Source organism: Aethalodelphis obliquidens, unplaced genomic scaffold (assembly GCF_003676395.1).
Source record: "Aethalodelphis obliquidens isolate GAN/ISIS:26980383/991018 unplaced genomic scaffold, ASM367639v1 scaffold27, whole genome shotgun sequence".
NCBI classification, from domain to species: domain Eukaryota; kingdom Metazoa; phylum Chordata; class Mammalia; order Artiodactyla; family Delphinidae; genus Aethalodelphis; species Aethalodelphis obliquidens.
Window position 1 is genome coordinate 14,318,983 of NW_020837971.1, and position 72,089 is coordinate 14,391,071.

Here is a 72,089-nt window from a genome sequence, read left to right on the forward strand (position 1 = left end):
ATGCCCAGGTCCTTACCCAGATGGGACTGAGTCAAAACTTGAGTATAAATAAATGTCTATCACACGCCCTTTTCTGCAATGCTAGAAGTCAAGGGCTCTGGCTAAAAGGAAAAGAACAAAAAAATTTACTTTGATTTATAGAATGGTACACCTGGAAGGAAATTTAGGAATGGATGTTAGGAAAGTAACTCTTCTCCTTGGCTGCTTGACAGAACTACCCAGGGAACCTAAAATCTCACCCCTCCAGAGGATGATTCAGTTGCCCCCTGTCTACCCCCAGGAAGGTGGCAGAGTTGGACCACGCAGAGATGGATCCCCACCGGGAACACATTTCTCTGCTCCAACTTCACCGAGCATGGCGATATCATAGCCTAAGTGCAGTGTGCCAGAAAATGTAGACGATATTGGACAAGGATATTTCTGGGAGTAGAGAACAAGAGAGCAGGAGCAAACTTTGTGTTTAGAAGAAAGAAATCAGAAATATTGAGTTGCTACTGGCTTCCTTCATAGTTGAACACTGAATGCAAAAGAAAGCTGAAAAAATCATGGGGTCTCTGAAATGAGAGCAAATATGAAACCTGAATAATTTGTCTTGTGATTTGATTGAAAATGTATGCTTTAACTTAACATTATCAACCTTTTTTTTTCTAATTTAACAGTTGTCATCAACCTATTTTTTTTTCCTATAAGTCAGCTGTGTCTTAACTCATTTAATTACCCAAAAGACACTCTGATGTAGGTATTATTATTTCTCTCCACCAAGGTGGAGAATTGTTAAGGAACTTGTCTTCCTATCAGTCACAGAGCAACCTTCCACCCAGTCTGCCAGACTTCTGAACCTCAGTTCTTCAGCCCTGTGATATTCTGCCTTCCAATGACATAAACCATCTTGAACACTGAATTATTTTTTGACTTTACATAAGAGCAAATTTATTTATTTAAACTTGATTAGAGATATCAAACAAGAAAAGGAATTAAAACCCAGGCCGTCATGTCATACTCTACTTGGAGATATAGACCGACACATCAAGTTTACAATTAGGAAACATCCAAATTGAAAAGTCTGCCTAGCTCAGTGATTTCATCAGTAATCACAAATGTGCTACTCTTTTCTAAGAAAAAAGTCCATAACTTTTTTCGAGGACTCCTGGTAGCAGGAGTTACCCTGCTCTCCTGGCCTGGGATTTGCTGAACACTGAAGTTTTGAAAAGATCTTTTTTTTTGCTCCCTAGCTTTCCAGAAGGAGCCAATTTTCAAAGCTATCATTGTTAAACATTTATTTACACTGGTCAAAGAAACTACTTTTTCTAAAAATCGTTCAGGCTTTTCTTAAATTAACCAGTGGAGATGAGAGATGATTCAGTCTGATTCCTGCAGAACTACACTTGATGAAAGCCAGCAGGCACTGGGGATGGAGATAAAATCTCAGCACATCTATGTGCTCTCCTGCTACATAGAGAGTAGAGAAGGAGCTTATCCCAACCACCAAGGAAAAACTCAGGGCAGCAACTCAGCTACGTTACCTCTTGACAAACGTGGTGGCCAGATTAATCTACGTGGGTCAGAATAATGATCAAAGCCAAAAATCTAATTAAAAATATACTGCAAAACAACGTGCTAAGTGAAAGAAAGCCAGACATAAATGACCACAATGTGTATGATGCTGTTTATATAAATTATCCAGAGTGGGTGAATCCCTACAGATAGAAAACAGAGAAGTGGTTGCCAAGGACTAAGGTAGGAGGGAATGGGAAGTGATTACTTCCTAAGTGCTGGGTTTCCTTTGGGGGTGATGAAAATGTTCTGGAATTAAACAGTGGTGATGACTGTACAGCGTTGTGAATGTACTAAAAGCCATTGAACTGTATGCTTTAAAATAGTTCAAATGGTGACTTTCGTCTTCTTGTGAGTTCAGAAACATTTTAAATTTTCAACTAAAAAATGAGAAAAATATTGCAGCACAAGGGAAGGAAACATCTTCTGAAAATGCAGGGGGAAACATGCCTTTGAAAACAACTTATTATGTAAACCAGAAAAAAAAAAGCATTCTCAGTAACTTCAACTGACAGTGAGAAGTTATGACTTCTTGAGGCAGGTGCAGAGAAATCCAGTGGGAGGATTTTCTGAGCTGTAAGACAGCAGAATGTTGTAAAAAGGAAGCTATGAGTGATATGGAAAGTTTGAAATATAATTAAGATTGCAGAGCAAAAGTTAAATCCAGTTGGAGCTGCTCAATACGTGAATTGCCACTATGCAAAAATGAATGATTGATGCAAAAGAGAAAAAAGACCCCAAAGTTGCAATGCTCTCTTAGAATGTAAAAAGAAAGAACAAACATAAGAAAATGATGACAGTGTAGGTAATAAATACTGCAAAGAACGGCGGAGCTCAGAACCTAACAGAATCGATGATCAAAAACACAATTGAGGAACTTTTTCTGAGCTAAAACAAAGGTCTAAAAATAGAGATAGAAAACACCATATTTCATGTAACATTGTTAAAAAGAGACCGTTTTTTATATGCCTTATGTGTTTTTTTTAAGCAAAGAAAAAGCATCATATGAAGTAACCAAACAGGAAAAACTGGTTGTCTTCAAAGAAATTTGAGCTAGACACAGGTTTCTCTGAAACATAGACTATTAGAAGATGTTGGAACAAATTCTATAGAACTTTAAGGAAAAACTATTGTGAAACAAGTACATTTTCCCAGCCAATTTATCATATGTGTGAAGACAACAGAGAGACATCTGGAGATAAATAAGAGCCCAGAAAATATAAATTCATATCTTTCTTTTGAAAATTGCTTGAGTCAAATGGTACAGCCACTCTGAAAAACAATCTGGTAGTTTCATATCATATGAAACTTGCAATTACCAAATGATTTTGCAATTACACTTTTGGCATTTATCCCAGAGAAATAAAAACTTAGGTTCACACAAATCCTGAACACCAATTTTCATAGAAATTTTATTTGTAATAACCCCAAACTGCAAGCAGCCAGATGTCCTTCAAAAGATGAATGGTTCAACTGTGCTACAGACCATAGAATACTACTCAGCAATCAAAAGGAACAGACCATGGATGCCTGCAACGACTGGGATTAATCTCTAGAGAATTACGCTTAGTGAAAAGAGCCACCTCCCGAATGTAACGTACTGTACGATTCCATTTATACAACATTGTTGAAACGAAAAAGAAAAAAAAAGAGATGGAGGACAGATTAGTCATTGCCAGGGGTTAGGGACTGGATAAGGGTGAAGGTAGGGGGGAGGTGGGTGTGGTGATCAAGGGCAGCAAGAGAGATCTTTGTGGCGAGGGAACTGCTCTGCACCTTGACCGTGGTGGTGGATACACAAACTTACGTGTGATAGAATTGTGTCGAAATAAACACACTTACAAACACAAAAGAGTGAGTACAAGTAATAAGATTGGAGAAATCTGGATAAGATCTGTCGATTGTATTGATGTCAATGTCTCGGTTATGATATTGTATTGAAGTTTTTCAACAAGACATTAGGGTAACCAAGTAAAGCGTAAGTGGGATCGCTCTGTATTATTTCTTACAACTGCATGTGAAATTACAGCTATTCAACTAAAATTTCAATTAAAACTTACTTGACGTATACTCTCCTTACTGAAAGTTGAATCAAATTAAGATCTCAAGGATGAAAATTTGGAAGAAAAAAATAAATATTATTACAGGATCTAATTCTCGTCAAAAATAATTTCTGAAAAGGACTCTGTAAAATGAAGAAAATTAATAACAATCTGGTTTGAAAATCTCATTTTATATTAGTAAGGAATGGGAAGTGAAGGAAAGAAAACTGGAACAAGATTCTTTTTCCAACAATGAGGAGTAAAAAGATAACTTTCCATTTTTTATTTCAATAGAGGAATGAGTTTTTTTTAACTTAAATGTAACAGGAAATAGAATTGCAACAGGATGCATACCTTTCGAATCTTTGGGGAGGATAAATAAACATATAGCAAAACAAAGACAAGGAAGTGTAAAAAGCAAGTAATCATAAGAAATATTGAGAAAGTAGAAAAGAAGATAATAAAACTAAATAAATAATTGTCCCAAGTAAGATAAAAAAAAATTGTCAGATTGGGCTAAAAAAATATGGAATTATATGCTGCTTTAAAAAGACACACCTAAACTGTAATTATGTAGAAAGTTTAAAATAAAAGGTTAAATAAATATTTATTCAGCAAGCACAACACAAAATAAAACATGATGGGGTTGGCATTGTCAATTTAAGAAAAACAAGTCACCCCTAATATTTTCAGGGCCTGAAACAAGAGTACAAACAGAGATCCTCATACCATATGTCTCAATATTCCAAGGTTAAAAGTCAAGCCAACCAACTGTTAAATAAAATATGTTCTCTCCTACTTTGACACATAAACCTTCAAAACAAATTGGAAGCCCAAGGACGGAAACAGAATTCTTGGGCTCCTCCATGTTCCATGATGGAAAGTGGCAAGAAATCGTGGTCCCCTGGCCTGTCCTCTTCATGTCCCACGAGGGCCTGGCATGTGTGTGACCACCCAGCCTGCATGTCTCCCCCACCAAACCCCATCACCTGCCCCAGGTCCATCCATCAGGCTAGGAATGTGCACTTTGGAAGATGACCTTGCAGAGTGACCGCCCGGGTTGTGATCTGCTCCTTCACTTACTAGCGGACCTCCCAGAATTTTCCCCAGCGCTGCATGTTCTTACTTAACCTGCCATTGTCCAGGGTCCCTGCAAATGGTACTGGGAGAAACAGGCAAGGGGCTGAGGGTCCCCACTTGGAGCGCATTCAGTGCAACTTTGCTTTTAGCTGCTTTACGCATATAACATCCGCTTCACGTTTTGTTTAAAGTCAGGAAGAATCCAAAGCCTAAAAAGAAATAAAATATGGGGGTGGGGGAGGGGTGGATTGGGAGTTTGGGATTAACAGGTGCAAACTATTATATAGAGAATGGATAACTAACAAGGTCCTACTGTATAGCACAGGGAACTATATTCAATATCGTGCGACAAACCATAAGAGAAAAGAATATGAAAAACAATATATATATGCATATAACTGAATCACTTTGCTGTACAGTAGAAATTAACACAAATTTGAAAATCAACTATGCTTCAATAAAAGAAAAAGAAGAAAAGAAAAGAGACTTTCAAATTTCAATTTGGATGAGTAAACCAGTTCCCTAACTTTGGGGAATTAAAATATCCGAAGTTTTTTTTTATGATAAAACCCTTCCCCATTGTATCTATCTGGCTAGTTCATATTCTTCCATGAAAAGTCTCTTAGATGGGAAATCTTTGTTTATTTTTACTTTCTTTCATGCCAGTCTGGATTTTCTTCCCAGGTGTTCTAATAGAAGCCTGTGTGTATCTCTAGCATCCTGCCCTGTGTTGCACTGAACATCTCTAGACGTTTTGTTGCCGAATAAGATGATGAGTTCCTTCAGGAAGAGGATTTCTTTCTTTACCACCATGTTCCCACAGAAGAGAGGCTCACTAATGTTTGTAGGATTAAGGGATCTTCTGCGCAACTTCTTGTTCAAGTTCCTCCAAGAAAGGCAGATGGAGACCTCGCAAGGAATCATTAAGTCTGTATTTCTCAAAATAAATCACTCACAAATCCATCCATTCTTTAGGCCCTGGCTTTCTGTTGCCAGAAAGAGCTCCACCTCTAAAAGCCATCAAATTTTGCTCTAGCCAGTCCTCAAAGCTGCAAAGAAATACCTACAGCCAAAGATAGAGAAGATAAGTCTGATCATTGTTTTGCTTGGGCCAACCCTAGCCTCTCAGGGCCATAGAGATTGGGGCTGTCATGAAGGTCTTAGGATCTCCTTGGAAGCCCTTCACCTCCTAGCTTCAAGCGGGTCACATTTCCTGTTTATCCCCTACTGTCTACCTTCTGAAAGTTACATTTCCTTAAGGTAAAAGAAGCAGATTGTGGTGGTAGTTTGCGCTGGGTAGTACTTGTATCCTGTGCTAAAGAAGGTGATGAGTCAACAACGATTGAGTGAATGAAAATTAATCCAATAATTAGAACATGCTGGAGAAGCTTTGCCTTTTGGCCAGAGCTTGAACCGGCAGGCATAAGAATCACTGAGACAGTTCAATAAAGCACAGATTTGCTGGCAGTCTCTCCAGAGAGCTCAGCAAGCATCCCCAAAGCTGCTGATGTCACCTGTCGGTGGACACACTTCCCAGAAGCAGGGCATTAGCCAAACCTTCTCTTGGTTGTCTTCCTGGAAGGGTTTGTTTTGGAGGATAAAATGTACTGTTAGCTGGCGGAAACATGGGTCTACTTGCATGTTCCCTGTTAACCTGTAAAAATGATGAGCAGATGGGCTTCCCTGGTGGCGCAGTGGTTGAGAGTCCGCCTGCTGATGCAGGGGACACGGGTTCGTGCCCCGGTCCGGGAGGATCCCACATGCCGCGGAGCGGCTGGGCCCGTGAGCCATGGCCGCTGAGCCTGCGCGTCCGGAGCCTGTGCTCCGCAACGGGAGAGGCCACAACGGTGAGAGGCCCGCGTACCGCAAAAAAAAAAAAAAAAAAAAAGATGAGCAGAAATGCTGGTTTTGACAACCATTATTTTAGTGAGTTTGGTTAATACGGGTTCTGTTCCCTGAGTTTTATACACTGTGGAAAACTGACCAAATCCACTTTGCATGTCTCACCTGCCGCGGTCCAGCTCTTGGAACATGTGGACTCCATTACGGTGGTATCGGCTCTTACAAGGCTCTCTCTGAGCAGCTGGCCGGACATCCTCCCCCCAGGCCTCCTATCTTCTGCCCCATCACTACTGCAACAAATTTAAATACATTTTTTAATCACGTCCCCAAACTGATTACAGATTTATGCTTGTTAGGATGTGTATTTAGAAGCAGAAGGCTATCCTTCAATAACTGGCACTAGGAGAACTAGTTGGAAAAAGATGGAAGTAAATCAGAGCTGCTCTAGAGCCAGCAAAGAAACAGAAATGCAGAGACCTCTCAGGGATGGAGGGGGTGACTGCAGGAGTTCCGTGCTTCTTGGAGGGGAAGCTATAGCCAAGATACAAGGTAGGGGTGATGTAAGGAGAGGAAGTAATTCTGAGGAAGAGGCTAATTACTCACCCCCCAAACCCAGAGCTGGCTTGTAATGAAGGGCCGATTATAGCTGGGAAATTACCTTCTTTTGATTCTCACGCCTTTAATGGTGCTACAGAAAGAGAGTCTTGGGCGCCCTGGCTCCTGTCCAAGACAATATTATTTAATAATCATAGGTGCTCAGTTCTCTCCTGGTTGAGTGTGCAGGGTGGGAGTTTGGTTCCTAATGTCCCTTTATGTTCTTTTAGTACCCTTCACCCCCACTGAGTGACCAGCATATTATTTATCTTTAGTTATTTAGCTTGCTTTGTGAGTGTGCGTGTGTGTGTGTGTGCTGGGGGATGGAGGGTAGCAGTTGCAAATGTTAGGGTACTACTTTAAGACTGGGGCAACTGAAGCATCAGAGAGTGTGTGCTTTGCTGAAGCTCACATCAATGGCTGTCAGTAGCTGCTCTTCTTGGCATCCCAGGGAGGTTTAGATGCCCAGTGGATGGCGATGCTTTCAGATTCTTGTCGTAGGAATGATTCATCTCAAGACGCTATGAGTACGTGGTTTATGTTTCCTCACAGAATTAAAAGAAATAGAAGCTGACTTCTACTTCTAAGAATGGTGACATGCTTACCAAACAGCTTGGGTCATAGTCATTCTTAAAATTGTCATGTGTCTGTCTATAAGTTCTTCTTACAGAAGAACTTATATTTTAGGCAGCCAACCTAAAATCAAAGGAAACATTTCAAATCTTCTACCCCAATAAGGAAACACTGTAGAATGGAGATTGGAAGCTAACGTGAACTCCAGGTCCTGAAGCCACTACAGGATTGTTCCAGCAAATACCAGCCATGGGTAGATCTGCATGGCCCTCACCCTCCAGCCTTTTCAACTTCCCCTTTCGGACATTGATTATGTCTGATGGAATCATTTTTCCTAAGGTGCTGCAGAGATAGGGTAAGAAGGAAGAGTGGGTCATCTCTTCCCCCCGCCCCCAGGGGCTTGTGGGGGACTCAGAGATTGAGCAGGGATACTTGGGAGACACCATCCAGCTGAGCTCTGCTCCACATCCCCCGACAGCACTGCCCATTGTATAAAGTGGGCGAATGCCAACTGCCACCTACATCCCAGAGCTTCTCAGTCATCATTTATAGGAGGGTGTGAAGAGTACATTTTTCATTCTAGTTGGTCTCCTAGATCATGAGTGTACAGCTCTTCCCATGGCATCCACACCTACCTCTTAAATCTAATCAGATTTTAGATGTCTGGAAATAGACACCCTCATCCACTTCCCCAAGTGCAACACAGCCCCCAAACGAACGAACCAACCAACCAACCAACCAAACCACAAACCGAACTCATCCTTTGGTTCCAGATACAACATTTCTCCTAACCAATGCCTAAATAGTTGCAGCTCAAGGGACGAACTTAGCTTGAACATCAAATTTGAATTGCATACTATCTGTCTTTACTACATCTCTCTTGAAATCCGTTAACTATCTGGATTAAGGTTTCGGCAATGTCATTCACTACTTCAAGGTAAGGGCAGAGCTGGCTACATGGGAACCTCCACACAGACTAATAATTTGGGGGACGTTAATATGATATTTAAAAACTGAGTATTTGACATCCATTTCGGGGAGAGGACTGTCAAGGACCTAGAGTCTTATGCATAGACTCCTCCCAGGAAAAAAGATGAACCTCAACACCTTAGCGGGCAGTTACAGGTTCGTGTTGTCATGGACCTTTTTTTCCTCCCCTCCGGAAGCTTTAGCCCAGTGCACCCTGTGAGTGGTCCACCAAAGTTCTTACAGTCATGTCATATTCTCCATGAGAACTCTATAAAATAAGGTTTTCCCCACCTCTCTTTATTTCCAGGATAGTTCGTGGTCACAGTAGTATTTTCCTATTCCTTTTATACTAGAAGACTAGCTACCTCCTGGCCTGCCCCTTATCAGGTTTAGCTCTGCTAATGGCAATGCTAATTAAGAGCCTTTGCAATGAACAGCCCAGTAAATTCTGCCCCATGTTTAACCTAGTCCTCAACTCAAAATACTTGTCCAAATACAAAACACACCACTATAGCTTGAAATTCAAATGTCATCTCCTCTAGTTGGAAGCACTTAGTTCTCTATCTTGTTAAAAAAATCCAAAAACCCACCTCAGATGTTATTGTTGACTCATACAGATAAGCCTATTACAGCTATCTGCTTTGCTATCTAGCTTAAGTGGTGAGAATTATTTCTCAAAATATCAACATTTTAGTTATAAAACTGACCGGCAGCCCTCTTAATTAGTGTATCACCAGGGCTAAGAGCTTGGGGTCAGAGGAGCAAACCACATTAGATCTTTGTGGGGAATGTTAGGCTTTTCATTTAATTCCCAATAACTTATCAGGGAATAGCATGGGAGACTTACAACAGATAAACTTGCCACAAGAGTATAACTCTTAAGCTGGAGATTCAAAAAGCAGAAATCAAAGAATCATCCTGAGCTTAGTATTATTCTACGATAGTTTTATAGGAATCATAAAAAACAAGCTATAATGATAAAGCTAGACTCACTGATTATTTACTCTAGATAAACAATGAAATGTTTAGGAAACCCAGTCATCTACTAGAATTCTTTTAAGTAGATCTGTAGGTTATCTGGGATCAGACCGAATGTTATCTCTTCCACCTTTTTAAAAAAATTTATTTATTTTATTTTTGGCTGCGTTGGGTCTTTGTTGCTGCATGGAGGCTTTCTCCAGTTGCAGTGAGCAGGGGCTACTCTTCGTTGCGGTGCATGGGCTTCTCATTGCGGTGGCTTCTCTTGTTGTGGAGCACGGGCTCTAGGTGCACGGGCTCAGTAGTTGTGGCACACGGGCTCCGTAGCATGTGAGATCTTCCCGGACCAGGGATCGAACCCGTGTCCCCTGCATTGGCAGCCGAACTTCTAACCACTGAGACCCCATGGAAGCCCTATCTCTTCCACTTTTGAGCTGCATTGAAGGAAGTTTGGAGAAAAGGAAATTCCTTCTTTAGTTTTTAGGCAAAATGACTAGGATGAGGAATACAAACTACCATTTTCTAAAGTGTAGTTCGACACCTACTATCAGGTACCATATACAAAAATTAACTCAGTATGGATCATAAACCTAAACATAAAATCTAAAACTAGTGAGTCAGAAATAGAAAAATAAATACCATGTGCTAATGCACATATATGGAATCTAAACAAATGGTACTGATGAACCTAGTGGTAGGGCAGGATTAACGACTCGGACCTAGAGAACGGACTTGAAGACACGGGGCGGGGGGGGAAGGGTAAGCTGGGACGAAGTGAGAGAGTGGCATGGACATATAGACACTACCAAATGTAAAACAGATAGCTAGTGGGAAGCAGCTGCATAGCACTGGGAGATCAGCTCGGTGCTTTGTGACCACCTAGAGGGGTGGGATAGGGAGGGTGGGAGGGAGGCTCAAGAGGGAGGGGATATGGGGATATATGTATACGTATAGCTGATTCACTTTGTTATGCAGCAGAAACTAACACAACATCGTAAAGCAATTATACTCCAATAAAGATATTAAAAAAAAGAAAAAACCTATTAAACATCCATAATAAAACATAGAACAAAATCTTTGTAATCTTGGGTTGAGAGAAGATTTCTTAGATATGATACCCAGAGCACAGTCCATAAAAGAAAAAAAAAAAAGATAAATAGGGTTCCATCAAAATTAAACACTTCTGCTCTCTGAAAGTCACTATTAAGAGAATGAAAACTAAGCCATAGACAGAGAGGAAATATTTGTAAAGCAAACATCTGACATAGGCCTTGTATCCGGAATATACAGATAATTCTCAAAACTCAATAATGAGACAATAAACAACTCAAAAAAAATGAGCAGAGGTTTAAATAGACACTTCACCAAGGAAAAGATATGAATGGCAGGTTAGCACATGAAAAGATACTCAACATCGTTAACATTAGAGAAATGCAAATTAAAACCACAGTGAGTTACTAGCATACACCTATTAGAATGGCTAAACGCAATAGCAACAACTACTCCAAACAAAACACAGAACCAAACATATTGACAATATGTTTACTCCAAACCCTGGAGAGGGTCAGGGGTAACTGGAATCCTTATACAATACTGGCAGGGATGCAAAATGCTAGAGCCACTTTGGAAAGCAGTTTGACAGTTTCTACTAAGGTCAGCATAATATTTCCCATAGTACCCCGCAAACCCACTTTTATTTACTTAGCCAAGTGAAATTAAAAGTTATGGTCACATGAAAGCCTGTACATAAATATTTATAAAGCCTTTATTCATAATGGCCCTAAACTGGAAGTCTTAAACAGATAAACAGATAAGCAAACAATGGTATATCCATACATTGGAATACTACTCAGCAATAAAAAGTCAAACTAATTTATACACACAGCATCATGGAAGCATGTCAAGTACATTGTGATAAGTGAGAGAAGCCAGATTTAAAAGTCACATACTCTATGATTCCATTTATAAGACATTATATTATAGAAAAAGAAAAACTGTAGGAACAGAAAACAAGATGGGTAGGGCTGGGAGTGGGGAGAAGCTTTAAAGAAATTTCTTACAGTGATGGAATTTAGCTATGTATTGATTGTGGTGGTAGTTGTTTACTGTGTCCATTTGTTAAATTAATAGAACTGTCTACTAGAAAGAGTATATTTTACTGTATGTAAATTATATCTCAATTAGAACAACACTAATGTCAATTACTCAGAAGATAGGGTCTTAATTAATTAAGAAAATGTCTCCCCTTAATGCTTTACTTCATGGTCATTGGTGAAGCTCTGGGCTTATAAACATGGCCCTGCTTTAGCCAAGCACCCCAGAGAACTTTCCACCTTTAGTCCTCTCTTCTGTTTCTTCAGTCTCTCATCATCTCCCAAGAAGAGGATTGCAATAGCCTTCAAACTGGTCTCCTTTTTTCCCCTAGGTTGTCTTTGATCTGTGCTCCATATTTGTTTTTCTTTCATGGCAATACTATCACTTATTTTTCTGTCTAAACCTCATTAACAGCTTTCCCTTACCCTAGGATGAAATCTGAAGTTCTTAGCAAGGTTAACAGCCTCACTCCTGACCACAGACTCTGCTCCCCTCCCTCCCTCGAATGCACACAAACTACCTGCTGGCATTTGTTCACATTTCCACACCTCCATCCTGCTCTTTCAGCCTGGAATTCCTTTCCACATCTTGTTTACATGACTAATTCCTACTCATCCTTTATGACTCAGCTAAAGGCAGAGCACAGATACTTCCCATTCCTTCCATAGCATCCTGGGCATGGAAAATATAATTGTGACTTTTGTATCTGCTTATATTGTTCTGCCTCAACTTTATTCAGGTTGTTTTCTCCTGGTCTCACCCAAGGTCCATTCAATAAATTCACTTACATCATTCACCAAATCCTTACGGAACACCTCCTTTGGGAAAGGCATGCATTGTACTACACAATTGGGATAAAGTCCCTGCCCACAAATAACCCAGGGCCTCAGAGGAGAGAAAGACTGAGAGCAAGTTAATGATACTGCACCCTGAGAAACATACTGATAGAGGAAGATACAAGATAGAGATACCATAGGATAACGATTAATAGTTTTTGCTGAATAGCTAATTACTGTGTTTTTTGAAATGTTCTAGGACCCCATGTAGACATGCCCTAATATGGCTTTATTATCTTATTACAGAAGAGAAATGTTCATTCCTCCAGTTCTTTTAGCAATTCTGAAAAGTAGGTTATAAAACCGCCATTTTACTAATTTGGAAAATGGGAACCAAAGAGGTTACCTTATGTAGTTAGATCTCAAAGCAAGTAAGGAGAACATTTGGGAGTGGAACTGGGAATGCAGAACCCACGTTCTTTCGCCCATCACGTTCCCTTTACTTAGATCCGCCACTCCCACCCCCGTACCTTTGGTGCTTCCCCTCACTTTGGTTTCTCTTCTTAAGTCTCTTTGGCTCCTGACCTCACCTTCTATTTCTAAAGCTCTGACTTCTTTTTTATCATTAACTTTTTATTTAATATTAGAGTATGGCTGACTAACAATGTTGTGTTAGTTTCCGGTGTACAACAAAGTGATTCAGTTAAACGTATACACGTATCTATTCTTTTTCAAATTCTTTTCCCAATTAGGTTGTTACAGAATATTAAGCAGAGTTCCCTGTGCTATACAGTAGGTCCTTGTTGGTTAACCGTTTTAAATGAGATATGACAATCTCTAGGTGACTTCTTTTTTGACACTTTGCTAAGCCCAAGGACATAGCTTTTCCTACTGCAGGATGATTTGGGTAACCAATGCCAGGGTTGACATTCAAAATACTTAACCAGTACTTCATGGGCACCCATGGTTCACGAGGAATACTGATTGATTCATCACACTGGTACCTGCTGGCCCAGGAGCTACTCCTTTGACCAAGCTCTTGCTAAAGACCCATACCCTGGCATTTATCCACTTGTTTAGAATCCCTGCCAGCTTTGGCACCTGGTAAAAGAGACTTGGAAAAAGTATCTCATTATCTAGAAGTTTCGGTTTTCTTGCAGAAAATGCCAATCCAATATGATGGATGTTTAAGTGGAGAACTTTACAAACAATGACGAGAGCTTAGAAGAAAGGATGGTTACACCCACATGAGAAAATTAGAGTACTTTCACATGAGAAATAACACTGGAGTGACCTTCACACATGAGAAGCTTCACTCCTATGTGCGACTCAGGAGTTGCGGAGGATACGACTTATGTAGAAGCAGGGTGATGTGAAGGAACACGATCAGTCAGGCAATGACCAGTAGGTCAGCATGAGAGAGAGCAAGAGACGTGAGCACCTGCGGTGGGGGGAAGGGCTTGATTGATGGGCCAGATGTAAAAAGTCTTGTATGTGCAATGTCATGAAGGTTGTGTGCTACACTTATCCTGAAGAAAAAGAAGAGGACTAAAGACCTTCAAGCAAGACAGTGGTGGACCTGGATTGTCCCATCAGAACACATGGAAGTTCTGGGCAAGACCAGTTGCTGATTCTCTCTGATGGTCTCTCGAGAGTGGGATCTCTCCTAGGTTAGTGTGGTCGTATGTAATCCACCGTCTAATTACTTCTCTACTAAGATCTCCAAGCTGGTGTGTTCAGATGTGAAGTTTTATCAGTTATTTTAAGGTTAGCAGGCTCTGATCTTCTATCTCAATTCTTAGGATATGGTTTTAACAGACTAAATATCAACCTATGTACAAAACAATGTACATCTGGCCTGTAAAATGAAAGCATTCTTTGCCTGCTATTAACATACCTGGAAAGAAATCAGTTATCAAAATTAAGAGGCTCAGGCCTTCCCTGGTGGCGCAGTGGTTGGGAGTCCGCCTGCCAATGCAGGGGACATGGGTTCGAGCCCTGGTCTGGGAAGATCCCACATGCCGCGGAGCAGCTAGGCCTGTGCGCCACAACTGCTGAGCCTGCCCTCTAGAGCCCACATGCTACAACTACTGAGCCTGCGCTCTAGAGCCCGCGAGCCACAACTACTGAAGCCCGTGTGCCACAACTACTGAAGCCCACGTTCCTAGAGCCTGTGCTCTGCAACAAGAGAAGCCACCACAATGAGGAGCCTGTGCCCCGCAAAAAAGAGTGGCCCCCGCTCACCGCAACTAGAGAGAGCCCACGTGTAGCAGTGAAGACCCAATGCAGCCAAAAATTAAATAAATAAATTTTAAAAATTAAGAGGCTCAGAAGCTAGATGATATCATACATTTGCTTATTTCTCTAAGTTTACAGAAAGCTTTCATATCCAGCACCTCACTGGCACTTTACAACAATTCTGTGGGGTTAGCAGATAAAACCAAAAGCTGGAGATAAAGGCTGAGTTAGTATCAGCTCAAGTACAGACCAAATTTTAATATTTACTGTGTTCCTTTGACGTGAAAACTATCCATTCTTGACATGTGGTGCAATTCTGGCACACACTTTTGGTAGCAAATATTGTAGCTCCATCTGAGTCCACTCACTCACTCAAAAAAAAAGGCGATGTCATTATTAGCATACAGCGATGTCTCCATACCCTGAGAGCTGCACTTCAGGATTGGGAAATCCTGGGAATACCATTAGAGTTCTCTTTCCTTCTCTTTTCATTTACTAACAGCTTTATCGAGACGTCATTCACATGTCATAAAATTCATCCATCTAAAGTTTACTGTTCAAAGGTATTTAGTATATTCACAGAGTTGTGCAACCATCACCACAATCAATTTTAGAAGCGATTTTAGATTTAGATTTTTAGAATTGATTTTTCATCACCCCCAAAAGAAGCCCCATATGCCCGATAGCAGTTACCCCACATTTCCCTTTAAACCCCCCTTGCTCATGGCGACCACTGCTCTGTTCTCTCTCTCGATTTGCCTGTTCTAGATATTTCATACAAATGGAATCATAAATTCTGTGGCCTTTTTGTCTTACTTCTTTCACTTACCATAATGATTTCAAAGTTCATCCGTGTTGTAGTACGTGTCAGCATTTTATTTCTTTTTATTGCCAAATAATATTCCACAGTATTGATATGCCACAGTTAATATTCATTCTTCAGTTGATGAATATTTGGGTTGTTTTCACTTTGGGGCTATTATGAATATATGTAAGCAAATTTCCATGCTGACATATGTTTTCATTTCTCTTGGATATATAAGCAGAAGTGGAATTACTGGACCATATGGTAACTCTGCCCTTAATATTTTGAGGAATTGCCAAACTGTTTTCCACAGTGGTTGTTGTGGACTAAATGCTTATGTCCCCCCTAAATGCAACTGTTGAAGTCTCAACTCCCAATATGAGTGCCTAGAAGGTATTTGGAGGTGGGATTTTTGGTAGGTAATTAGGTTTAGATAAGGTCATAAAGGTGGAACCCCAGCATGGGATCAGTGCCCTTGTAAGAAGAGGAAGAAAGACCAGAGCTCCTTTTTCCTCCGCATGTATGGTTGTAGACAGAGGTATCTGTCTGCAAGCCAAGAAGTGGGTTCTCACCAGGAACCAAATCTGCCAGCACCTTAACCTTGGACTTCCCAGCCTCTAGAACTGTGGGAAGTAAACGTCTTTTGTTTAAGCCACCCACTCTGTACTATTTTATTATAGCAGCCTGAACTGACAAAGACAGTGGCTGAACCATTTTACATTCCCACCAGCAACGTACAAGAAAGTGTTCCAATTTCTCCACATCCTTGTCAATGCTTGCTATTTTTTGCTTTTTTGATTATAACCATCTTAGTGGGTATGAGGTGGTATCTTCTTGTGGTTCTGATTAGCCCCTGATGACTAATGGCATTGAGTATCTTTTTCTGTCCTTATTGTTCATGTGTATATTTTCTTTGGAGAAATCGCTCTTCAGACTGTCTGCCTGCTTTTCAACTGGGTTATCTTTTTATTGTTGAGTTATAAGAGTTCATGATATTTTCTGGATACAATTCTCTTATCAGATATACAATTTACAAATATTTTCTATCATTCTATGGGTTGTCTTTTAACTTTTTTTCATGTTCTTTGAAGCCCAAAAGTCTTAATGAAGTCCAGTTTATCTATTTTTATTTTGTTGCTTGTGGTTTTGGTATGATTTCTAAAAAGTGTTGCCTACCCCAAGGTCATGAAGCTTTACTTATATTTTTTTCTTTTCTTTAATTTTTATATTCCCTGCAGCTTTACTGAGATATAATTGACATATAACCGTAAGTTTAAGGTATACAATATATTGATTTCATACATTTATATCTTACAAAATGATTACCACTATAGCATTAGCTAACACCATCATTGTGTCACATAATTACCATTTTTTTGAGAACATTTAAGAATTACTTTCTTAGCAACTTTCAAGTATACTACTCGTGTTTTCTTCCAATAATTTTAGCACTTACATTTATTCCATGATTCATTTTGAGTTAATTTTTGTGCATGGTGTAAGGAAGGGGTCTAATTACATTCTTTTGTGTATAAATACCCATTTCTTTTTATGTTTGGTCATCTGCTTCATTATACTGTTTCTACAAACTAGTTTATTTTTTTTTCTCCACATGTTTAATACATGAAAACTGATAGCTCCCAAGGTTACGTGTTGTAGCCACCTGGGGAGAGGCTAAATGCTACTTGTTGTCTCAATGTCAACTTTCAGGGAAAGGACTCTGGCCCAATTTGGTCCAGCTCTAAGGCCCTGGACTCACTGACAGTACCCGAAGGAGTCAACCATGGGTACCAACAGCTCCCTCTGAACCGTGCAGATCTGGAAGAAAGGAAGGAGTACTTGCAGAAAGGTGGCTGGGACTGGAAAGACTCTCATCAGGTATCCTACGCATAACTGTGTTTATTCATTAAGCATCGAGTCATTAAACAGAAGGAGGGGAGGAGCTTCAAGATGGCGGAAGAGTAAGACGCGGAGATCACCTTCCTCCCCACAGATACACCAGAAATACATCTACACAGGGAACAACTCCTACAGAACACCTACTGAACGCTGGCAGAAGACCTCAGACCTCCCAAAAGGCAAGAAACTCCCCACGTACCTGGGTAGGGTAAAAGAAAAAAGAAAAAACAGAGACGAACAGGGACGGGACCTGCACCAGTGGGAGGGAGCCGTGAAGGAGGAAAAGTTTCCACACACTAGGAAGCCCCTTCGCGGGCGGACACTGCGGGTGGCGGAGGGGGGAAGCTTCGGAGCCGCGGAGGAGAGCACAGCAACAGGGGTGCGGAGGACAAAGGGGAGAGACTCCCGCACAGAGGATCGGTGCCGACCGGCACTCACCAGCCCGAGGCTTGTCTGCTCACCCGCCGGGGCGGGCGGGGCTGGGAGCTGAGGCTTGGGTTTCGGTTTCGGATGGAGCGCAGGGAGAGGGCTGGGGTTGGCGGCGCGAACACAGCCTGCAGGGGTTTGTGCACCACGGCTGGCCGGGAGGGAGTCCGGGAAAAGTCTGGAGCTGCCAAAGAAGCAAGAGACTTTTTCTTACCTCTTTGTTTCCTGGTGCACGAGGAGAGCGGATTAAGAGCGCTGCTTAAAGGAGCTCCAGGGACGGGCGCGAGCCGCGGCTAAAAGCGCGGGCCCCACGGACGGGCATGAGATGCTAAGGCTGCTGCTGCCGCCACCAAGAAGCCTGTGTGTGAGCACAGGTCACTCTCCACAGCTCCCTTCCGGGGAGCCTGTGCAGCCCGCCACTGCCAGGGTCCCGGGATCCAGGGACAACTTCCCCGGGAGAACGCACGGTGCGCCTCAGGCTGGTGCAACGTGACGCAGGCCTCTGCCGCCACAGGCCCGCCCCGCATCCGTCCCCCTCCCTCCCCGCGGCCTGAGTGAGCCAGAGCCCCCGAATCAGCGGCTCCTTTAACCCCGTCCTGTCTGAGCGAAGAACAGACGCCCTCCGGCGACCTACATGCAGAGGCGGGGCCAAATCCAAAGCTGAGCCCCGGGAGCTGTGCGAACAAAGAAGAGAAAGGGAAATCTCTCCCAGCTGCCTCAGAAACAGCGGATTAAAGCTCCACAATCAACTTGATGTACCCTGCATCTGCGGAATACATGAATAGACAATGAATCATCCCAAATTGAGGAGGTGGACTTTGGGAGCAAAGGTATATATACATTTTTCCCTTTTTTTCTTTTTGTGAGTGTGTATGTGTATGCTTCTGTGTGTGATTTTGTCTGTATAGCTTTGCTTTTACCATTTGTCCTAGGGTTCTGTCTGTCCATTTTGTTTTCATTACTTAAAAAAATTTTTTTTCTTAATAATTATTTTTTATTTTAATAAATTTATTTTATTTTACTTTATTTTATTTTATCTTCTTCTTTCTTTCTTTTTTTCCTCCCTTTTATTCTGAGCTGTGTGGAGGACAGGCTCTTGGCGCTCCAGCCAGGCATCAGGGCTGTGCCTCTGAGGTGGGAGAGCCAGGTTCAGGACACTGGTCCACAAGAGACGTAATATCAAACGGCGAAGATCTCCCAGAGATCTCCATCTCAATGCCAAGACCCAGATCCACTCAACGACCAGCAAGCTACACTGCAGGACACCCTATGCCAAACAATTAGCAAGACAGGAAAACAACGCCATCCATTAGCAGAGAGGCTGCCTAAAATCATAATAAGGCCACAGACACCACAAAACACACCACCAGACGTGGACCTGCCCACCAGAAAGACAAGACCCAGCCTCATCCACCAGAACACAGGCACTAGTCTCCTCCACCAGGAAGCCTACACAACCCACTGAACCAACCTTAGCCACTGGGGACAGACACAAAAAACAATGGGAACTACGAACCTGCAGCCTGCAAAGAGGAGACCCCAAACACAGTAAGATAAGCAAAATGAGAAGACAGAGAAACACACAGCAGATGAAGGAGCAAGATAAAAACCCACCAGACCTAACAAATGAAGAGGAAATAGGCAGTCTACCTGAAAAAGAATTCAGAATTATGATAGTAAAGATGATCCAAAATCTTGGAAATAGAATGGAGAAAATACAAGAAACATTTAACAAGGACCTAGAAGAACTAAAGAGCAAACAAACAGAGATGAACAACACAATAAATGAAATTAAAAATTCTCTAGAAGGGATCAATAGCAGAATAACAGAGGCAGAAGAACGGATAAGTGACCTGGAAGATAAAATAGTGGAAATAACTACTGCAGAGCAGAATAAAGAAAAGAGAATGAAAAGAACTGAGGACAGTCTCAGAGGCCTCTGGGACAACATTAAACACACCAACATTTGAATTATAGGGGTTCCAGAAGAAGAGAAAAAGAAAGGGACTGAGAAAATATTTGAAGTGATTATAGTTGAAAACTTCACTAACATGGGAAAGGAAATAGTCAAGTCCAGGAAGCACAGAGAGTCCCATACAGGATAAATCCAAGGAGAAACACGCCAAGACACATATTAATCAAACTGTCAAAAATAAAATACAAAGAACAAATATTATAAGCAGCAAGGGAAAAACAACAAGTAACATACAAGGGAATCCCCATAAGGTTAACAGCTGACCTTTCAGCAGAAACTCTGCAAGCCAGAAGGGAGTGGCAGGACATATTTAAAGTGATGAAAGAGAAAAACCTACAACCAGGATTACTCTACCCAGTAAGGATCTCATTCAGATTTGATGGAGAAATTAAAAGCTTTACAGATAAGCAAAAGCTAAGAGAATTCAGCACCACCAAACCAGCTTTACAACAAATGCTAAAGGAACTTCTCTAGGCAGGAAACACAAGAGAAGGAAAAGACCTAAATAATAAACCCAAAACAATTAAGAAAATGGTAATAGGAACATACATATCGATAATTACCTTAAATGTAAATGGACTAAATGCTCCAACCAAAAGACATAGACTGGCTGAATGGATAAAAAAACAAGACCCGTATATATGCTGTCTACAGTATGCTGTAAAATTTGCTGGACAAATTCTTAGAAAAGCACAACCTTCTGAGACTGAACCAGGAAGAAATAGAATATATGAACAGAGCAATCACAAGCACTGAAATTGAAACTGTGATTAAAAATCTTCCAACAAACAAAAGCCCAGGACCAGATGGCTTCACAGGTGAATTCTATCAAACATTTAGAGAAGAGCTAACACTTATCCTTCTCAAACTCCTCCAAAATATAGCAGAGGGAGGAACACTCCCAAACTCATTCTACGAGGCCACCATCACTCTGATACCAAAACCAGACAAAGATATCACAAAGAAAGAAAACTACAGGCCAATATCACTGATGAACATAGATGCAAAAATCCTCAACAAAGTACTAGCAAACAGAATCCAACAGCACATTAAAAGGATCATAGGGCTTCCCTGGTGGCACAGTGGTTGGGAGTCCGCCTGCCGATGCAGGGGACACAGGTTCATGCCCCGATCTGGGAAGATCCCACAAGCCACGGAGCAGCTGGGCCCGTGAGCCATGGCCACTGAGCCTGCACGTCTGGAGCCTGTGCTCTGCAACGGGAGAGGCCACAACAGTGAGAGGCCCACGTACCGCAAAAAAAAAGAAAAAAAGGATCATACACTATGATCAAGTGGGGTTTATCCCAGGAATGCAAGGATTCTTCAATATATGCAAATCAATCAACGTGATACACCATATTAACAAATTGAAGGAGAAAAACCATATGATCATCTCAATAGCTGCAGAGAAAGCTTTTGACAAAATTCAACACCCATTTATGATAAAACCCCCCAGAAAGTAGTCATAGAAGGAACTTTCCTCAACATAATAAAGGCCATATATGATAAACCCACAGCCAACCTTGTCCTCAATGGTGAAAAACTGAAACCATTTCCACTAAGATTAGGAACAACACAAGGTTGCCCACTCTCACCACTATTATTCAACATAATTTTGGAAGTTTTAGCCACAGCAATCAGAGAAGAAAAAGAAATAAAAGGAATCCAAATTGGAAAAGAAGAAGTAAAGCTGTCACTGTTTGCAGATGACATCATACTATACGTAGAGAATCCTAAAGATGCTACCAGAAAACTACTAGAGCTAATCAATGAATCTGGTAAAGTAGCAGGATACAAAATTAATGCACAGAAATCTCTTGCATTCCTATACACTAATGATGAAAAATCTGAAAGTGAAATTAAGAAAACACTCCCATTTACCATTGCAACAAAAAGAATAAAATATCTAGGAATAAACCTACCTAAGGAGACAAAAGACCTGTATGCAGAAAATTATAAGACACTGATAAAGAAACTAAGATGATACAAATAAATGGAGAGATATACCATGTTCTTGGATTGGAAAAATCAACATTGTGAAAATGACTCTACTACACAAAGCAATCTACAGATTCAATGCAATCCCTATCAAACTACCACTGGCATTTTTCACAGAACTGGAACAAAAAATTTCACAATTTATATGGAAACACAAAAGACCCCGAATAGCAAAGCAATCTTGAGAAAGAAAAACGGAGCTGGAGGAATCAGGCTCCCCGACTTCAGACTATACTACAACACTACAGTAATCAAGACAGCATGGTACTGGCACAAAAACAGAAATATAGATCAATGGAACAGCATAGAAAGCCCAGAGGTAAACCCACGCACATATGGTCACCTTATCTTTGATAAAGGAGGCAAGAATATACAGTGGAGAAAAGACAGCTTCTTCAATAAGTGGTGCTGGGAAAACTGGACAGCAACATGTAACAGAATGAAATTAGAACACTCCCTAACACCATACACAAAAAGAAACTCAAAATGGATTAAAGACCTAAATGTAAGGCCAGACACTATCAAACTCTTAGAGGAAAACATAGGCAGAACACTCTATGACATAAATCACAGCAAGATCCTTGTTGACCCACCTCCTAGAGAAATGGAAATAAAAACAAAAATAAACAAATGGGACCTAATGAAACTTCAAAGCTTTTGCACAGCAAAGGAAACCATAAAGAAGACCAAAAGACAACCCTCAGAATGGGAGAAAATATTTGCAAATGAAGCAACTGACAAAGGATTAATCTCCAAAACATACAAGCAATCATGCAGCTCAATATTGAAAAACAAACAACCCAATCCAAAAATGGGCAGAAGACCTAAATAGACATTTCTCCAAAGAAGATATATAGATTTCCAACAAACTCATGAAAGAATGTTCAACATCATTAATCGTTAGAGAAATGCAAATCAAACTACAATGAGATGTCATCTCATACTGGTCAGAATGGCCATCATCAAAATATCTACAAACAATAAATGCTGGAGAGAGTGTGGAGAAAAGGGAACCCTCTTGCACTGTTGGTGGGAATATAAATTGACACAGCCACTATGGAGAACAGTATGGGGGTTCCTGAAAAAAATTAAAAATAGAACTACCATACGACTCAGCAATCTCACTACTGGGCAGATACCCTGAGAAACCCATAATTCAAAAAGAGTCATATACCACAATGTTCATTGCAGCTCTATTTACAATAGCCAGGACATGGAAGCAACCTAAGTGTCCATCAACAGATGAATGGATGAAGAAGATGTGGCACATATATACAATGGAATATTACTCAGCCATAAAAAGGAACGAAACTGAGTTATTTGTAGTGTGGTGGATGGACCTAGAGACTGTCATACAGAGTGAAGTAAGTCAGAAAGAGAAAAACAAATACTGTATGCTAACACATATGTATGGAATCTAAAAAAAAACAAAAAACAAACAAAAAAAATGAAAATGGTCAGAAGAACCTAGGGGCAAGATGGGAATAAAGATGTAGACCTACTAGAGAATTGACTTGAGGATACGGAGAGGGGGAAGGGTAAGCTGGGAGAAAGTGAGAGAGTGGCACGGACATATATACACTACGAAACGTAAGGTAGATAGCTAGTGGGAAGTAGCCACATAGCCCAGGGAGATCAGCTCGGTGCTTTGTGACCACCTAGAGGGGTGAGATAGGGAGGGTGGGAGGGAGGGAGTTGCAAGAGGGAAGAGGTCTGGGGACATAGGTATAACGGATTCACTTTGTTATAAAGCAGAAACTGACACACCATTGTCAAGCAATTATTCTCTAATAAAGATGTTAAAAAAATAAAAGCAGAAGGAAGAAATAGAAAGTGAGCGTCACTCTCATCTATAATAATCCTTAAAAAGACATGACATCTAACGAACAGAACTGTTAAGTCTCACTGTGTAATTGAAACATCACTGAACACATAGATCCATTAAATATTAAAATTGCTTACACAGGGGTCAGCATTTTATGGCAGTTTTCTAAAAAACTTTTATTTTGAAGCATAGTTGATTTACAATATCATGTAAGTTTCAGGTGTACAGCATAGCAATTCAGTTATATATACATACATATATATATGTATATATGTACATATATACATATATATATAGATATTCTTTTTCAGATTCTTTTCCATTATAGGTTATTACATAATATTGAGTAGAGTTCCCTGTGCTAAGCAGTAGGTCCTTGTTGGTTAGCTATTTTATACACGGTAGTGTGTACACGTTAATCCCAGCCTCTTAATTTATCCTTCCCCCCTTTATGGCAGTTTTTAGCCTCAAATTAAAAAGTTTGAAGGCAACCTGCTGCAGTGGGTAGGTGGGTGGGTAAGAGAGCATTAATGCCAGAATCAGTCCAGATTGGAGGTCTGACTGTTGCCTCTGCTTGTTATGTGATCTGGGTTCCTCACCGACAAGATGTTCTGACGGTGCCTGTCTCATCCCCACAGGATTGTTGTTCGGGTAAAAGTACCAAATGCAGGTGAGAGCATGCTGAACGCTGTGAAGACAGTATAGTGCAGGGTATTATTACGGATGCAAAGGGGCAGGGAGCCAAGAATGGAAGAGAGGATGTCGGATTGCAGAAGGAGGTGGTTAGCAGATGATCCAACAGTTCAGGAAGTTAAAGTTCAGGGTGGGGGAAGAGGAAAAGATAGGAAGATAGAAGAAGAAGTACTTAAGCTGCTGTAAATAATTATGCTATATGTCTTGGATTTGAAAAGGGATGTCACCATTGTGCAGTAGTGCCTCTAATGTGAGATCCATATGTGGTTAAATATTTCTGTGTACCACAGGTTTCTCAACGTGGGCATGATTGACATTAGGCCCAGATAATTCTCTGCTCTGGGGGCTGGCCTGTGTGTGGTAGGATGTTTAACAGCATCTCTGACCTCTACCTACTAGACAGACGCATAGCTCCCTGAGTTGTGACATTTTCAACCACCTGCCTTGGTTGAAAAGCACTGGTGTAGGGTAAGGATGGGAGGGGTAATTCCTGCTCAGCACGAATGTGCAAAATTTTGATGACCTGCAAAATCCCATTCCAGGTGGTTCCTAGCTGGACAGTGCATCCCAAGGGTCTGCATCACTGGTGGTTCTCAGTGTTCTCTCCAACTGATTGCATTTCCTGCCTAGGTGGGTACTTGGCCACTGGTTCCTCTCGTTCAAATCCATCTGGGCTGGGTCTTGCTGGTTTCCTGGATGCTTTAACAGTTTGGCACTTTTCCCTCTTTTCCCGAAACTTCTCCTCTCACCGAGTACCATGGCATCAGCTACAGTGAACTTTGAGTCTTCCCTGGAGATGCAACGCCCAGATATGACTCTGCATTTATACTTAACTCTTCTCCCATCCAGGAATGCCTTCCCCCACTTCTCTGCCTAATAAACTCCTAAAAGTCTCTTTTTAAGACCTAGCTCATGTTTCATTTCCTCTGGGAATCTTTTCCTGAAAACTTCAGGCAGAATTGGTGACTCCTTCCTCTGTAAGCACTCAGTTAATATTTTTATTGCAGAACTTTTTGTACTGAATTTTAACAGTTTGCTTTCATTTGTCTCTCTTACCCATAACAGATTGGATTCCTGGAGGGTTGGGACTGTCTGCTTCACTTGTCATGCCCTCAGCTTCCATCACTTTCCCTGGAACATAGTAGGTACTTAACACTGATCAATGTCTGCAGGACAAAAGAACGAACTGATGTGAAGGTAGCTCCATTGAGGCGTTCATAGCCCAAGTGGATGGTCAGTTTGGATAATTATCGCTAGTTTACGGATTTCAGTTTTCCAACAACTGATGAAGTTCTTTGGTTAAGAATACTGAAAAACAAGAAAAGGAGCTAAGCTGAGCAACATCACACAATCCTATGGGTGAGTACATAAAAATCTACCTCCTAAATAATTTAGACCCGCACATAACTAGTTACTACAATAGGCAGAGTGCAGGTAAGATCTTGTTTAATCACTCATCCCTCCTGGGTGACCACAGTGCCTGGAGGCCTCGTCTCAGTTGGAATAATGGTGTGGGACTAAGCCCCACCCCCGGTGCCTGACACATGTGGTCTGTTCCGGGATCTCGTGCTGCTCTGCATTTTCTCAGTGCCAAGTCCTGGTCACAGGGCGTTTTGTGCGTCTGTGACTCCCACTGCTGCTGTTACCCTGGCAGCTCTGGGCCTCTGCAGTTCGCCCTTGCACCACGCTGTGCCCAGGCAGAGGGCGGAAGCCTGCCTTCATGAGTCCGAATTCTGCTTGCGGTGTGCTGCCATCCCACCCCTGCTAGCTACTTTCTCACCTGTCTGGCCTCAGACTGGCCATCCTATGTCCCCTTGCTGTCTAGGACTCCCACGTCTGTGCTGTGCCCCTCTCGATGTGCTCAGGTCACAGCTGTACATCTGCTGGGGTTTTTTTCTCAGCACTTTGGGAGGGGCTGTTTATCCCTGTGGTTTCTGGTGGGCACAAACAGCTTCAGGGCAGACTCTTTAGGAAAAACACTTCTTAGAAACAGACCTCCTTCTCCTGGTTTCTTCCTGCCATCCGCATTTAAGCCTCCTTTGTTGTATCTGGATGGTAGGAATTATTGTGTCTATTACATGCTTCTACTTGGTCAGCTGGGATGAGAGAAAGCCTCCAAAAGTCTTTGGAAATCTTTGATTTAAGCAGAAGATTATGTATGGTAAACCACCATTTGGGGAAAAATAAGGGAAACACACACTCCCACATTATACATAGAATATTTTTGGGAAGGGTACATATAGGAGTAATGAAATTTGTTGCTTAAGAGAGCGGGCCACTGGATAGTGGGGAGACAAGGGATAGGAGGAAAATTTTAATGTATCTCATTTTACAGCTTTTGACTTTGGAACCAAGGAACTGTGTTATCTAGATGAATAGTTCACAGAAAAACAATTTATAAAGATATGAAAAGATGTGCAAACTTACCTTTAATAATAAGTGTAGGGCTTCCCTGGTGGCGCAGTGGTTGAGAGTCCGCCTGCCGATGCCGGGGACACGGGTTCGTGCCCCGGTCCGGGAAGATCCCACATGCCGTGGAGCGGCTGGGCCCGTAAGCCATGGCCACTGAGCCTGCGCGTCCGGAGCCTGTTGCTCCGCAACGGGAGAGGCCACAACAGTGAGAGGCCCGCGTACTGCAAAAATAAAAAAGTGTAAATTTAAATTAGAGGCCAATTTTTTACATATTCAGTTGGCAAAGATCAAAACACAAAGTAATACAGAGTATTGGTGAGAGTTGAAAAACAGGTTCTCACACACTGTTGGTGGGATGTAAATGGATTCAACATCTTGGAGATCAGTAGCTACAACATGCCCTATGACAGAGCAATGTCTCCTCCAGAAACTTACCTACACATATTCAATAATTTTGAAGTAGGGATAAAAGTAAATGACATATCAAGATATATGTAATATCTATACTTACTATATTGATATGAAAATATCTGTGATTGCTATTGGTGTCGTTTTGACGGTTACTGTTAACATTACTGTGGTTTTTTGCCCATATTGATAAATCGAAGGAAATAACAAATTGAGTTATAAATTAGTAAAACTAAACATGCATTTTTTTCCCCCATTCAAGTTTCTGAACTTTCTGGAGTTGAGCTGCAGACTCTTCAGGAATCTGTTCTTACCGCAGGCTAAGAACTGTTCTAGAAGTTCTCTTGCTTTCCTTTCAGCATACGACTCCACAGTCTATTTGGAACTGAGATTTGTTATAGAGTGAGGTAGGGATTAAGGTTCTTTTTTTTTTTCCCCACATGGATTTTCAATTTTCTCAACACCCCTGACTGAAAAGAACATCTTTTTTCAACTACTCTATAGTGCCACCTTTGTTATCAGTCAAGTATACCTATGCATGTGGGTCTGTTCTTGGATGCTATATTTCATTCCATTGTTCTATTTATTTTTGCAAAAATTTCACACTATCTTAATTACTGTAGGCTTAAAACAAGTCTTAATATCTTGTAGAGTAAGTCCTCAAACTTGTCCTTTTCTCTTGAACATTGCCTTAGCTACTTGGCATTTTTACACAAATTTTAGAACCAGATTGTAAAGCGTCACCAAAACCAAACCAAACCAAACCAAACTCCCCAAAACAGTAACAACTGCTAGGCTTTGACTGGTATTACATAGAATCTATTATTCAGTCTTAATTCATGAATATTTATTTAGGTCTTTATTGTTTGCTTAGTATAGTTTAAAAAAAGATTCAGTATTTTACAACAGTTTTAGTAACGTAATGAGATACTACAGAGAATTGCTATATTACCATCTGCCCCGCGCTAAGTTTCCCATTATTAACATCGTATGTTAGTGTGGTACATTTGCTACATTAGTGTGGTACATTAGTGTGGTACATTTGCTACAATTAAATTTGCTACAATTAACATCGTACATTAGTGTGGTACATTTGCTACAATTAAAGAATTATTATTGATACATTATTGTTAGCTAAAATCCAGACTTTCAGTAAGATTTGTTTTGTACAGTTCTATCACTTTTGACAATGCATAGTATCGTGTATCTGCCATTACACTATTGTACAGAATAGTTTCATTGCCCTATGAAGCTTGTGTGTTTCACCTATTCATTACTCCCCATCTCCTCCTGAAGCCCAGGCAACCACTGATTTTTTTTTTTTTTTACCGTCTCTATAGTTTTGCCTTTTCTAGATGTCACACAGTTGGAATCATAGAGTATGTTGCCTTTTCAGACGGACTTCTTTCACTCAGCCATATTCATTTAAGGCTCCTCCAAGCCTTTCTGAGGCTTCATAGTTCATTTCTTTTTATTGCTAAATCATGTTCCTTTGAATCAACGTACTATAGTTTGTTTATCCATTCTCCTATTGAGGTACATCTTTGTTATTTCAGATTTGGGTGATTATGACTAAAGCTGCTGTTAACATTTATGAGAAAGTTTGTTGTGAATATAAGTTTTCAACTCAACTAGGAGCCTAATTGCTGAATCTTATGGTAAGACTGTATTTAGCTTTGTAGGAAACCGCATGCTATCTTCCAAAGTGGCTGTACCATTTTGCGTTCCTACCGGCAATCAATGAGAGTTCCCGTATTTCCACATCTTTGCCAGTATTTGATATTGTTTTCTGGATTTTTTGCCATTCCAGTAGATATGTAGTGATATCTCATTTTCTTATTTTGCAATTTCATAATTATATATAATGTTGATATGCTTTTCACGTGCTTATTTGCCATATATACATTTTCTTTGTTGAGGTGTCCATTTCGATCTTTCACCAACTGTTAATTGAAGTGTTTGTTTTCTTATTATGGAGTTTCAGAGCTCTTTGTGTTATTTTGAATACACACCCTTTATCAGATCAGTTCTGCAAATATTTTCTCCCAGTCTGTGATTTACCTTTCATTCTCTTAAACTCTCAATAATTATATACATGTATGTATATCTATACTTTTTTGGCTTGGATTTTTTGCATTCTTTGTTAGATATGTTGATGTGTGTTTGATATCACAAGTGATGTTATTACAGATTTGATTGCTGATATATAGAAATAATATTACATTTTATATGTTTATATCAAGTATTATTTCTAATAATTTATCTGTAGATCCTTTTGTTTATGTTATCTTTATCAGTTTTAGTTATCATCATTATACTAGCTTCATAAATGTTTTGAGGTTTTCATTTTTGCTCTCCTATTTTCTGAAATAATATATGTAGCATTTTGATTATCTGGTGTTTAGATTTTTGGTAGAACTTCCTAGGAAATTTTCTGACTTGGGACTTTTTTGTGGGGTTGTTACTGATAACTTTTTAAGTTCTTCTACATAAACTGGATGGTTTAGACTTTCTATCTCTACTAGAGCAAACTTTTGCAAATTGTATTTCCCCAAGGAAATTACTCTTTTCATTGGATCTTGGTTTTCAAATTGCATAGAGTTGTTCAAAGTAGTCCTTTATTATTTTGAAAATTTCATCTCTTTTAATGGTTACTGCTGCCTTATCATTTCCTGTTTTGTATATTTTTCATTTCTTTCCTTTCCTTAAGTAAATTTCTACTGTAGAAATTTGTAGTTTGTTTCTGTAGGCGATTTATTTCCTTAATGAAACAGCATTTTGGTTTATTCATTAGTTGTATTTATCTCTGTAATTTATACTGTATTTATTCTGCTTTTATTATTATTTCCATCCTTGTCTAGTTACACATTTTTCTAGTTTTGTAGAGGCTATCATTTAATTCTTATTTTATTCTTCAATTTTGATTGCTGATAGGCCACTATTTAAGGCTATTATTTTTCCCTAATCAATTCTTTAATTGTATTCCATCTATTTCAATATGTAGTATTGTCATTTGTTAGACCTTCTGCAATTTTAGTCTTTTTTCATTTTTTACATGAGTTCTTTAGAAGAGAGGTGTTCCTTTAAAAAAATTTCCAACGCATTTAAAATTTTGTATTAATTTCTACTTAGAACTTGCATAGAAATTGTTGAAATTTCCTTTGTGATCTAATTAGATATGATAAATCTGGAGAAGACATCACTACAAAAATTATATATATGTATGAAAATTTCAATATATGGCCCCAAATATTATTTTATGGATGATATTGTTTAGGACTTTTATAGCATAATTTATTTTTTGTCCACTTGCCTACTGTTTCAAAATCTCCTATTCCGAATGTATTTTTGTTCATTTCTCTTTGCATCTATTGTAGTCTGCTTTTTAAAGAGTCATTTGTACTTTCTGCATAAGCATTTATAACTGTTGTGTGTTCATTGTAAATTATTGACATTAGCATTAGAACATATTTTTCTTTACCATGTAAATTTAATCTTATCTGCTGTCAGGCTCTCTATCCTTTTTTTTTAATTTAATTAATTTATTTATTACTTTGGCTGCGTTGTGTCTTCGTTGCTGCATGTGGGCTTTCTCTAGTTGTGGCGAGCAGGAGCTACTCTTTGTTGCAGTGCGCAGGCTTCTTATTGAGGTGTCTTTTCTTGTTGCAGAGCACGGGCTCTAGGCCATGGGCTTCAGTAGCTGTGGCACATGGGCTTCAGTAGCTGTGGCACATGGGCTCAGTAGTTATGGCACATGGGTCCTAGAGCACAGGCTCAGTAGTTGTGGCACACGGGCTTAGTTGCTACGTGGCATGTGGGATCTTCCTGGACCAGGGCTCTAACCTGTGTCCCCTGCATTGACAGGCAGATTCTTAACCACTGTGCCACCAGGGAAGCCCCAGGTTCTCTATCCTTGATTTCATAATATTTGCATTTGCCTGGTGTACATTTGCCTATCCTTTTTTTTTTTTTTTTTTGCGTGTATCTTTTTCCTTTTTTTTAACATCTTTATTGGAGTATAATTGCTTTACAATGTTGTGTTAGTTTCTGCTGTATAACAAAGTAAATCAGCTATATGTATACATATATCCCCATATCCCCTCCCTGCCTATCCCTTTATTTTTAGCCTCTCAGGACCACTTTATTTTTTGGTGTATTAATTGCATTCAGCATAGAGCTGAATTTTGCCATTGGAAGAAATCTGAGGGTCTTTTCTTTTAATAGGTGTTTTATGTCCTTTTATGTTTATTTATAAGACTGGTACGTCATATTATTTTATGTTATATTTATTGTGTGTCATTTGTTATATTTACTGTGTTTCTTTCTTTATGTTATCTGTTTTATTTGCTCCATGTTATTCTTCCTTTTGATATTTAGGAAAGTCTGTATTTTTGTTCTATTGCTTACTTTATTACTATTACATTATATAATGTCCTTAGTACTTAGTTTTTTTGCGGGTGGGGCTTCTACTATTTAGTCTGTTTTAAAACATATCCTTTGACTCCCCCCATTTTCTATGTAATAATAAAATAGATTTCTTTCCTACTTTCCTCTTTTTTTCTCCCTATATTTCCATTTATTTTGGTTGTTTGTTATAACATATAACATTTACATACTATTTTTCCTTCCTTTTCCCACTTTTGTTTTAGTCTTAGATCTACAATTTGATATATTCAATTGTCACTGACAGCCCTTTTGCTGAAGTTTATCTTGTTGTCTTTTAATCATATGAAACTGATCCTCTACTTGCTTCCTTAGGAATGGCTTGTAAGTACCGTATTTACTGAGATTATGCATGTGTAAAATGGGTATTACAAGGAGAGCTTGGCTGGATATAAAATTCTTCATTCATAATTTTTTTCCTCAAGTTCCTTGAAAATTTTGCTGTCTCACCTCGCATATTTCTGTGGCAATGTCTTTTGCTAACCTGCATGTCTTTCCTTTGTGACTTGGTTTTTTGCCTACAGATACAGAAACACTTTTCTAATATTTATAATATATATTGGAGATGACAATTCAAAACCAATTTTTTCAGGTACATGGTGAGCTCTTTCTTTTCTGAAGCTTTTGTAGATTCAGATTCTTTTATTTCAGGAAATTTTATTCATTATGGTTTAAAATATGTATTCAATTCCATTGCTTTCATTTTCTTTTATCTGCTCCCCTATCCCCACCCCCATTCCCATCCTGGGACTCCCGTTATATGTATGTTGGATATTTGCCTGTCTTTTTACATCCATTTTTCTTCACTCTGATCCTATTTACCTCTGACTTTTTGTTATTTTTTTCTTAGTTGTTTTTATTCCTCTCAATTCCCATTGTTATATTTTCAATCAAATCTATTCTCCCTCTGACATATTCTAGTTATGTTTTTATTTTTTAGAGGATTTTGTCTTTTTTAAAAGAAGTTTTTTCCTGAGTTCTGTCAACTCCTGTTCCACATGGTCATGTTTTTATGTCCTTCTACTTTTTGTTTTAAAAATTTTCCCAGTATAACTGAAAAATACATATATTTTCTTGCCTAAAGATATTTATTTTAGTTTGGGGTAGTGTATTTTGTGGTTGTTTCGTGGCGAGAATTTTCATCAGCTGAACTATTTGATTTTTATTTTCTGTTTTCTCCTATTATTAGCTTGTATGGATGTTATTTGCTGTTTTGAAATGTCTTTTTTTTTTTCTGGACAAACAATTGAAGGAAGATATGATGGGTTTGGGTAGCTTAATTGATTTATTAGTTCAAGAACACCCTTTTCTTTAGCATAATAATGTGCAATTTTAAAAGATGATAGTTCCCTTTTCTTTGTGGGGGGGGGCGGAAAGAGGTTGGTATATGTTCTGAATTTGTGATTTGTTTTCTGTAAGCCCTTAATTTTCACTGCTTATAATCTCTCCTTTCTCATGACCACCAAATACTACCACCACTTTAAAATCAGCCCCCTCTGTGCTAGAAGTGCTATCTTCCTGAGACCCCAACATGTGGTCCTACACTCTTTTCTTTTTCTTTTAATTACCCATATGTCAGAGAAATCTGCTAGGTCTTAGACGTATTCTAAATATTTCTCCATTCCCAGTTGAACTCATTTTTCAGGGGGGTGGTGATACAATTTAATCCTTAGTCATCACTTTTAACACCAGGATACACTTTCCTGTTTTATTTACTTTTTCAGGCTTCCTGTGCTGCTGCTCCAGCATGTGCTCTGGAGCTGGCTCTGCTGGTTTTGCAGTTTGTTTTCTTACCCACATGGAATTTTATGTTTGTAGTCTTCTTTGTTTCTCAGTCATGTTCTAGGCATAGGTGGCTTAATTTGCTTTCTTTGTTGTTCTTTATAGTTTTTGAAGTATTTTTTAAGAGATTCAGATTTAGGTGTTTGATATTATCCAATATCCTAGAAATCATTCTCCTTTACTACCTCAGAGGTATATTTCCATTGTTTTCTGGATAGTTTTTTTCTATTTAGAAGCTAGATGTCAGAATGTCACTATTGGCAGTAAGTCACCTGTCACTTTCCTCTGACAATTTAAAAACTCTCTCTTTTCTGTAGTTTTTAGCACTTTTACTGTGATGGGCCTAGGATTTCCTCCTGCCTGTTGTTCATAGTGCTTTTTGACTCTATGGCTTTATGTCTTTCTTCAGTTTAGAAATATTTTCAGTCATTATCTTTTAAAATACTGATTTCAGCACACTTTGTCTCCCCTCTTCTTTTGGAAATCAAAGTACACGTATTTTAGGCCCCTTCTCTCTTCTTTATACTCCTCACCCTCCTTTTTCTATTTTCGTTTCCTGGATATTTTTTTCTTTCTAGATATTTTTCTCTGACCAAATTTTAGTTTATTATTTCTCTCTTCTAGTGTGTGTGTGCTATAAATCCTATTTATTGAGTTCCTAATTTCAGTTATTGTATTTTTAATTAGTAGAATTTACATTTTTAAAATAGTTTCCAGTTCTTTTGCTAAAATTTTCAGTGTTGTCTTTTCTAGGGTGACAAACCTTCATTTTGCCAGGAATGAGGGGTTTCCTGGGACATGGGACTTTCAATACTAAAACAGATCGGGATGTGTTGATTACTTTATCTTCCGAAACATAGTAAGGAGCATTATTTAAAAATCTGAATTGTATACCTCCAACATCTATTTCTATCACCTGTCTTTTTTACCTGCTGCCTTTCATTCATGGTATCTTGTTTCTTTGTATGCCTGGTTACTTTTAACTCTCTGTTGGACAATGTAGTTTCACAGCAGTTTCTAAAAATAATTTGAAGCCTAGTATGAGATTCTCCTTCCCTACAGAGAATTCATGTTTGTCTTTGTCAGAGATGTGAGGGCACCATCACTCTAGGAAGCCTGATACTTTAGGAAAATGGGATCACCTTAATCCAACAATGATTCAAAGCTGAGCTGAATCCCCTGCAAGAACCTGACTATTTCAATTCATTCTTAATTCTAAGACCAGATGTTTGAGGTCCTAAGAAGAGTGCTAGGAGTTTTCCAGGGCCTTCTCATTGTGTTGAGCCCTAGATTCCCATCTCTATTTTGATAATTTTGTGAGGGTACTAAAATGTTACTTAGCTTTTGAGCCATTCCCTTCATTTTCAGCAAATACCCCCAAGGAAAATTCTTCTGAGTTTTTATCCTCGATCAGATCCTGGCATGGTAGTTTTTCACTAACTTATTAGCTCTCTATGCTTTCAAATATATTCTGAACTACTTTTTTAAATTTTCTGATATTCTGAACTGCTTTTCTAACTATTTTAGCAAGAAAGTTGGTTCAAATCCTCCACTATTTCTGTATTTCTTAAAAAAAAAAAAAAAACCACATTAGTGAATTTGAAAAATCTTTACCTCCCCTCCTGGTTTTAGTGTTACATAAGCAAAAGAGAAAGGTAACTGGAGACTGAGGAAGGAACAATTAAGTCTATATTTCTCAAAATCAAATCACTCACAAATCCATCCATTTTTTTAGGTCCTGGCTTTCTGTTGCCAGAAAGAGCTCCACCTCTAAAAGCCATTAAATTTTGCTCTTATCCAGTCCTCAAAGCTGCAAAGAAACATCTACAGCCAAAGATAGAGAAGATAAATCTGATCATTGTTTTGCTTGGGCCAACCCTAGCCTCTCAGTGCCATAGGGATTGGGGCTGTCATGGAGGTCTTAGGATCTCCTTGGAAGCCCTTCACCTCCTAGCTTCAAGTGGGTCACATTTCCTGTTTATCCCCTACTGTCTACCTTCTGAAAGTTACATTTCCTTAAAGTAAAAGAGGCAGATTGTGGTGGTAGTTTGCGCTGGGTAGTACTTGTATCCTGTGCTAAAGAAGGTGATGAGTCAACAACGATTGAGTGAATGAAAATTAATCCAATAATTAGAACATGTTGGAGAAGGTTTGCCTTTCGGCCAGAGCTTGAGAAGTAGTTGAGACTTGGGTAAGATTAGGATAATGGATGTCCCTTGAGGCAGCCACAGATTTCTAAAATATGCAAGAAAGTCTCTCTCTCCTCAGAGGAGTTCTTTCTGTAATCTCCCTATGCTCCCTTTGCAGAAGGGAACAGAGGTGCATTTCATATGGCTGATGACACTTCAAAGGAGTTTGTTTAGACTCGGAAAAATGTGGCATTTGTTTTTGTAACCTCCTGGGTTCCAGTTACGAGTTAGAGAGCCGGGAAGCACGCATTGTTTTCAGGTTTTCTGTAAGTAACCACCACATCTTGTAAGCAGTTAAAGCTTCTCTTGTCACATGGCTCCATTGGGACATATGATGATCTTTTCCATTTATATAGGTAGTTGGAGGCCATCCACCTCAATTGATTAGTTAGATTTGGAAAAAAAGAAAGAGTTTGGTCCTTGCATCAACATCCTTCCCAGATTTCTGTTGTTGGGTGTTGTCTTAATTGAATAAAAATTTGGTTTGAAGTCCCTTTTTTAATGATCTCTGGTTTTGTTTTATGTTTGGTTTAGTTTCATCTGTCCTCTTCCCTCTGCTGTTTAAAATTAAGTTTATTTAAATGCAAAGAATGCACTGTTTATTCAAACAAATAGTATCTTTATGTGGAAAAGGAAAAAAAAAATCCAGACTGGTTTCATTGTTACTCTAGTGTCTCAGCTTAATAACTCAGTGGTTTGTTTTTTCTCTTTTGTGTGCATTTTTGCTTCCAGCTGTGCTGCACACACAAAACTGCGCTGTGGTGAGACTCTGGTAAACTATACCACTTAAATATTCATTGCACAAACAATGGCTCATCATCTTCCAACCTTCATGAAATAATATTGCAATGACTTCTTTAAAAAAAAGTTGAACAACTGATTTTCTGTCCACATAAAATTTGTCTTGAGTGCATGATTGTGAGGGTTTTGTTTTCCTTGGGAGTGAGAGTGTAAACAGTGTGGAGAAAACATTTCCTTTGATTGTGTTACCTGCACTGTGATATTTTTCATTTTGCTTCAAAGTCTTCATGTAGAAACTTTTAGAATTCTCAGGTGTCCTGTGGCCCTTTGCTATTCTGTACTCTATTATTTTTAGGGCCACCATACAAGAGGAATGTTACTCTTTCTTTTTTCTATCCTTGTAATTAGTAACCTTTCTTAATTCTGCTGGGAAAATTTGGGGGGGGGGGTTAGTGAGGAGAAAGAGAGCAAGAATTATTCAACATCAGTCTAATGGTTTACTCTGCCCAATATTTTATCTCATAAAATTAACACAAAGGAAACATTTTGTGGGAGATCATTATGATCTCTTTAGATGGAAATCTTCAAAATAGCCTTACTTTTCATCAGAACACATTATATGCCATTTGTTACCTCACTGTGTGTAGACGTACCTTTATTTCTGGCCTCTATCACTTCTTGGAGGAAAAGAATTCCATAAATGTATAAAATGATTCTTTCCTTTTTTAAAAGAAATATAGACTTTGATTTTTTTAGGGGGGTTTTGGGTTCAAAGCAAAATTGAATGGAAGGTACAGAGATTTTGCATTTATCCCCTGTCCCCACGCATGCATAGCCCCCCTTATTAACAACATGCCCACCAGAGTGGTGCAGTTGTTAAAATCGATGAATCTACATTGACACGTAATTGTCACGTAAAGTCCATAGTTTACATTAGGGCTCACTCTTGGTGGTGTGCATTCTATGGGTTTGGAAAAATGTATAATGACATGTATCCGTCATTATAATATCATACCAGAGTAGTCTCACTGACCTAACTCTGTGCTCTGCCTTTTCATCCTTCCCTCCTCACTAACCCCTGGCAACCACTGATCTTTATATTATCTCCATAGTTTTCCCTTTTCCAGAATGTCATATAGTTGGAACCATATAGCATGTAGCTTTTTCAAATTGTCTTCTTTCACTGAGAAATATGCATTTAGGGCTCCTCCGTGTCTTTTCATGGCTTGATAGCTCATTTCTTTTTAGTGCTAAATAATATTCCATTGTCTGGATGCACTATGGTTTATTATTCATTCACCTACTGAAGGACATCTTGGTTGCTTTCAAGTTTTGGCAATTATGAACAAGGCTGCTATAAACATCCTCAAGTAGGTTATTTTGGTGGACATTAAGTTTTCAGCCGCTTTGGGTAGATACCAAGGAGTGCTATCGCTGGATCATATAGTAAAAGATGTTTAGCTTTCAAAGAAACTGCCAGACTGTCTTTCAAAGCTGCAATACTTGCATTTTGCACTCTCAACAGCAATAAATAAGAGCTCCTGTTGCTCCACAGCCTCACCGTTATTTGATGTTGTCAGTGTTCTGAATTTTGGCCATTCTAATAGGTGTGTAGTGGTATCTCATTGTTGTTTTAATTTGCATTTTGCTGATGACATATGATGTGGAGCATCTTTTCATTTGCTTATTTGAGATCTGTATATCTTCTTCGGTGAGGTGTCTGTTAAAGTCTTTGGCTTTTTTTTTTTTTTTTTTTTGTGGTACACGGGCCTCTCACCATTGTGGCCTCTCCCACTGCGGAGCAGAGGCTCCGGACGCGCAGGCTCAGCGGCCATGGCTCACGGGACCAGCCGCTCTGCGGCATGTGGGATCCTCCCAGACCAGGGCACGAACCCGTGTCCCCTGCACCGGCAGGCGGACTGTCAACCACTGCGCCACCAGGGAAGCCCAAGTCTTTGCTTTTTAATCAGCTTGTTGGTTTTTTTAAATAAAATTATTGAAGTATAATTGACATATAATATTACATCAGTTTCAGGTGTACAAGAAAATAATTTGATATTTGTATACATTGTGAAATGATCACAATATGAAGTCTAGTTACCGTCCATCACCATACAAAATTACAATTTTTTTTCCCTTGGGATGAGAACCTTCAAAATCTACTCTATAAGCAACTTTCAAATATGCAGTACAATAGTGATCATAATCATCATGCTGTACGGTACATCACCATGACTTATTTATTTTATAAATGAAAGTTTGTACCTCTTAATTCCCTTCACCAATTTTGCCCACCCTCCAAACCCCGCTTTCTCTGGCAATCACCAATCTATTCTCTGTATCTATGATTTTTGTTTTGTTTTGTTTTTTAGATTCCACGTATAAGTGAAATCATATGGTATTTGTTTTTCTATGTCTGACTTATTTCACTTAGCATAATACCCTCAAGGTTCATCCATGTTGTTGCAAATGGCAAGATTTCATTCTTTTTTATGACCCAGTAGTAGTCCATTGTATGTACATAACACATCTTTATGCATTCACCTATCAATGGACACTTATGTTGTTTCTATATCTTGGCTATTGTAAATAATGCTGCAATGAATACAGGGGTGTATATCTCTTTTTGACTTAGTGTTTTTGTTTTCTTTGGATAAATACCCAGAAGTGGAATTGCTGGATCATGTGGAGTTCTATTTTTAATTTTTTTGAGGACCCTCCATATTGTTTTCCATAGTGGCTGCACTAATTTACATTCCCCCTCAACAGTGCACAAGCGTTCCCTTTTCTCCACATCCTCACCAACACTTGTTATTTTTTTGTCTTTTCGATAATAGCCATTCTAACAGGCATGAGGTGATATCTCATTGTGGTTTTGATTTGCATTTCCCTGATGATTAGCGATGTTGAGCATCTTTTCTTATGCCTGTTGGCCATCTGTATGTCTTCTTTGGAAAAAATGTCTATTCAGATCACCTGTCCATTTTTCCATTTGTTTTGGTCACTGAGTTGTAGGAATTATTTATGTATTTTTATTTTAACGCCTTATCAGATATATGATTTGCAAATATTTTCTCCCATTCCATAGGTAGCCTTTTGGTTTTGTTGATGATTTCCTTCGCTGTGCAGAAACTTTTTAGTTTGATGTATTCTCAGTTTATTTTTGCTTTTATTGCTCTTGCCTTTAGAGTCGGATCCAAGAAATCTTTGCTAAGACCAATGTCAAGGAGCTTACTGCCTATGTTTTCTTTTAGGAGTTCTATGGTTTCAGGTTTCAGGTCTTACTTTCAAGTCTTTAATCCATTTTGAGTTAAGATGTAAGATAACTTTGTGGATGTAAAATAGTGGCCCAGTTTTATTCTTTTGCATGTGAATATCCAATGTTCCCTATACCATTCATTGAGGAGACTATTTTTCCCCATTGTATATTTTTGCCTCCTTTGTAGTAAATTAATAGACATATATGTGTGAGTTTATTTCTGGACTCTCTTTTGTTTCATTGATCTATATGTTTTTATGCCAATACCATTCTGTTTTGATTAGCTTGTTTGCTTTCTTATTGTTGAGTTTTAAGTGGGTTTTTTTTTGGTTTGTTTTTGGTGTATTTTGGATAACAGTCCTTTATCAGATGTGTCTTTTGCAAATATTTTCTACTATCCTGTGGGTTTTTTTCATCATCTTGATAGTGTCTTTTGTGGAGCAGAAATTTTTAACTTAATGAAGTCTAACTTAACAATTCTTTATTTCATGGATCATACCTTTGGTATTGTGTCTAAAAAGTCACTGCCAAACTCAAGACCATCTAGGTTTTTGCCTATGTTATCTTCTAAGAGTTTTATAGTATTTTGGGTTTTTTTTTTCACATTTAGGTCTGTGATCCATTTTGAGTTAATTTTCACGAAGAGCGTGAGGTCTGCATCTAGATTCTTTTTTTTGCAAGTGGATGTCCAGTTGTTCTAGCACCATTTGTTGGAAAGACTCTCTTTGCTCTATTGTATGGCCTTTTTTTCTTTGTCAAAGATCAGTTGACTATATTTATGGGAATCTATTTCTGGGCTTTCTGTTCTATTCCACTGATCTAGTTGTCTGTTCTTTTGCCAACACCACACTGTCTTGATTACTGTAGCTTTATAGTAAGTCTTGAAGCTGGGAGGTGTCAGAACTTTATTCTTCAATATTGTGTTGGCTGTTCTGGGTCTTATGCCTCTTCATATAAACTTTACAATCAGTTTTTCAATATCCACTAAGTAGCTTGCTGAGATTTTGATTTGTATTGCATTGATCTATAGATCAAGCTGGGAAGAACTGGCATCTTGACAATATTGAGTCTTCCTATCCATGAACATGGAATATCTCTCCATTTATATAGTTCTTTTTATATTTTGTTCATCAGAATTTTGCAGTTTTTCACATGTAGATCTTGTAATTTTTTTTTTTTAGATTTACACATGAGAATTTTATTTTGGGTGGTGCTAGTATAAATTGTATTGTGCCTTTTTTTTTTAACATCTTTATTGGGGTATAATTGCTTTACAATGGTGTGTTAGTTTCTGCTTTATAGCAAAGTGAATCAGTTATACATATACATATACATATGTTCCCATATCTCTTCCCTCTTGCATCTCCCTCCCTCCCACCCTCCCTATCCCACCCCTCCAGGCGGTCACAAAGCACCGAGCCGATATCCCTGTGCCATGCAACTGCTTCTCACTAGCTATCTACCTTACGTTTGTTAGTGTATATATGTCCATGACTGTATTGTGCTTTTAATTTCAAATTCCAGTTGTTGATTGCTGTTATATGGGAAAGCAATTGACTTTTCTATATTAACCTTGTGTCCTGAAACCTTGCTGTAATCACTTATTAGGTCCAGGAATTTTTTTGTCAATCCTTTCAGATTTTCTAAATAGACAATCATGTAGTCTGTGAACTAAGACAATTTTATTTCTTCCTCCCAGTCAGTATATCTTTTCTTTACTTACTGCATTAGCTAGCACTTCCAGTACCATGTTGAAAAGGAGTGGTGAGAAGGTATCCTTGCTTTGTTCCTGGTCATAATGTGAAAGCATCAAGTTTCTCACCATTAAGTATGATGCTACTTGCAGGTTTTTTGTAGATGTTGTTGATCAAGTTGAAGAAGTTTCCCCCTATTTCTATTACTGAGAGTTTTATCATGAATGGATAGTCAATCATCTTTTACTTCTTTCGTAAGACAGCTTTATTAATATATAATTCTTACACCATAAAATTCATTCATTTAAACTTTACAATTCAATGTTTTTTATTACATTCACAGATTGTGCACATCTAATTTTAGAATATTTAATCACCCCCAAAAGATACCCTGTACTCATGAGCTCTTATTCAATGTTCCCTCTTCCCTCTAGCCCTAGGCAACCACTAATCTTCTTACTGTCTCTACGGATTTGCCTATTCTGGACATTTCATATAAATGTAATCATATACTATGTAGTGTCTTGTGTCTGACTTCTTTCATTTTGCATAATTTTTTCAGGTTTTATCCATATTGTAATATGTGTCAGTTATTTATTTGTTTTTATAATATTCTACTGGATGGCTATAATACATTTTGTTTATCCATTCAGCAGTTGATGGATATTGTGTTTTTTTCTACTTTCTGGCTACTATGAATAAAGCTGCCATGAACAATCATGGGTAAGTTTCTGTGTGGACATATTTCATTTCATTTTGGTGTACATCTAAAAATGGAACTCTTAGGTCATATGGTACCTTTTTTTTTTTTTGAGGAACTGGCAAATTGTTTTCCAGATTGGGTTCATCATTATACATTCCTACCAGCAATGTATGAGTGTTCATATTTCTTGACATCCTTGTCCACACTTGTCATTGTCTGTTTCTTTTGATAATAGCCATCCTAGTGGGTGTGTAGTAGTATCTCATTATGGTTTGATTTGCATTTCCCTAATAACTAATGATGTTGAACATCTTTTCATAGGATTTTGGCCATTTGTATATCTTTTTAGGAGAAATGTTTCTTTAAATCTTTTGTCTATTTTAAGATCGGGTTATTTGCTCTTCTTCCTTTACTTTTACCTAAATTTTCCTTTTTGAAAAGACTTTTGAGATGTCTCCTTGATCTACTGTCCTGGCAGGATTCAGTATTTTCTTGTTTACAGTCTATGATTTTCTTTATACCAATAATTTCACAATCCTTTTAGTCTAGCTTAATAAAACAGTGCATCTAGCCCTTTGGTCATTTTAGTTGCTTTTTCGTGGACTTTCTCTGATTTTATGAAGTTGTTCTTGAGGTATATGGATAAGCATTGTAGATGACCTTTTATTGTTGTGTACCCAGGAAGGGAAATATTCCTTTTTCCTGATAATATCTCAGAATGAGCCAACTATGGGGCTTCAGGTTTTTAGAGAAGTGTTTGATATGAATTTTGTGTCTTTCCTCTGACATAATTGATACCTTGCATATGGTCAGTTAGGTTTATACATCCCTCATACAGGTGGAATGGAGACAACGAAGCCCAGAATTTATAATAACAACAAGCAGGCCTGATTGAGAAGGCTGATTCTGCTACTTACAGTTTTGAGACCTGGAGCAAGTTACTTAATCTCTTAATAAGTAAAATTGTGATAATCATAACCACCTCTTAATATTATTGTGAGGATTAAGCTGATAATGACTGAAAAACAGCTTCCAAAGTGACTAAAAATAAGCTATGATTACTCAACGAATAATATTTTCCCACGTGTCTACATGGAATTCTTACTAGCTTTCATTCTTACTTGTTGCTTTTGTGTGCTATTATGCTATTTCATCTTCTCAACACTTTAAACCCATTTTTAGGCCTAAGAATTTTATACTTCTTATAGAATATGCTGTGGTCTGAATGTTTGTGTCCCCTCTAAGCTCATATGTAAAATCCTAACTCCCCCCTCAAAGATGTTGGTATTAGGAGGTGGGGCCTTTGGGAGCTGCAGAGCCTTCATGAATGGGATTAATGCCTTCACAAAAGAGGCTCTGGTGACACCCCTGGCCCCTTCTACCAGTGAGGATACAATAAGAAGACCCCAGCTATGAACCAGAAAGAGGGCCCTCATGAGCACATGACCATGCTTGCACCTTGATCTTGGACTTGCACCTTGATCATGGACTTCTAGCCTCCAGAACTCTTAGAAATGAATTTCTGTTTTTTATAAACTACCCAGTTTGTGGTATTTCATCATAGAAGTCCAAAACAACCAAGACAAGACGTTATAAAACTTGCAGATTAATCTAATCCTAATACTGATTCCCCAGACCCATTTTGTGAATTCCTTTGTAATTTTGAGAAGTGGTTTTGTCACTGTCACTGTAAGGATGCCAAAGTAGCCCTTGCCAATGAATGGTTACATGTTAAAAACAATCTTCTGGCATATTGCTTCAATCTCCCAATTTCTTAATTATGGATGGAGTGGAATTCACTTTCTTCTTGAAGCGGCTCTTTCAGAGACTTTAGACTTCATTTCCAGTTTTGACTGAACAGAGCTCACTCTGAAATTTATTTTCATTTCACTTCTGGCTTAGTCTCACTTTTTCTTGGATCTCCTACCTTTTCTTCTTTAGATCCCAGTTTCATTTTTTTACAGCACACCCTCAGTCACCCTTTCAGAAAAGGTGTGTAGAAAAAAAACCTGACAGCTGTGCTGACCATAGAATTTTATGTTAAAAAGTCACATCCCTCAGAACTTGAACCATTGCTCTATTTCCATCTATCATTCACATAAGGACTCTACTATTCTGATTACTGTTTATTTGTAAATAAACACTGACATCCCTCTGCCTTCTGAAGATTTTAGGATACTTTTCCATCCTCATTGTTCTAAGATGAGTCTAAGAGTGGGATTTGTTTTCAGTTTGAAGACTAGCATCTTTCTTAAGCTTTGGGAGATCTTCTCTTTCTCCTTTTTATTTCCTCCATTCAGTTTTCTCTTTTCCAGAACTCCTGTTAAACAGATGTTAAGCTTTGAGTTTATCCCTGATACTTTTTAAACTCTTCTTTTATATTTTCTATTTCTGATGTTTTTGTTCTGGTTTCAAGTTATTTTCTTTGAATTTAATTTTTAGAGCTTCTATTAAGTGTGTACATTTGTTTCGGAGGGAAGGGATCATATTTTCATTCCCACAAAATCTTCCTTATTCTCTGAAGGTCATTTTTAAAACTAAAATCTTTAAAAAAATTTTACAGATCCATTATCTTCAAAACTTCTTGAGCATATTAATTATATTTTTTGAAAAGTTTTCTTTTTGTCTTTGGATAATAAATACCTGTTTCTCTTAGGGTCCATCATTGTATTTGATTACCTGTTTCTCTTAGGGTCCATCATTGTATTTGATTACCTGTTTCTCTTAGGGTCCATCATTGTATTTATTTGATTACCTTTTAATTTTGTACTTGATTTTCCTCAAATATCTAAGGATCTTGATTGTCCATTCACACTTATGAAGAACAAGTATAGATGTTTTTCCCCAACTGCTGTTTCTCTTCAGTTCCAACTTCCAGTTTTGTGTTTGTGGGCAGGGCTCATCTTTACATTCATTCAGGGGCAGCTGTATCAACCAGGGATGATTCTGTCCCCCCCAAAATATTTGGCAATGTCCAAAGACATTTTTGGTGGTCACAAATGGGGTTACTACTGTGTTACTAGGGTAGAGACCAGGGATACCGGTAAGCATCCTACAGGGCAAAGAAAGCTCCCAAAGAAGTATCCAGCCTAAAATATCAACAGTGCCACTGCTGAGCAACCCTGTTCTCGGGTATAAGGGCAGAAAGTATAAGCAGGCTGACCATTCTCCTTGGTGCCAAACATGGAACACCCTTCTTTGGGGTGCCAATATTTGGAGTCTCAGCCTTTCCAGGGCACAGTGCTCAGTCTCTTTGGAGGATAAACTTCCAGTTTTGCTATGAGGACTGAGGCTATTATTTCCAGTCTCTCAGCGCTATGAATGGGAGAACGGGATCAGCTGTTCTATGGGCAGTTTTTAATTAATTACCTACCCCAAGGGTTTATGCCACATGGCTCACATCTATATTCTGTACTTTCTGACTTTGGGCTTGGAAGTTCTCTGGTTCCACTGAGGAGAATCAACGTTTCCCACCTTTATTGCAGCCTTTCCTAAGCACATTCATAGCTACTGCTTTCTTTCAAAGCACTCCTATCTCTGTATCTTCAAGAAATTAATCAAAAATCTGTGTTTTGATGGTTTCCCTCCTGTTCTCAGTGCTACTATAGACTAATTCACCTTTATTCACTTTCACTCTTATTTCAGTAAAAGTTTAGAAAAGAAGATAATCACGCATTCTCTCATATGGCTGAACTTAATAAGCACATTGAAAGTGCATCTAATTTCAAATATAAAAGATAAATAACTTGCTTTTTTGGTGAATATAGTTTTAACTTAAACTTGACTTGCTATGGATAATTTTTTCTCTTCTAAATGTCAGGATTTTATTAAACAAATGGTTCAGTTTTTCCTTAAATTTAATAACCATATAATAGCTTTTTAGCATTTCCTCTTCCATCAGAATATTAAACTTAATATTATAAAATGCAAATGCTGCCTCTCTCTGGGAAGGCAGCATAGATGAGGTCCACCTTCCACCCTCTGACACAGATATGATAAACACAGTCCTACAATTAACCTCCTGACTGTCCATCGTGGACAATTGGCATTGACTGGCTGCTCTCATTCTCCGGGTAATCCTGATGATGTTTGATGGAATCAATGGGGCTTGGGATGTACGCACATAGACCAGCTCTGTGATGTTAAATCTTCTCTCTCCTAGGAGAAATGGTCATATCCCTGGTTGACCATAGTCTTAGCACTTACCCCAAACAAGTCAAGAAAGCAAAAACCCTGAGGATTGTTGTGTGGGGTACTTAACCCCACTCTTTCTGTTTCCATGACTAGCAACTTCTGGTAGTAACACTCCTGGCCTCCTTCTATACCCTCAGTCCTATGTTGCTGGTGAATTTTCTAGAAGAAAATGAACTCAGCTCCTTCTTTCTTTCTCTTTCAGATCTTCGTCTTTGTAAGAGGCATACATTCTGGTCTGTTCTGTGCCACATAGTAAGGGACCTAATTCCAGGGCCTGAGGTTGTCTGGCTATACCTGAAACTGGTTGGAAAATTGGCCTAATTTAAAAAGGGGTATTACCAAGGCATTTGAGTCATAGAACTAAAGCCATGGTCTTCAACATGATCAGTCAGGAATAAACATAGTGTTTTCCTGTTGATATGACTGACTCCTGTGTCTCTCTCTCAATGGACTTTGAACTTGGAAGAAGAGAAGAGGTATTGTCTTAGTTTGTTAGGGCTGCCATAACAAAGTACCGTAGATTGGGTGGCTAAAACAACAGAAATTTGTTTCCTCACAGTTCTGGAGGCTAGAAGTCCAAGATCAAGGTGTCGGTTTCTTCTGACGTCTCTCTCCTTGTCTTGTAGAAGACCATCTTCTCCCTGTGTCCTCACCTCATCTTCCCTCTGTCCCTGTCTGAGTTCTAATCTTCTCTTTTTTTATAAGGATGCCAGTCTTATTGGGTTAGGAATCATCCTAATGACCTCATTTTAACTTAATTACCTCTTTGAAGACCCTATCTCCAAATTTGGTCACGTTCCAAGGTACTAGGAGCTAAGACTTCAACATATTAATTTGGGAGGGGGGCACAATTCAGCCCAGATAGGTGTTGGATATTGGCTCCTCCTAAAACTCCAGCTGTTATGTACAGATGCACTTCTGGCTGGATCTGTGTGTCATGCTCCTATAGTCTCATAGCATCTAATGTAGGCATGGGTCAGAATTTGTTCTCAGTATAGCTATTAGTTATTAGTTCTAGACCTTATTGTAAGTTTTAACCCTTTGCTTTTAAAACGACTCACCAAAATGACTTAATATGAGCCTAATAAAGTTAATGACATAACCAAATATTGTAAGAAGAATCAGATCATTCTAACCTGGAATAGAATGTGACCTCAAATATTTCAACCACAATTATAAATTAGCAAAACCGTATCATTCAAAAATGAGTACTTTATTAGTACTTTATTTATTCACATAATCAATTCACTCTTATGAAAATAAATGTGGACTCAGTATGTCAAAGGACCTTCAGTTTTCAAGTCACAGAGAATTAACATAAGGCCCTGGAAGCATCAGTAGAAAAATCCACGGGGTACTGTGTTTGTACTTGAATCCTGTAGGAAGGAAACATGCAAGTTGAATAAAAAGGGTCAGCGGAGACTACATGAGTGGGACAGAGAGTGAACACAGAGTGTCCCCAGAGGCTAATGGGTTGAGGCAAATGAGCAGGATTTATTTGGTAAGACTTCCAGGAAGAAGGTGTTATTGGACGGGGCTCTGATGAGTGTGTGGGACAAGGCCAGACAAGGAGGTTGAAAGGAGTAGAGAGTTGGGAATTCCCTGGTGGTCCAGTGGCTAGGACTCCCCACTTCCACTGCAGGGGGACATGGGTTCGATCCCTGGTTGGGGAACTAAGATCCTGCATGCTGCATGGTGTGGCAAATAAATAAGTAAAATAAAATAAATAAAAAAGAAAAAAATGGAGGGTCTGGTCCACAAAGACACAGGGTCAGAGAAACAAGGTATGTTCACAGTTTGAGCAGCAGAGGGTTCTTGGAGGGGAAGGTGAGAGAACAAACTACAGTAGATCAACTGAAAGAAATCACATCCTTGAATTCTGGAACAGCTTTGGGTGTGAAGGCAGTGTTTTATAACTGCTATCACTGGCTTGGGGAACCCAGGTAGCTCATTTTAGGGATGGAGAAAAGTGCGTATGTAGGTGGCAGAGATCAGGCCAGACTGGTGGGCAGAGCCTGGTTTTGCAGGGCCTTGTCTTTGATCCTGCGTTGATTTCTTGCCCTTCTTTACCAGACTACCCTTTATTTTTACTCATTGAAACTCATCACTTCTCCAACCATTTGTCTTAAATTCTCACATTGTTTCCCCCAAGTTGATCTTGTAGGTAAATCAAGTGACTGTGCATTTTCATCCCTACTTACATCCTGGAGATTAAGGCAAGGAAGTTGGAAGCAGATGACTAGTAATTGTTGAGACTTTTGTAGAAGTGCCCTTATGTGTTAACTCTGACCCTCTCATAAACAGTTCTGCGGAGGTGCCTCTGACACAGCTGTGCACAGGCTTTGGGCATGCTTTAATTAAATAGGCGTGTTATTTATTTCCTTCCTTGGCATTTAAAGAATAACCCATCAGTGAAGAACCCTATAAAATATTGTGCCTTTTTATTGACCTTTCAGTTCTTCACTGCCAAGAAAATAAAACTCCTGTGATCCAAAAGAGTTGTGAGATGAAATTTTGAAGTGCTCTTCCCACCTTCTTTGGAATCTTTCATCTTTTCAGTTGATGAAAATAGAAAAGATTGTTGTGAAATCATTGTTCGAATTTAAGACTAACAGAAGAGTGGCTTTTAGGCGGCCCTAGTTGTAGGTGGAAAGCAAAGACTTTGCTTGCCAGGTGCCCTATCTTTACCATGTAGCATTCTCCAGGCTTTTAAACTGGCCTGTTGCTTTGGGCACTGCAATAGCCTGACTTTCTTATCTCCTTGCCCTACCAAAGCAAGAATCTGATTCTTCCAGGGTCTGCTTCTTTAATAGACTGGAAAAACAAAAAGAACCCAGTTGTGTATGAGGAATCACATATCTTGCTCCATGCCTGTCAGTATAGCTAGATAGTATTATAGAAGAGAAGAGGGTCATCCATCAGAACTAGAGCCAGATTCTGCCACTTGTATTCATCTTTTTAATAAACTGTTATTAAACATCTATGTTCTGGGCATTTTCTAAAGGTGTGACTTTATCAGATTTTTTAACATCTCCATATTTCTGATTCCTTGCAGTGTTTGGGGACAGGTAAAGTGAAATAACATTTATTTAAGTATTGGCTAGTGTGTGCCATGATGGAGCCTCAATGAGTGTGGATACTCCTTCCTCCTCTTCATTAACTTTTGAAGATTAAAATTTAAACATGTGTGGTGTCCCAGAAGAGTATGAAGTCAAAAATTCCCGGTTCTTATCTTGCATCCACTTGCATTTACTGAACTTGTGCCATTTTTCATAACACCTGTGAACAGTAGTGTCCTCATTTAAAGGCAGAAGGTATACTCCAACACCTACACAGAGGCCTTTGGCAAAGACTGGGAGATTATTGGTTCCAGGCATTTAAGGAAATATTTGTCTTGTCATTAGCTGACCGCTAAATTAACCAGGAAGAGATTTCAATGGCACACACAACAAACAACTCAGAGTTTACAGAATGAGTTCAGGGAAGTTGCCAAAAAATAGCAGTGGCAAAGCAATAACAATAAACAACAATGACAACAAACCCTGGGGAGGGAGAAGAATCTGACAGTTGCCCTATAGTATTAGTTAAATCGTCCAGTTTTTCAGCACAAAAAGTGAGATATGGAAATAAAAAAGAAAGTATGGCCCATATACAGGAAAGAAGCAGCCAATAGAAAGAGTCCTGAGGAATCCCAGACATTAGACTCACTAGACAAAAAGTTTAAGTCAGTTATTTAAAATATGTTCAAAGCACTAAAGAAAACTATGTTTAAAGAATTAAAGGAAAGTGTGTAAAAAATGTCTCACCAAATAGACCCCAAATTTCCCAAATTTGATGAAAAGCATTAACCTGTGGATCTAAGAAGTTCAACAAATTCCAAATACGACAAAATCAAAGAGATTCACAGCTGGACACATATCATCAAACTGTCAAAAGCCAGAGCCGAAGAGAGAATCTTGAAAGCAGTGAGAGAAAAGCATCACGTACAAAGAAGCCTCAATAAGATTCACAGCTAATTTCTCATCAGAAATCATGGAGGAGGGCTTCCCTGGTGGTGCAGTGGTTAACAATCCGCCTGCCAATGCAGGGGACACAGGTTCGAGCCCTGCTCTGGGAAGATCCCACATGCTGCAGAGCAATTAAGCCCATGCGCCACAACTACTGAACCCCGCACGCCTAGAGCCCGTGCTCCGCAACAAGAGAAGCCACCGCAATGAGAAGCCCGCGCACCGCAACGAAGAGTAGCCCCTGCTCGCCACAACTAGAGAAGAGCCCACGCGCAGCAACAAAGACCCAACTCAGCCAAAAATAAATAAATAAATAAATTTATTAAAAAAAAAAAAGAAATCATGGAGGCCAAGAGGCAGTGGGATAATGCATTCAATGTGTTGAAAGAAAAAGACTGTTACCCGAGAATTCTACATCCAGCAAAAGAATTCTTCAAAATTAAGGAAAGGAAAAGGACAAGGAGGTCTGCTCTCACCATTTGTCTTCAACATTGTACTGAAGTTCCTAGCCAGGGCAAGTAAGCAAGAAAAAAAAAAAGGAAGAAAGAAAGAAACAAATTCAAACTGGAAAGGAGAGCTACTGTTTTTCAGATGATCTGATCTTTTATACAGAAAATGCTAAGGAATTCAGAAAAACAAAAAAACACCCTTTTAGAGTTGTTAAACAAGTTCAACAGTGTTGCAGGATACAAGATCTAAATACCAAAATAAGTTGTATGTCTATCAATGAACAATCTAGAAATAAAATTCAAAAAATTTCATTTAAAATAACATACAAAGAATAAACTATTGAGGAATGGAATAAATTTAACAAAAAATGCAAGACTTGTACACTTTAAACTACTAAACATTTTTGAAAGAAATTAGATAAGACCTAATGAAAAGACATTCCATGTTTATGGATTGGAAGACAAGATTGTTAAGTGTAAGCACCCCCCAAGTTTGTCTACAGAAGTAATGAAATCCTTATCAAAATCCCAGCTGCATTTTTTCCCCCAGAAGTTAATAAGCTGATCCTTAAACTTGTAGGGAAATGTAAGGGACTCAGTATAGCCAAAACAATCTTGAAAACAGAAGAACAAAGTTGGGGTACTCATATTTCCTGATTTCAAGACTTACTACAGAGTTGCAATATTCAGCTTTGCAGAAAGACAATGTGATACTGGCATATTAATGGACATATATCAATGGAATATAATTAAGAATCAAGAAACAGACCCTTACATTTATGGTCAATTGATTTTCATCAAGGATGTTAAGACAGTTCAATGGGGAAAACAGTCCTTTTAACAAATGGTGCTGGGTAACTGAATAACCACATGCAAAGGGATAAAGTTGGACACTTTCATCACTCCGTATACAAAAATTAATTCAAAATTGATTGAACACTTAAATGTAACATCAAAAACTACAAAACTCTTAAAAGAAATCATAGATTGAAATCTTTGTGATCTTGAATTAGGCAATGGTGGATGTGATTCCAAAAGCATAAACAACCATAGAAAAAAGGAATTTTATTTCCAAAAAAACTAAACATTTTTGTGCACCAGAGGACACTATCAAGGAAGTGAAAAGAATGAGAGAACATATTTGCAAATCATATATCTGATAAAAGGACTTGTATCTAGAATATATAAAAATATGTACAGTAAAAACCCAAATAACCCAATTAAAAATGAGTAAAGGATTTAAATAGATGTTTCTCCACAGAAGATATGCAATGGGTCACTAAGCACATGAAAATATACTCACCATCATTAATCATTAGAGAAATGCAAATCAAAACACATGAGATGCCACTTCACACCTTTAAGAATGGCTATACTTTAAAAACTGGACAATAACAAGTGTTGGCATGGATATGGAGAAATTGGAAATTTCATACACTGATGGTGGGAAGTCAAATGGTACAACCACTGCAGAGTACAGTTTGGCATTTCCCCAAAATGCGAAACATGGAATTTTCACGTGACCCAGCAATTTCACTCCTAAGTATACAGTCAAGGTTAATGAAAATATATGTCCGCACAAAAACTCATTAACAAATGTTTGTATCAGCATTAATCATAATAACCCCAAAGTAGAAATAACCTAAATGTCTATGAGCCTATGATTGGGTAAACATAATGTGGTATCTATGTTATACCCATACAATGAAATAGTATTCAGCTATAAAAAAAATAAAGTATGATACATGTTACAATACGGATGAATCATGGAAACATGCTACCTGAAAGAAGCCAGACACAAAAGACCACATATTTTGTGATTCCATTTACATAAAATATTTAGAATATATAAGTCCACAATATCAAAAGTAGGTTAGTAATTGCCTACGGATAGGGTGAGGGAAAAATTGGGTGTGACTTCTTATAGGAATAGGGTTCTTTTTTGGTGATAAAGATGTTCTAAAATTGGTTGTGGTAATGATTACCAACTCTGTCAATATACTACAAACCATTGAATGGTACACTTTAAATGGGTGAATTATGGTATGTGAATTACAAATTTATGAGCATAATGTCTCTTTCTGAGCTCCAGAGGCATAGTATCCACTTGCTCACCTTAAATCTCCTTTTGAAAACCTCAAAGATGTCTCAAAGACAGTATACCCAAATTGGATTCATAATTTTCCTCCTCCCCTCGTGTTCTTCTTTTAGAGTTCCGTATCTCAGTTGTATAACTCAGTTCTCTCTTTCGGTTGCATAGTTCAGCAACCCAAGAGTCATTCTTTACACTTCCTTCTTTTTAAAAGTCTTGCTTTAAAAGTCTTGCTTATTTTACTTCCCAGATATCTCTTTTATCCACTTTTGTACATCTTCACGTCTCCACAATAGTAAATCTGGACCATTTTAATGGACCATTTTTAATAACTAATCTTCCCATATCCATCCTTAGCCCTTTCAAATCTGTTTTCCACATTGAATCAGGGTCCATTTTCAAAATGCAAATCTAATCACGTCACCCTCAACTGAAATTACAGACCCGCATTTTAAAGACCTTACATGAGATGGCTCGTTTCTGCTCGTTCGGCCTTTCATACCTGATTCCTACTTTAAAAAAATTAGCGAAGGTTTTAATAGATGGCAAAAAAGTATTAATCAAACTATGGGTTTCAATGTGAAGACATTAAAAATAGTTATGCACGAAGCACACCACATTCAGCACAGCACATTCAGGGGTTCATGAATAGGTAGATAATTTAGAGCTGTTGCGTTTAAAATGGGTTTTTCAATAATATTTTTAATGATAATGCTTGATAGGATTCTTGTAATGACTTTGATTATAAATTCATGTTTCAATTAAAGAGTTAGAAACCCAATATTTAGTTTTTTCATGTTTCCCCCATTTTTTGAAATCAGAGGAAGCCCTTCTTCAAGTGGAGTCATATTAGAAAACTCAATGTGAAGTGAGAAAAATAGCTGCCCCGGTGAGAGGGTAGGGGAACCTGGTCTTCTGTAATCTTGAACCTCCTTTTCAGTTCTGACCTACATTCTGAATTCTCTAGGGAACACCACTGACATCCACTGGCTTACCCTGTCAAGCATGATCAAAAAAGGAGCAATGCCATGGCTTTGGTTCTTCCATCTGCATTAGTATTTCCTCTAAAATATTTATTTGGGGCATCTTCCACATACCTATTTTTTTATATCATCACTATTATCTCCAATTCCTCTTTTTGTTTTGTAGTTTCTTTCTGTTGATTTATATTAATTTCCATTCCTTTCCTGGCCACCTGTACTCTATTCGTTTCTCCCATGAGAATCATCTCAAGGGTCCTCCATAACAATTTACAGAAAAATCCATCATTTGTGATGCACTTTTTCATTTGGTAAGCTGAATAGTGCCTTCAGAGGCACTGACTGTTGACCCTTTCACTAACCCTGTAAATGGTGCTGATTTGCCCATGGAGCACACCAAGATAAGCACACAAAAGCCAATCCTCACAGCAAGTCTCACTCTACTCTTTCACCAGATGATGTCTTCTCAAATGTCTAGCTTCCACTCCTCCAACATTTTCCCCAACTTCAAGCAATACTGTTTCCAGTAGTGTGCTGATAAATGTTGGATAACAGGCTATCCTGGAGGAGTAAAAAGGGCTGATTTACAGTGTTTGCCTATTTCAGTGGTATTTACACCCTGGCCAATTTTGAACGACCAATACTGCCACTGAACAGTGAGGTGAGGAAGAGATGTCTCATGGCAGAGCATTAAAAAAAAGATACAACAGATCTCTCCACCATACAGATACAAGAAATGTAATAAATAACTTCAAGAGCACAGGTAATAGTATGTCCGTCATATAGATACAATAGATGTAAATAACCTCACAGGTAGTAGTAAAATAATTAGGAAGTGGGGAGTTTTGAGTATTTATTTGTTTTGAATGTAATTTAACTCTTGTTTTTTGGCTGCACTGCACAGCTTGTAGGATCTCAGTTCCCCAACAGGGGATTGAACTCGGACCCCTGGCAATGAAAGCCTGGAATCCTAACCACTGGACCACCAGGGGGTTCCCTATATAATTTAACTCTTAAAGATGGCTGTGATCAACAACTGTCTTGCAAGATTCCTGAAAATTTAACACTTGGCACTGTGAGCTGGTATGAGCCAACCCTACGACTATGCTATGTCACCAACAGCCAACAAGTAACTAGAGAAGGAAGAGATGCAGGGACTGTCTGTATCAAAGAACAGCATGAAGGAGAGAGGGCAAGTGGGTTTAACTTGAGTGTTAACTCCTAGCGGTCCTTAAGAACTTAGAAGGCTGCATTAAAAAGAATTCTGGGGCTCCCCTGGTGGCACAGTGGTTGAGAGTCCGCCTGCCGATGCAGGGGACACGGGTTCGTGCCCCGGTCCGGGAAGATCCCACATGCCGCAGAGCAGCTGGGCCCGTGAGCCATGGCCGCTGGGCCTGCGCGTCCGGAGCCTGTGCTCCGCAACGGGAGAGGCCACAACAGTGAGACGCCCGCGTACCGCAAAAAACAAAACAAAACAAAAATAATTCTGAAACTTGATTATGCAAAGAGTCCCATAGTCCATAAGCAATGCTCACTGTGGGCTAAGAAGAAGGACATGTTAGATTTTATTCCACATATTTTTCATCCTAAGCTTATCTTCCTACCTTAGCAGTAGAGATGTATATGGGAATAGGAGAGAGATTACACTCTCTTTTCACATCTATGCACTGCCTGCCAATTCTCAAATATGGTTCTTGTGGTCTTTCCAGGTACCAGAGATACCTCTTTACCCCCGCCTTTTGGTGTTTGTTGCTGCATCCCAGACCCTGCCCTTCACACCTTATCCTGGCCCTCTGCCCTGGTGAACATGATGGTACTCTAGGGAATGTCACTAAGGACACTGGTTGACATTCTGGGGAGCTCTAGCACTTGATGCCATGATCTTGCCTCTCTGGTCCTCTAGTCCTTGATTCCATACTCTACCCTATGATATCTGCTCTGCCCCCTGCATTTGGTGGCTCACATGGAATCCCTTCTAGGTTTTACAGACTTCAACTTCTTGTTTGCCTCTCAGCTCAGCTGGTGTCAGGCTCCCTATGCCAAGGGGAAGAGACATTTTATTACCTAACCTGAGGTTCAAGGAATCCTTCTCGACCAGGTGAGGCTTCTTGCTGCCTCTCCCCTGCCTCTCATAATTTCCTCCCTCCTTCTAGCCATAGGAGAGAGATTCAGTAGCTGTTCACAAGGCTCGACGTTTTCCCTTTCGTATGCTAACCCTTGGCTTTAAAAAATAACTGGAAGTTGTCTGACTTTCACTACTTGCATGACAGACTGTCTTTCACTCTGAAATGGGGCTGAAATCTGGTTGACATGCTTCGAACAGGAAGGGTTCTTGGATTTCCAGGAAGATGAAGAGCAAACAGAAGGACAAAAAGAAAAGGCAGCTGCCGGAGCTCCTGCCGCTTTATGAAGGGGAATTATTGCACATTTTAGTTTTTTAATTTTTTAATTATCATTGAATGCATCAGGCGTTTGATTTCCAACACCAATCCTTAGATCCTGGGCTGCTCATAGTTCAGTACACACACTGAAACCAGAGGTAAGAATAGGTGAACAGGTGGCAGGAATCATAAAAGGACGCCACCAGAAAAATGATACTTGAAAAATGATTCTATAAAATTATAGAAAGTAAAGGGGTTCTTAGCACACAAACGTGATGAGCACCCAAACAATGATTTTCTGGAGTCTGGGAAGGACGGATGCTGATTTGACCAGTGCCATTTACAAGCTCGCTTTTAACTAAGATCGAAGTTCAGAGCCTTTGAAAGCTGGGGGAAAATATATAAGATATAAAGTTTCCCAAAGAGAAGGAGAACAAAGGTAAAGAAGATGGAATGTGACTGCTTTAGAAACATGGCGTATAGGAAATGCCTTGAACAGAGACAGAATGGAAGTAACTTCTGCTGCTTATGTGCTATTTACTTGAAGAATGTTTTATCTTAAACATATCCTTCTGTGCACTGTTTTCATTATCCTCATTTGGAGATTATGAGAACACTTACTTGGTTTAAAATTCTTGTCTTTTAGTCCCTTAAGACTCATCAAGTGCTGGATTAGTGGAGGAGGGTAAATAATATTGGAAAAGAATTTTTTTGTTTTTACTGAATCACAGGGAACATTACTCTTAAAAAATGTTCTTAGGAGAGAAAAGGTCTTCTCACAGTGGTAACGCTTCATATTTTAGAAGAAAATGTGCATTTAATTAAAATTCCATATGACAATCATAGTATATTATTTAAATACCAAATGATTCTTAAAATCACATTTAATTGTGGTTGAAAAAATATAACAGATATGTACCCAGGAAACAGCTGTTAAACATCACCCAAATTTCCTTGATCAGCTTTGTTTTTTTCTCAAGCATTTTCCAGTTATAATCAGCCTGGTTTTAAAAAGATTTTTATACACACACACACACACACGCACACCACTGATGTTATGACAAATTTTGTTGAACTCAATGACAATTTTGTGAGGGTTCTCAGTGATTCAAAAGTAATAACCACCAAATCAAGCCTGGAGTTTCCCTATCTGCATGGCTATCTTTACTGGGAGGCGCCGTAACAGAGCGCAAGACCCTCTAGAGAAGATCAACTATGGGTCATTTGAAGATGGAAAAAAGAAGTCTGTAGACCTCAGATGAATATTAAAAGACAAAGAAACTACAACTGCATGGTTTAGTATGTTCTAAAGGGTTTTGTAAAGCCAGCACTGCTTCTGCACAGCTCTGGTTGTATTCTGTCAAATCTGTACATTACGCCGAAAGCATTTGGCTATCCACTTCTCACTTTCCAAAATAGCCAACAAAATTAATCGCTCTCTGAGGAAATCGATGTTGTGTAGCCGAACATCTTCGTGCCATTCATCAAGGTGGACCTTTGATTCAGGGATTGCAAAGGAGATGGCTGCTACCACCAGATCTGTAGGAAAATTTGCAAGAGGGGACAAAATAAGACTTTTAGAAACCTCTCTCCCTTTTGCTCTTTGGTGCACTTCACCGACTCTGTGTGACTTCTCAGGATGCCAGTTATCTTGACTCCAGATTCTAAAGGTCCTTCCTGGCAAACCAATCCCTTCCCTTGCATCATGGTGTCCCATCTAAATCTACTCTTCACCAGAAGTCTGCAGCTATTTTTCTTTCTGTTCCAATCCCCTCCCCCGCAAATCCCTGCTCAGTAACATCCAGACGAGTGGCAAACTGTTTAAAATAACTCACACCAACACACAAACTTGCAGCAACTTATCTGCAATTATGAAGAGGAGCCACGCAAATGGATCTCCCCTCTCTCCTCCCTCTTCGCCTCCCTCTGACGCTCCTTTGTTTTAGAAAAGCAACCCAGGACTTCTGGGTAAGAATGTTATGTCAGAACAAGTGTCTTAATTCCTCTCCTTCCAGATCCCCATTAAAATAACCGATAAAGGGGCTTCCCTGGTGGCACGGTGGTTAAGAATCCGCCTGCCAATGCAGGGGACACGGGTTTGCGCCCTGATCCAGGAAGATCCCACATGCCGTGGAGCAACGAAGCCCATGCACCACAACTGCTGAGCCCACGAGCCACAACTACTGAACCCCACGCGCCTAGAGCCTGTGTTCCGCAACAAGAGAAGCCACTGCAATGAGAAGCCCGCGCACCGCAACGAAGAGTAGCCCCCGCTCGCCACAACTAGAGAAAGCCCGTGAACAGCAAGGAAGACCCAACGCAGCCAAAAATAAATATATAAAAATTTAAAAAAATAAATTAAATGACCGATAGAAAAAGAAGAGGAAAAACTGCAGCCAGGGCTGATGCTTGGTCGGGCTGAAATGTGCACACAAAATCTCCAGGAATTTCTGCATAAGGAGGATGAATTGAAAGAAAAGGCAAGCTCATGACTCACCCTCAGTGGAAGAGGGGCAGTGTGCAGACAGAGTAAGTGGCAGAGACACAGGCAGAAACCTGCTAATAGCCCTTAGGTTAAAGGATCGAGGGCCGACATGACGTTAGACCATCGGGAGGTCAGGAGCACATCTGGATTCCTTCAGTGTGTTTGAAAAGTGTAAGCTGCTCCCAGGGGGGAAGTTGGTGCAGGAGGCTTCCTGGCAGCCCAGCCCGGGCGAGGCAGCCATGCTTGGGGGCGGGGATGTGTGCTGGATGCTTTTGTGCTTAAATCCTCAAATGCATCTGAGCTTATTTTCTAAGGATACATTCCTGGAAGGAGAATTACCAGGCCCAAGGCTATGAACATTTTGACGATTACTGATCAGAAAATTGCTCCATAAAAAAATTGTCCCCGTTTACACTTGCGCCAAGCAGCAAACTGCTGTCCCCTTTTCACTAACCCTTCACCAATTTTGGACACTAACCATAGGTGAAAAATGACACTCACAGTTGTTTAATTTGTACTTGAGCATTAATATAATTGAATTCTTTTCTCCTTTAATGGGTATGTTTTCTTCCCCCGCCCCCATTTCTTTTTCCATTTTGGGGCCCATCTATTTCACATTGATTTGTGAAATCCCTACCTTCCAGGGAAGGCACCAGCTTCAGAGAAATATGTCATGCCAGCTTTTTATTTCCATGTTTGAAGGCAGAGAAAATCTGATTCCTAAGGGCTGGACAATAGAAATGGACCCATGTAAGCACACCCAGGAGTATAAACATACTGTTATAATTCACTGCCTTGCTTCTTTGTTTTTAGTATGGGGATCTGGGTATATATGTTCAGGTACAGATTTTGCGAGCCTCATATCAGATCACCTTGTCTGATAAATGGGGAGAACCGGACATTTTCTTTTAAGGAATGGCTCGGACAGAGTAGGATGGTTGCTTGGCATACGTTCATCTCTTGTTTCTCCAACAATATTAACAGATCCCGGGAGACACAGACTCCAGTTTGCTCATCTTTTGATCACTCCCCCATAGCCCTAGCAAGGTGTCACAAGCTGGGCGCTTGATCCATAAAAGATGGGTAGGTAAGTTTTAAGAGGCTGAGGAACAGGACCCTGAGCCGTGAGGACAAACATGCGGGGAACAGAGGGCCCCCAAAAGGAGAGGATTCTGGCAGTAAGAAGCCAAAGATAAACACTGCCTGTTTTATAGCTTTGCCTTGGGAGATTTAAGTTCCAGACCAAATTCCACTCTTAAACAAATATATACTATATGGTTCACAAGGAGTTTTCACTGTCATCTTCTGCAGCCTTGCACTATTCGGTTTCTTATTAATAGCCACACTCAAAATGGTCACACACACGAAAGTGTCACACGGCTCTCCCTGGTGCCTACGGCTTTAAGATGCCTAATGCTGGCCGAGCAAAACACCGTGGCCGCCGCAGCCCCTGCAGTCCTTAGGGTCCTTAAGTTTGTCTGGCTTTCTTAAGTAAGGGATTTCATTCTGTGAAATGAGAAGAAAGCAGCTTGCGCTGGATACCTGGCTATCTTATTCTTTTCTTACTTCTTGACTTATTCCTGCAAATGCTTTACAGATGCTCCACTGGTAGGCTGCTGGGATGGAGCCGGGGGTGGGGGGGGTGGGACTCAGGCCCTGGAGGCATTTCTCTCATCCCATTTGAAGACCCTAATGAAACGCGCTGGTTCTGGAGCTATAGCAGCTTGCTTTTCTCCACAATGGAATTCCACTCTCTAATGAGTTCCCCTAAATCTGCCATCAGATGACTTTATTGACTTTTTAGATCATAATTAACCAACACTCACTTTTTGCTTTTATTTTGACTTCCCCCCCACCCCCGCCGCCCCCATTCTGTGATTGAGTGTCTGGACCCAACCTAAGTCAGGGATTCCGACAGATATTTAATGACCAGACACCAACAAGCGACACTCTCTCCTTGTCACTTCGGAAAGAAATATTACTGGGTGTGGGGAGAGTTGGAGGTAGAAAAAAGCAGCCTGGAGTATTTTCCAGAACCACTTGCTGTCTTAAAAGGTACATAGGAGGAAAGCAACCCATCAATGGGTAATTGACACCGTTTGTGACATTTTTATTACTGTTCAATTAGAGGAGGTGATGGAACATTCGGTTACCTTCTAGACCAGTAAATTCTCCAGCCCAGAAAGTCTTCGCTTCATTAGAAGCACATGCTGGTTAAAGTCGTAGATGAACTAAGGCTAAAGCAGTGGCTGCCTTTTCCTTTTCGTGGGCTGGCAGACTGAGATAAAATCCTGTGATGAATGAGCAATTAGACAAAGACCTCATTATTTCTTCTAAAGGGACATGTTCTCTTCAGCACCCACCCCCCATCACTTAAAACATGATTTCCAGAGTATCCAATACACCGCCTGCGTTGGGGACCACTGGCTAAATAGATACTGCATCTTAACCCATGTGTGCACATACACCACACAGCCTGCACGCCTTTTGTGAAGTTTTCTTTGAAAGAGCAGAGAGATGTAAGTGCTTCACGATTAAGAGTCGAGACCTTGCACGTAGAGGTTATAGGTGAGTCAGTTAATTAGCGAGGAGGTCTTAACGGGCAGAGCCGTGAGTCCCATTTTCCTGATGGGAGATCCATGGCCCAGAGGAAATTAAGATCAGTTCGACATGAGGACTAATTGCACAGATGTCACTTAAAGCCAATTAACAAACATCCTTTGCTCTAAAGCCAGCTTTCTGCTCTCCAGCCCTTCTTTCCTAATCATCACAATATGTCCTTAGTAACCCCGATTCCACCACGCAGTGCTGCGTCTTCTGGGCCAGTTTATTTAACTTCTCTGAGCTTTGGTTTCCTAATTTGTACAGAGGGGATGGTGCTTCCTTCCTTGCAAGGTTTTGGGTAAGGTTAAATGAGGGGTTATTGCTAAAGTGCTTTGGACAATGTTTACTGCCTCAGAGTAATTGTTTAGTCTCGGGATGCCAATAATAAACAACCATATTGAGAATGATAATCAGAGCAGATGCAAACTCTTATATAGAGAATGGATAAACAATAATGTTTTACTGTAGAGCACAGGGAACTATATTCAATATCCCGGGATAAACCATAATGGAAAAGAATATGAAAAAGATTGTATATATACGTATAACTGACTCACTTTGCTGTCCAGCAGAAATTAACACACTGTTGTAAATCAACTAAACTTCAATAAAAATAAATTGAAAAAACAGAATGATAATCAGCATCTCTTGCTCACAGATGACAAACCCACTGGGTTTGGGGCCCTAGAGGTATGTTGGTCCCAGCGGGGACTCAGCGGGGTGGCCTCTTGTTCCGTAGCCGCATCCCAGCAGTTACAGAGGGATCCTCAGAGCAGAGCCGGAGCTCCCGAGTCCTGTGTCTAATGTCTGTGTCTGCAGGACGGGGCTTGGGGGCCTGGCTGATGCACACGTGCACGCCTGGCGTTTGCCACTCTGGTTCCGATTATCTCAGACTGCTTCTCTCCACGGCTTCCACTTTAAATTTGAAGCACACCTTGAGGGGGACTCATGCTGAAGTTCAAAGGCGTCTGGTAACTGATTAAAAGTGTCCTTCCCGGGCTTGTGGCTCCCTCTGTTCTCTCTTGAAACAAGACGCTGGCCAGAGGCAGAGGGCCCTGGGAGGTGCCCGGAAAGGGCAGCGCGGGAGAGGGTGGTGGATGGACTCCAGCCGACACTAAGAGGGTCCCGGCTCGTGGCTCCAGCCCGTCAGCTCCTTGGCTTGGAGCTAGGCTGGGTCGGCACCTGAGGCTGGGCTCCGGCGGTTTGAAGAGGTATCTGTGTTGCCTACTGTCGATGGAGAAACTCTTTGCAGCTATCATTGCAATTATTGTTATTTGAACGACTCCTTGATCAGAATTTGAACAGCTGGAGTCTAGGGTCTCCTAGAGCCCACCCTGCAGCCGCCTAGAGCCCCTGGAGGCTGGGGGGTGGGGGTGGCCGGAAGTCTGCCCAGGCTTGCTAGAGCCTTGCTAGAGCTTGGCTTTCCAATCAGGCTACCCTTTCTGCCTTGGGGACAAAATTAAATCACGCAGACATATTATCCTAAGAGAAACTCTGTACTTTTTAAAACAGAGTCCTGTGCACGGTCCTTCAGGGAACTGAGATCATGAATGATAATTCTTTGTTGTTCGAACTATTTCCAAAATCTCTTCAGAAAAGTGGATCCTCGGCTGCCTCAAAATGATGCTCAGCTACTCCTCTTGCAGAAGCGCAGCGCGCAGAGGTCCCCAGGCAGGCTTGCCCGCAGGCAGACATTGCTGCAAGTTCTGGGGCTTCTGTTTGGGCGTGGGAGCTTGGGAATGTCACTTTACCACTCCAAGCTTCAGCTTTCCCTGCTACAAAGTGGCAGGGAGGGGAATCATTCTTCCTGCAGGGACTTGTTAGGAGGATAGAGACGGGTACGGTGATGGCCCTTGACACAGGGACGATGAGCAGAAAGGATGCTCAGCATAATGATGCTGGTGGTGTTGTTACCATGATTCTACCTCTTCCCTGAGTCCCAGGAATGAAATGCTTTAGTAAATGGTACAATTGGGATAAAAGAAGAAAGTGATAGAGCATCACAGGGCATCAGGGCCGGCAGTGTGCTGTGCTTTACGCATCTTATCCTGCTTGGTCCTCACTCCATCCTGCCAGCTGGGTATGACTGGGCATTTTGCACAGAGAGAAAGAAGGCTTGCATCAGTGAGGTGGCTTACACATTCAATTAACTGCGAAGGAAAGTGGCTGGGATTCAGACCCAGGGCTGTTGGACATGACAGCTCATGCTGTTCTCACCAAGACTGCAGTGTCCATCCCTTCCAGAGTCAGGCAGAGCATAAGCCTTTCGGCCAAAGGGTGGCCTGTCCCACTGGGGCCACCCTGCCTGGGGAGTGTACTACCCTCCTCTGTTTTAACCCCTTCCTTTGCTCATATCATTTTCCAAGCATGAATTTCTTCTCCTTCCCCAAATGCCTCCTTTTCCTCATTAATATGTACTCCCCTTTTCTAAGTCAGTTAAGCTATGACTTTTCTGATCTTCAGGGTGGGGCTAATGACCCTTTTTGGATTCCTGTCACTTGCTACATGTACCTCCATCATCACACCTGCCTCCCTACCTTGGAATAATCTGTTCGTAGACCTGTCTTCCCACCAGACTGTAAGGTCCTCAAGGGTGACATTCATGCTTATACTCTGATACACAGGGCAGACCACAACAGAAGCTCAATGCATTTTTGTTAAACTCAATTCAACTTAGCATTGCGCTTCCAAGCTTATGTTCCTTCATTCCTTTATTCATAGAATAGAAATGGGAAAAACAGTGAGAATGATTCTGCTTTGATCATGGGGCAGTGCTCACATGGGCATACTCCATCTCTACTGAAAAAGAGCTCGATTCCTAAATGCACATAAAGAAACAGGACACATCGACCCAGCGTGGCTCCACAGTACATTTAACTAAAGTTAGATTCCTCACCAACCTTGAGGATTTTCATGTTAAAAGAGGAATAAAAGTAAATAAGACTCCTTAAAGTAACCGAAGCCAATAGTACATAAATTAGAAAACAACATTTCCACCACCCTCCAGTCTCAATTTCTAGAGACAATCACCACTAATATTCTGGGATATCCGTAAGTTACTATCCGCTATGCATCCTTTTAGACCAACATTGTCCAACAAAAGTTTCTTCTGATGTGGAAATGTTCTATGTCTGCACTTATACAAAATAGTTACTAGCTGTCCATATTGAGCACTTGAAATGTGGCTAATGCGATTGAAGAATTAAACTCTTAATATAACCTGATTTGAATTAATTTAGATGTATGTGGACATGGCTGGTGGCTGCCCTATTGCTGTGGTCTGTGTCTTTTTTTTTTTAATTTTTAAAAATTTTTATTGGATTATAGTTGATTTACAATGTTGTGTTAGTTTCAGCTGTACAGCAAAGTGATTCAGTTATACATAGATGTATATTTATTCTTTTGCAGATTTTTTTCTCATATAGGTTATCACAGAATGTTGAGTAGAGTTCCCTGTGCTATGCAGTAGGTCCTTGTTAGTTATCTAGCTTACATATCGTAGTGTGTGTACGTGAATCCCAAGCTCCTCTTTGTCTTTCTTTGAATATGCAAACTGATATGTTCAATATAAGCATAGATTTTTCAAAAACCATATTTTATTTATATTGGTCAAAAAGGAATGCCAGGAAACTGTTAGTGCCAGGAACTTGGTGGTTTTGCTCGTTAGGGCTTGCTTATTTGTGGAACTGAATAGTGGTTTTGTCATTCTGTTCTAGGACCTATAAGGGAATGTGCTAAGAAAGATGTCCACTCACAGGTGTGATATTGGAAGCAGAATTCATGGTAGTTGCATTGTGATCCTTTGTTTCCTTTTTTTCTTTTAAAACTGTCAGTGCAAAGAAATACAATCAGGTGGCAGAAGAATCTCCTTACTGTAGATGCTCTTAACCGTAATGACATTCTTTAAGAAGGTTATAGAATCTGTTTCTCTAATGCTTATTATAAAATAACACAAAAGGTCTTAATAAGCAGGGATGTTTAAGTATTAGTCATGCCTACAGCAGGGGGAGGGGCAACATGGTGGGTTCTACCAGCTTGACTCTGATAAATTCCATATTCCATTGATAAATCCTAGCAAGACTTTTTTTGGAGAGAATCGTTTTTCTTCTTTATGACTACAGTGAAAAAATGGTTCAACAAATATGTATTAAATTTTGACTTACAAAAATACCATGATAAGGGGAATCAGGCCAGCTACATGAGCTGTCAGAGTGGAAGGAGGGAAAGATTCAGATAGGCATAGCAAACAGGCAGCCACGGTTCTGCCCTTTAGTGAATGCGTTAGGTGATTGTGTATCATACTTGGGGTAGCATTAAACATCATGTTTTCAGCCCTGGGATTTGAGGCCCTGCCTTACCAGAATTGGCTTTTCCTGTTAGTGAAACCGAGCAGGACCCTGTGGAGCTCCTGGTCATGGAAGCCTTTCTGTGCCCCCCATTTCTTGTTGGTAAGGAATAGACTCCAGCCTCAATGATCTTCCCTGAGTTTCAAAGGGCAGATTGAACAGTTGCTAATCAGAGAAGGGAGGGGATGCAGACACAAGGGAGGAGCAATCAGGAAACAATAGTACAGCTTTGGGGCAGGGTCCTGACTCCACCTCAAGGGTTACACATAACAATATCTTTGAGATCTTCTGCAGAACTAAAACCCCCAACAAATGGAAGATGTTAGCATTTTTCATTCCAGGGGTCGCAGTTTGATAACCACAGAAGCTCATCACGAGACCGCTTCGGGCCAGATTACAGGAGTGCAGGCCCTGCACGCATCCTGATTCTCATCAGCAACCCTGCCCTTGAACCTTCGCTATAAAACTCCTCACCAAATCCCACTCCCCCGCCCAACCCCCCGCCCGGGTTGGGACAGAGTTTTTGAGGCATGAGCCCGCTGTGTCCCCCTTTGCTTGGCAAAGCAATAAAGCTAATTTTTTCTACTTCACCCAAAACTTTGTCTCTGAGATTCAATTCCACACCAGTGCACAGAGGCTGAATTTTCGGCATCCTTAGTCACATTCATTGGTCCATTGCTCAGTTGCTTTACCATGAGCAGTCTGAAACCAAGCCAGCTGCCATTTGTCTCAAGGAGATTGGGGGACTGAATATGTCAGGCACTGAGCAGAACACTCACCCAGTTCCTCCTAAAATCCAACTCATCAGCCCTTCATTTGTGTAGAAAGGGTGAAAGTGATGATGTAGTTGAATCCAACCCCCATCCCCCCCAAAATATCAATGGCAAGAGCTTGAATTAAACATGGCCTAAGAAACAGACTCAGTTTTTATTCGAAATTTGAAATCATCTTAATGTCTCCTTTACTTAACTCACAATTGCAAGACATTGGAGTCTATAGGACAGGTTATTTAGGGCTCTGATCAGAAAGAGAGGGAGAGAGAGGATACAAGATTACTTTGCATCTCCATGGATGGGAAGGCCTCTGTCCCTTGGAGAGTCTGATGAAGATGGAGTTCCTCTTTGGCCTTCAGGTCACTGTGGTCTCTGGCTGATGATTCCCCAAAGCTGATGATCTGTCTACTGAATGTGGTTCAGAGGCCTGTGGCCTGGGTCTTGTGACCAGAACGTGGCTGTTGGACCAGAGCCTCAGTATTATCTGGGACGCTTTGAGAAATGCAGAGTCTCAGGACCAAACACTGAATCTGAATCTGCGTCTTAAGAAGCACCCAGGTGGTTTGTACGCACATTACATCAGAGGAACACCGTCTCCGAGCTTCATCTCCTAAGGGGATCCTGTTCGGACACCAAGGTCCTTGATTATAGAATGTATCTTGCATTCTTTCTGATCTAAATCAATTTTTTCTTTCTGTGTACCTACCACGCCTGGCATTTACAAAGCATTACATTTCTCTTCTTTCCTCCAAGTTCTCCATCCGGAGATTTGCTGAAATGCCGCCGGTTTTGCTCTGGGAAGCCAGGTGGCTGGCTGTATTTGAGACCAAGATTTGCTGTAAGTTGATTACTGTCTGTGGCTCCGAAAAATTAAGTGGAAACATCTGTTCTAAGGTCAAGACGAATTTAGTTGACACTCAGGACAGACCCCTGAAATCCACACACAACACAGGGCCAGAGGCTCCTTGTTTAGGGCGGCCGTGGAGTAGTGCCTCTGCCCAGCCGGCAATGACAGCAATCACTTCCTGGTTGCTGAGTTTTCTTTTTCTTTGAATTTTTGAATTTTATTTAATTAATTATTTTATACAGCAGGTTCTTATTAGTTATCCATTTTATACATATGAGTGTATATATGTCAATCCCAATCTCCCAATTCATCCCACCACCACCACCCCTGCCACTTTCCCCCCTTGGTTTTCAAACGAAGGAGAAATGCACAGAGAACATGCAATGGTGTAGAGGGCTGTACAATTTTGCATGCAGAACAGCATACAGTGCGAAAGACCTGTGTTTCCTGAATTCAAATTCTCTTCATCCCTTCATGCAGAAGAATATATCACCGGGAACTCTTAGAAATCTTTTTCATTCCATAATGGCTGTCATTTGGATTTTGACTGATTGCATTCTTGCCTCTGGTTCAGTGCCCAGATACCACCTCAAATCTACGGTACTGGATCTCCATGGATGGGCCCGGGCACCTCTATTTATTTCCAACTTTATAGGTAATCTTGACCCATTAGCACAAGTCCACGGTTCGGGGCTGTACTGGGGTGTCTTACTGGGTGTCAGGAAAATTCTGTTGAAGATGATGCCAGGGGCCATTGTCACAAGGAACCGGCTCTATAATGGAAGCTGGAGTTTTCTCGCTTCTTGAGGCTCAGGGTGTGGGTCCTCAGCCCAGAGTCTTATGCATAAAACTGACACAACCTGTGAAAAAAGAGACTAAAAACAAAAGTTTGCTTAGGTGTTCTGGAGTCCAAACACCCCTGAATTAGATGCGGTTCAAGAAACATCCTCAGGATTTTTGCATCTATGATCATCAGTGATACTGGGCCTGTAATTTTCTGTTTTTGAGATATCTTTGTCTGGTTTTGGTATCAGGGTGATAGTGGCCTCATAGAATGAGCTTGGGAGTGTTCCTTTGCAATTTTTCAGAATAGTTTCAGAAGTTTAGGTGTTAACTCTTCTCTAAATGTTTGACAGAATTCGCCTGTGAAGTCATCTGGTCCTGGGCTTTTGTTTGTTGGGAGGTTTTTAATCCCAGAAGAGACATCCTCAGGCCAGCAGGACATGTTAGGCATTAATTACTGGGGAAAGTGATAAGGGAGAAGGTGGATGAGATATATTGGGTGTGAAGAGTCTTGAATCCATCCTTCTGCTCAAGTATCTAATTTCCCTTACTATGTATGGCTCAGGGAATGCTGCAGAGATGATCATTCCACAAGCCTTTCCTTTGTATTGTACATGCAGGTGAAAAGGACCATTGGGAGTGAATGTCAGAAACATAGGGAGTGTATCAGGATGGACCTTTTAGGCATCACCTGGTACTTGGCAGAGCTGACCGAGCTGAGATCCTGACCTCAGTCTTGCTGTCTCCTTACCAGCACTAACTCTGGACTTTAATTCTGTTGGCTAGTTTTGGGCTACTAGTAGTACATGGAGGTAGTTTGTGAGTGTGTGTGTATATGTGTGTGTGAGTGTGAGTGTGTATGAGTATGTGTGGGTGAGTAGGGCTGTAATCCCCTTTCTTCCATAATTACTATGTTCTGTGATATGGAAAACTGTTGTCTTATCAACTTTATGTAAAGTTCTATGTAAACACAGCCTCAAACTTCCCCTTCCAACAAGATTGCCTTCCCCAAATGCACTTTATATAGGAATTCTGGAGGAGTGATGTCCCCTGCACCTGGGTGTCTTTCTCCATAGACCTCCTGCCTCTTACCCCCATCTCTGGCTTACAGTTACCAGTGTTCCTTCCGTGAAGTAAAAATCTGAGCTGGAGCCGCTCGCTGAGGGACATCCATGGTGGTCGTTGCCCGTTTGGGTTTCCACGTATCTGCCATTCCTGCTTGTACTGTTCTATCCCATGAGGACCTTCCTGGTAAACTCTCTGAAATTGACTATTGGCCTGGCCTCTTGCCTCTCTCTTAGAAGCTAACCTCTGCCTGCTGGGCTGGACTTCCTCCAAGCATCAGTAACTGGGCTAAGCTGCCTACCACCTGTCCCACTGCAGGAGGGAAGGTCTGGTTTTAAAGCCCCCGCCCTCAGTCTGTCTGACTGTCTTCAGGCCCCTCAGTCCACTCAACAAATTGAGTCCTGCCTGACTGTATTTCAAGATATAACCCAGACAGAGGGATAAGTTGCAATTCATTTGCAGGTAGATGGTTCTGTAACCAGCCTTGCATGACAAGGAACCTTGTCGTGATCTAGCTACCATTCCAAGAATGTTATTTGACACCTCAAAAAAACTCCTCATAAATGAATTCATACATATTACTGCCGTTATACCCTCCCCTAGTCTCGATGATGTAATAATTATCAGTATTTGCAATTTGTAGGTAGGGGAATGATCTCAAATTTTTCTACCACTAATACTGCCTAAAGTTTATTTTACTGCATTTCAGTTGTCAGATTAATCTTGTCCAAGCAAAGAAATAGTCATATTTACTAGTGGGAGACACCCATGCAGAGATCTTTTCCCAACCCTGGGCATACATCGTGTAATTAATAGCGAACTTTGTGTATGCACGGTCCTTTTCATTCCAAAGATTCCCAAAGCACTTTTACAAGCTTAATTTGGGCTAAATATCCCCATTACCTCATCCAGCTCTGAAATGTAGCAACCTCTGGGGGAAACTGTAGCAGCTGCTTAACAATGCACAGACATACTGCATGCTACATGAATGCAGTTGGCTGCCGGGTTCGCAGCTCTCTTTTATTTTGGATGGCAAAAGACACAGATCGGAGGAAGAGAACCAGGAAACTGCCCGGGAGAACTACAGTGGTCCTTATGAATGTGCTCTTCTTAGAATCTCAGAGGAACAAAGCAATTTCACCCAAGGATTGCATTCAGCCAAACAACCCTTCTAGAGCTAGGTCAAGGAGGGAAAGGATTGGGCAAAAAGATGTTGCCAAAAGGTAGCCTAGAAGGGTAGCACTTTGTAAAATGTCCTGGTTGTTGAGCGTTTAAACTTGGAAAATTGGTTCGTGTGTTATGGGTGCCGGACAGTTTGCATATTCCCCTCCAGATCTATTTTACACCTCTCCACTCTGTCTCTTTCCCTGAAAGGCGGGCCGTTATGGAGCACCTCACTGGGGTTCCCTTGCCCTCTGGTTTCTGGGCTCAGCCAGTAGTTGGACAGGAGTGATGTTAGGGTCTATATGCATTTGCCCTATGATGGGGTCCATTCCCCAAAGTCTGCCCCTCTTGTTATCTAGCCCTCTCTTTCCTTCGCTGGTTTCCCTTAAAACTTCTCCACCTAAAGTCACCTTTTGTAAAAAAACCCATTTATTACTCTCCTTAAATACCCTGTTTGAGTGTGCCATCTGCTGGGACCTGACAATTCATGATCGGAACATATATGAGAAAGCACAATGAAGAATACATATTTATATTAAGAGTTAGTTTTAATGAACATCTATCTTGTGCCAGATAAGGCTTACATGCTTTTCATGTACAATCTCATTTAGTTTATTCTTCATTCAACATACAATTTGATCATATCTCCATATCAGGTATACCTCTAGGCTTTGGGAACTAGTGTTGAAAGCAGAAGACTTTGAACTTGTGGAGATTAAATTGTACTGGACAGGCTCAGAAAGTATGAATTCATACCTGAAGTGTCATGGAAAAAATCTGGGAGTAAGGGAGTGAGAGAAGAGCCTCATTTCATGGGTGGTCAAAGAAGCCTTCTGTAAGATGGTTCCAGGAGAATAGAACTGAAAGAAATGAGCACTGTGGGAATCTAGGATAAGGCAAGTATAATTATTGTTTCTGTTTGATGCTTTGTTTTTTTAAAAAATGAAGCTTTGAAAAGTGAAATGACTTGCTGAAGGTCATATAGCTAAAAACTTATAGAGTCAGGACTATCTCATTAGAAAACCAAGCACAGATCTTCCTAACCACCTAATTCAGGAGAATAGTAGGTCTCAATACATACTTGTTGAAGAACTGAATGAATAATACTCAAAGCTTGTATATATGTGCCACATCTTCAGAAACTAACACAGTATTGTGAAGCAATTATACTCCAATAAAGATCTATTTAAAAAAACCTCAGAGCTTGTATGATAAATCATTACTAATCATAACTGATTATGTGTTCTAACTAATTTGAATGTCAAGGCTTTTTAGCTTAAGCAACACGCTGGGAATCCCTGATATGCAAGGTTCAACATTAGAAAACCAAGCCATGTAATTCACCATATCAACAGACTAAAAGAGAAAATCCATATGATAATCTGAATAAATGCACAAAAGGCATTTTACAGACTTTAAGATCTATTCATGATAAAACTCTCAGCAAGTTGGGAATAAACAGGAAATTTCCTAACATGATGAAAGGCATGTAGGAAAAAAACTTATAGCTGACATTTCTAATTATTTTGTCTTAATGAAAGGTTGAATGCTTTCACTCTAAGACTGTAAACAAAGCAAAGCTGTTGGCTCTCACCACTCCTATTCAACCTTTTTAGTGGAGTTACTAGCCAATGCGACAAGAGAAGAAAAAGGAGGGAAGCATACAGACTGGAAAGGAAGAAATAAATATGTGTTTAGTTGCAGATCAAATGATGGTCTACGTAGATGCAATGGACTGAATGTTTGTGTCCGCCCTGCCCAAATTCATATGTTCAAACTCTAATCCCAATGTGACAGTGTTTAGAGATGGGGCCTTTGGGAGGTAATTAAGTTATGAAGGTGCAGCCCTCATGAATGGGATCAGAGTCCTTATAAAAATAATCTAGAGAGCTAGCTAACACTCTTTCTACCATGTGACAATATGAGA